This window comes from Ictidomys tridecemlineatus, chromosome X, assembly GCF_052094955.1.
Source record: "Ictidomys tridecemlineatus isolate mIctTri1 chromosome X, mIctTri1.hap1, whole genome shotgun sequence".
In the NCBI taxonomy this organism is placed as follows: Eukaryota; Metazoa; Chordata; class Mammalia; order Rodentia; family Sciuridae; genus Ictidomys; species Ictidomys tridecemlineatus.
In genome coordinates, this window is record NC_135493.1 from 41,731,244 (window position 1) to 41,803,332 (window position 72,089).

General features: G+C 34.5%; 1 protein-coding gene across 13 annotated transcripts; it reads right to left on the reverse strand.

Annotated features, from left to right (window-relative positions):
• Window positions 1-18,769: 18,769 nt before the first annotated feature.
• On the reverse strand, window positions 18,770-55,527 carry Pwwp3b (PWWP domain containing 3B). 13 transcript variants are annotated; one of them, XM_078034446.1, is made up of 7 exons: window positions 55,436-55,527; window positions 52,373-52,557; window positions 48,696-48,829; window positions 45,890-46,074; window positions 26,075-26,207; window positions 23,688-23,865; window positions 18,770-22,673 (listed from the first exon to the last, which is right to left on the reverse strand). In XM_078034446.1, exon 7 carries the CDS (start codon window positions 22,454-22,456, stop codon window positions 20,378-20,380), a length of 2,079 nt encoding a protein of 692 aa, XP_077890572.1. In that variant the 5' UTR covers window positions 22,457-22,673; window positions 23,688-23,865; window positions 26,075-26,207; window positions 45,890-46,074; window positions 48,696-48,829; window positions 52,373-52,557; window positions 55,436-55,527; the 3' UTR covers window positions 18,770-20,377. The 13 variants fall into 13 exon arrangements, with proteins under 13 accessions (XP_077890572.1, XP_077890571.1, XP_077890570.1 ...); XM_078034445.1 differs by having other exon boundaries at window positions 55,377-55,476; XM_078034444.1 differs by having other exon boundaries at window positions 52,373-52,552; window positions 55,322-55,475.
• Window positions 55,528-72,089: the final 16,562 nt, after the last annotated feature.

Here is a 72,089-nt window from a genome sequence, read left to right on the forward strand (position 1 = left end):
ATAAATGGAACGAAGGAGGGCTAGGCATATAGCTCAGTTGGTAGAGTGTTTGCCTTGCATACACAAGGGCCTGGGTTCAATTCAAAACAAACAACAACAACAACAAAAGATATACATATATATATATATAATATATATATATATTTAAAGAGGTTAATACCCAAAATATATAAGGAATAATTTAATTTAGTGGGGTGTTTTTGGTGCCAGGGATTGAACACAGGGGCACTTAACCACTGAGCCACATCCCCAGCTCTTTTTTATATTTTATTTAGAGACAAGGTCTTACAGAGTTACTTAGCAACTTGCTAAGTTGCTGAGGCTAGCTTTGAACTCACTGCCTCAGCCTTACAGGTGTGCACCTCTGTGTCTGGTTTATAATTCAGTTTTAATAAGTCCAAAATTCCCCCCCCATAAAAATTACACATAACCCCACTAAAAAAATGGGCAGAGGATCTGAACAGACATTTTTCCAAAGAATACATAGAAATGGCTAATAGTTATATGAAAATTGCACAGCATCACTAATCATTGGAGAAATGCAAATTGAAACCATAATGAGCTATTACCTCATACCTATTAGGATGGATAATATCAAAATACCAAAAGATAAGAACTGTTGGTGAGCCTATGGAGAAAAGGGAACTCTTTCACATTGTGGTGCTAATGTAAATTCTACAGCTATTATGAAAATACCATATGATCCAGCAATTCCAGAAATCCCATCTCTGGGTAAATACTCAAAGGAAATAAAATCACTATCTCTAATGTACTCCCATGTTCCATTCAGCCTTATTCATAATAACCAAGAATGGAAACCACTTAAGTATCTATTGATAGATGAATGCATAAATTAAACACATAACACATGCACACATGCACACGTGCACACACATACACAAATAAAAATTTTATTCAGACTTAAAAATGAGGAAAGACTGATTTCTGACAACAATGATGAACTTAAATTACATTATGCTAAATGAAACAAGCCAGCTTCAGGAAGGCAAGTACTGCATATTTGTGCTTATATTTAGAACTAAAGTAGTCAAACATTGATACACAGAGTTGACTCGTGGTTAGCAGGGTCAGATTGAGGGAAATGGGGAGATGTTGACCAAGGGGTAGACAATTTGAATTATAGGGGAATGAATTCTGAAGTTCTAATGGTGACTATAGTTAATAATATGTATTACATACTTCAAATTTATTAACAGCAGATTGTAAGTTTTCTTACTCCAGGAAAAGAAAAGGTAATTATGGAGATGACAGATATGTTACTTAACTTGATTTCAGTAATCACTTCTCAATAATAAATATATCAAACATCATGGTGTACATCATGTATGGCCATATATATGTTTTATCAAATGCACCTCAATAAAGCCGAGAGGAAAAAAGACTACCACCAGACCACTTTCAACTCCTCACGACACTGAATCAATAATCAAAGGACGTTAATGTGCTGAGGAGATTGAAATTAGACACCTACTTTCACAATGGAAGTAAGGAAGACTAGTTTAAGCAGATTTCCTTGAGTGTGAATAGGCCGTCTTCAATCTACTGAAGGCCTATATAGAATAAAATGTTGAGTAAGAAAGAATTATGTCTGTGATTTCGATGGGAGGTGTCCTCAAAAAGCTCATGAGTGAGACAATGCAAGAAGTTTTAAAGGACAAGCAATTGGATTATGAGAGCCTTAAACCAATCAGTGAAGTAATCACCTGGTGGGATTAATTGAGTGGTAATTGAAGGCAGGTGGGGTGTGGCTGAAGGAGTTGGGGCATTGGGGGTGTATTTTGGGGGTATATATTTGTATTTGGCAAGTGGTGCTCTCTCTCTCTCCTTTTTGATCATCATGTGAGCTGCTTCCCTCTGCCACATTCTTCTGCCATAATGTTCAGCCTCACTTCAAGCCTCAGAGCCTGCTGTCTATGGATTGAGACCTCTGAAACCGTGAGGCCACAAATAATTTTTTTCTTCTCTATAATTGTTCTTGTCAGGTCTTTCAATCACAACAGTGAAAAAGCTGACTAAAACACTGTCCATCTGCCTGATTGTCTTAAAAGCGGGGTCACTAGTTCTGCCTTCAGATTTGGACCCAGGCTGGAACTTCCACTATTATTAACTAGGCATGTTGTTAGTTGGAATGCTCTTTAAATATCAAATTAAGTCATATAGATGACAGGGTTGTCTAATTCTTCTTCAAGCTTACTTAAATGTTTTATTTTATTAATTGTTCAGTAAATGATTTTATTCTTTCAATTATTGAAAGAGTATTTTTAAAACTTCCAATATAGTTACTCATTTTTTCTAAATTAATTTCTATCACTTTTTTTAGCTTAACACATATTAAAGCTCAGTTTGGGACCACATATCCATTTAGGACTTTTCTTTCTTCTTGATCCATTGGCCAGACATGGTGGTGCACACCTGTAATCTCAGCTAATTGGGTGGCTGAGGCAGGAGGATCATAAGTTCTTCCAATCAGTTGATCCTTTTATCATTGTTAAAGCCTGTTTTTTTTTCTCATGGTTTAATATTCCTTGTTTTGAAATCTTATTATTTTTATTATTATATGCACTCCATAGTATATGCACTCCATCACTCTTTTGATTATTGTTTCCATTGTGTGTGTGTGTGTGTGTGTATATATATATATATATATATATATATATATATATATATACTCATACATACACACACACATATATATATTACTTATTTTACTCTATTAAATGGCTTTATGTGGGCATAATTGACATACAATGTACTGCATATATTTAAATTATACAATGTAGTTTTTTAATATATCCATGCAATAATCACCACATTCAAGATAATGGACATTTCAATCATTCCCAGAAGTTTCCTCATTCTCCTTTGTAACCTCTTCTTATTTCCACAACCTGCAACCCTTGTCTTGTTCCCTAGGATCCATAGGCTTTGAATTTCCCATGATTTTATTAATTTAATCATACATTATGCACTTTTTCTGTTTTGCTTTCTTCAGTTGCAATACTCGTGTTGATTCCTCTATGTTGTAACATGTCAGTAATTTATACTTATTAATGAAACATTGATAGATGTTATAAATGGATGGACAGATATATATAGCTATATCACACTTTGTAGTTTGTCCATTTAGTTCTTGATGGACATTTGAGTTGTATACATTTGTAGTATTTATCTGATTCAAATAAAATTGCTAAGCATATTTGTGTACAAGTCTTTCTATAGACATATTTTATTTTCTCTTTAGTAAATATCTAGAAGTATAATGGTATAACATATGGTAGGAGTATGTTCACCTTTTAAAGAAACTAACAAGCTGTTCTTCAAAGTGTCTATGCCATTTTACATTCTCACCAGCAGTGTATAAAAGTTTAAGTTTCTCCATGTCTTCACTCATAGTTGGCATGGTCAAACTTTTTTCAATTTTAACCATTCTAATGTGTGTGATCCTAACTCATGGTGAATTTAATTTTTAATTTTCTTAATAATTAGTGATGTCAGACAACTCTTGATGTGCCAAATTAACATCTTTATGTCCTATTTAACAAATGTTGGTTAAAAATATTTCCTGTAATTTTTGTTGTATTATTATCAACTTTTTAGATTTTATTTTATGTTAGGTTATTTATTTTTTTATTGAGTTCCAACATTTGAAAAATATATTCTGGATGTATGACTTTTATCAAGGTATGAATCTTAGCTTGTCTGTTCTCTTGCAGTGCCTTTTGAGGAGTATAGATTTAATTTTGATAATGTCTAGTTTATCTATTTGTTCTGTTATAAATCATACTTTTGGTGTCACATCTAAAAAAATTTGGTCACAAATATGTTCTCTAGTGTTTTCTCCTAGATATTCTATAGTTTTAGGTTTAACATTCAATTTGATAGTGCATTTTAACAAAATTTTAAATATGGTATCATGTATCAAATACTTAAATAAAAGTGGAGATATATAAATTTTCTCAGAGTGATAGTCACTTCCAATTCTTTGAGACAGAACTAGATGGCTTTCCCTGGAGCTTTCACTTCTTGTGCCACAATGCTCACATGTGGTTTTCAGAATACATTTTATTCAAGTCAGAGGATGCCAAAAGAAGTAAATGTTAAAACCTCTCCCAGTTCAGTGATACTTTAAATTTGGATGCTCTTTCCCAATTCGCCTGCTGCTGTTTATATTTAAGAGTCTTTACATAGCTACTCCCTGCATTCTGTTCAAATTTTATGGTTGTATTCAGTGGAAGAGATCTGTGAAATGTGCTTATTTTATATAATTTGGAACTAGACTAATGTTCCTACTCTCATAGATTTTTACTACTATTTTTACCTTACAAATACACAGATAACCCAGAAACTAATGCCATTTTTTTCCCCTAAGAGACACAAATATCAGTGTTGGAAATACCCAGAAACTAATAACCATGGCTGGCATTAGATGACATCAGCACTGGCAAGTAAGATGTATAAAATATTCTTCATTCAATGAACAACACCTGTGCATATTAATCTCCTAATAATGCAGTGGAAGAATTTTGCTTCTCACAGTTGTGCCACATAAAACTCTCCTTTCGTTTAAAAAAATAAAAAAAACCAGTATTTTATTGTGATAAATAATTCAATTACATATTTCTCAGCTTGACTCTCAATACAGATAAGCAAAATGTTTTCTCATTGTGCAGAGTTCTGTGCCAATAAATTATCCTAAACTCACCATTTTATTTTTATTTTGGGGGGTATGGAGATTGAACTCAGGCACATTCAACCACTTAGCCACATCTCCAGCTTTATTTTGTATTTTCTTTAGAGACAGGGTCTCACTGAGTTGCCTAGTGCCTCGCCATTGCTCAGGCTGGCTTTGAACTATCAATCTTCCTGTCTGAACCTCCCAAGCCACTGGGATTACAGGCATGTGCCACCGCTCCTGGTTTAAACTCCCCATTTTAAAGGAAGAATTTTAAACATCTTATTTAGTATAGTATCTATACTAATAAATGCCAAATAAAATGGAAAGTTTTTTTAATATATAGGCTTATTTATATAAAACAATATATAAATAATCACCATATATATCCACAAGATACTAATTAAAAGAAACTTTATTTGAAGAAAATCACTTTTAAAAAATGGCTTTATTGAGATACAATTCACAGATAATACAATTTACCTATTTAATGTATATACATACATAAATATATATAAATAAATATATATACATATACATATATATATGTGTATGTATGTGTATATATATATCTCCAATGGTTTTTGTTTTGTTCAAAGAGTTGTATAGTGGTCATAACAATTTTAGAATATTTTTGCCACCCAAGATGAAACTCAAAAATTATTAATTATCATTCTCCCTTTCTCTCCCACCATCTATTCACGTCCCTTCCACAAACTCCTAGTAATCATCTATTTACTGTCTCTATTCCTACTATCTAATTATAATTACATAGTCATTGACCATTATCTCTTTCTCCCTCCCTGTCCTCTAAACACCCAAACCTCTGATAACTATCATTCAACTCTACTTTCTAGATTCTACATATGAGTGACATCTTGTATTTGTTTGTCTTTTTGTGCTTGTCATTTTTCAACTAACATAATGTTCTTTAGGTTCATTTGTGTTGTCACGAGTGACAACATTTTATTTGTTGTTATGGCTGAATGTTATTCCATATGCGTATGTATGTATGCATACAAATTTTCTTTATCATTCATCCATTGATGAACAATTAGATTAATTCAGTTGCTCTTGAAATATGCTTTGGGATTAGAAATATCTCAGATTGCAGCCCTTGTTTCATATTACTCATCAAAGAACAGAAGTGTCAACAGCCTTTCAAGGAAAATCATGCATAAGAGCAACATACTCTTGTTGTTTAGTAATTTTCAAATTTCAAACTTTGTCTGAAATATTTCCCAAAGTTTCAGAAATGGACAGCCCAAACATTTATTTCCCACATTTTTCTTAGGCTTATTATTTACATTTATATTAAACCCTCCTGGAAAACCCATGAGATTTAACTACATTTTTTTGTTTATGAGATAAACACAATAGATGTATTAAATATTTCTTTGTGTTTCCTAGATCGGAATCAACTGAAAAATGAGAATTGGGTAGCAGAGAGATTAGCAACAAATCATTAGCCTAATCCTTGATAATATTTAACCAAACTGCTTTCCAAATACTTTATCCAGAAGTAGAGAGGTTTATTTATCTAGTCTGACATTGCTAGAAAATCACAGCCCTCACCATCTTCCAGCACAGTTCATGTTTATTTTAACTTATGGCATACAGAAAGCAAGTTTAAATCCCCATTTTGGATATTAAGATCCAAAGACGAAATAAGGGGCTGGGAGTGGGCTGGGTGGTAGAATGCTGGCCCTACCATATGTGAGGTCCTGGCTTCAATACCTAGAAAGGAAGGAGGAGGAGAAAAGACTGATCCGGTTTCACTTAATTTTTTTTTCCTCCAAGCTTACCAAGGTCATCAGATGTCCAACCCAAGGAAGGGAAGGCCTAGGAGAGAGATCAAGAGTGTCACTCTGGAAATAAGCTTCCAGGGAAATGGATTATCTCCAACCCATTCTTATGTTCCACTTGGTTTTTGTTCTCTTAACACCATGAATTTAATGTATGGAAAACCAAGTGTGTAGCTGCATCATTCTCTCATCAGATTTTATTAGAGGTACTTTTCTTCCCATCCAGCATATTTAAACATTTTACTTGCCAATTGAGCCCTGTTTCTGTCACAAGAGTCATAAACTGACTGTGGACTTTATCTAGCCACCTGCTGTCATAAGCAAGATTTCGCACATATGTGGCAGCCAAGTGTTCACTTACAAACATAGCCTTGCTTTCTCTGTAGTCCTAGCCCTCTGCTGTAGGTTTACTATCTCTTTTATTTCTCATCCATAATATCCATCTATGTTGCTCAATATAGTATGTCACAGGTTCTAAGAATATCACAACATAAGATATACCATTAGCAATAATATAGAGATGCTTTAAATTTAGAAGCTAAACCCTCCTTTTTCTTTATGAATTTCGAATAAATAATAAAAGAAATAAATACAATTATTTTGCTCTTGTGTCAAACTAAATTAAAATTCCCAAAATGTAAAGTCCTGCCCAATGCTTTCTTTTCTTTATAATTTTGGCCAAAGGGTTTCCTGATGCCTGGATAGTACTGAGCTTATTTCAGCAGCTACCTTCTAGGATGTAGATTGAGTATAGTACTTTCAAAGCCTCGGAAATAATAAGAGTTGAATGTCAATATTTTATAACTCTTACTATTTTTCCATGTAAAGAAAGAGCTGTACTTAATAGATTTGATTTCCATAGTTGTCTTTCATTTAGTTCATTCAATAAATACTGGATACTTTGTTTAAGGCACTAGAGATAGAGCAGAAAAAAGAGAAGCAAAAATCATATGGGGTCCTAAGCTTCCAAATTCTAGGAAGTTTTCATGGGCATGAATATAAGATAAAAGCAACTTCAAATTTTAAGACAATTATCCTGTCCAATTATGTATTGTAACAGAGTATATGGTGTTGCCAACGTCCATATCAATGATAGAATGATATTTGATGAAAGGAAGGTACGTGGACAAAATCTTGTCTTACTATTGTCAATCATTTAATGTAACTTGCTCAGATGATAATGCCTGATCAATAACTGAAAGGGAAAAATCTCATTTCAAGAGGTCAATTATGGAACCATATTATGTAAATGTATGGATTAATGGGGGAGACCCATTCATGAATCCATTTTTTTCCTTTTTCTTACCTAATTGGTGTGGCTAGAATTTTCAGTAAATTGTTGTATAGAATTGATAGAAGCAAACATTATTGTCTGGTTACTGATACTAGAGGGAAATATTTCAGTCTTTCACTAGTGTGTATGATATTAGCTCTGAGTTTTCCTTAGATGCCTTTTGTCAGGGTGAGGAAGTTCTTTTCTATTCCTGGATAATTTTTAAAACAATATGAATTTATTTTCTTACAGTTCCATCATTCAGAAGTCTGATAAGTGTCTCACTGGACTAAATCAAGATATAAGTAGGGTTTTGCTCTTTTCTGTAGATTCTAGAGGAAATTAATTTCTTTGCCTTCTTCAGATTCACTGTACTTCTTAACTTCCTCTTCCTACATTTTCAAACCAGCAATAGTGGATAGTGTTTCTTACATTGAATCACTCAGACTCATTTTTATGCCTTCCTTTTTCATTTTTCTCACCTAATTTCATTAAGGTATGGTTCACAAATAGAAATTGTATATATTTCCAGTGTATGATGTGATGTTTTGACACATGTATATATTGTGAAATGATTAAAACAAGGTAGTACATATATTCCTCACCTCAGAAATATTTTTTGTGATGAGAACATTTAAGGTAGTTTTTTAGAAAGTTCCAAGTATAAAATACATTGTGTTAAGTATAATCACTATGTTATTCAATAGATCTCCAGAATTTATTCATTCTGCATAACTGAAACTTTGTGATCTTTGATCAACATCTTCCCTTTGCATGCCTCAGCCCCAAACTCTGGTAACCTCCATTCTATTCTTTACTTTTTTGAGTCAATTATTTTAGTTTTTCCATGAAAGTGAGTTAATGCAGTATTTCTCTTGCTGTGCCTAATTTATTCCACTTATCAAAATGTCCTCCAGGCTCATCCATGTTGTCACAAAAATGATAGGATTTTGTTCTCTGCTATGGCTGAATAGTATTCCATTGTGTACATGTACCAAATTTTCTTTACCCATTCATCATAAATGCACTTTTATATTGTTTACATTTATTGGCATTATAAATAATACTTCAGTGAACCTGGGAGTGAAGATATCTCTTTGAAAGTAATTTTATGTTCTTTGAGTATTTACTATGAAATAAGATTGCTGAATCATTTGGTAGTTCTATTTTTAATTTTTTTGAGGAAATCCCATACTGTTTTTCATAATGGTTTATACTAATTTATATTCCCACCAACAGTGTATAAGTGTTATCTTTTCTTTGCATCTTCACCAGAATTTGTTAGATTCTGTGTTTTTTGTTAATTGTCATACTAATAAGTATCAGATGATATAGCTTTATGGCTTTAATTTGCATCTTCCTGATCTTCGGTGATGTTATAACTACAATTTCTTGTAGTTATAAATGGACAGCATACCTTTGTTTATTTTTATGTGGTGCTGAGGATTGAACTCAGTGCCTCACTCATGCTAGGCAAGCAGTCTGCCACTGAGCTACAGCCCCAGCCCTGAGCCTTCTTTTCATATACCCATTAGCCATTTGTATGTCTTCTTTTAAGACATATCTGTTCAGGTCATCTGCCCATTTTTAAATAGTTATTTGTTTTCTTGCTATTGAGTTCCATATAAATTTTGGATATTAACCCTTATTAGATGTATGGTTCACAAATATTTTCTTCCATTCCATGAGTTGTCCATTGACTCTGCTGATTATTTACTTTTCTGTGCATTTCTAGGCAGTTTCTTCCTCTTGTTATACTATTCCCTTATGTATATTGCTTGTTTAGTGGTTATGAATTCCCTTAGTTTACACTTGATCTGGAGGATCTTTATTTCTTTAATTCTGAAGGATAACTTGACTGAGATAGTAATCTAGGTTGTCAGTTGTTGATTTCTTTTAGAACTTGAAATACATCATTCCATTCTTTCTTGGCTGAATCATATAGTAGTTCTATTTTAAATTTTTTTGAGGAAATACCATATGTTAATATGAAGAAAAGATGACACTTATACACTGTTGGTGGGAATGTAAATTAGTGTAAACCATTATGAAAAATGGTATGAGATTTCCTCAAAATCATTAAAAATAGAACTACCATATGATTCAGCAATCTTATTTCATGGTAAATACCCATTAAACATAAAATCACTTTCAAAGAGATATCTGTACTCCCAGGTTCAAAGCATTATTTATAATGCCAAGAAGCCCATTTTGATAGGTTTACCTTTAAATGTGGCTTGGCATTCCTCTCTTGCAGATTTTAATATTTTTTCTTTGTTCTGTACTTTTGACAGTTTACTGTCATGGAAAGGTTCTTTGGGGCCATGTCTATTTTGGGTTCTCAAGCCTCCTCTTCATTGATGTCTGTCTTTTCCAAAATTCATGAAGCTTTCTGCTATTATTTGGCTGAGTAATTTTTCTATGCTTTCAACCTGTAGTTCTTCTACCTTGTCTATTCTTATTATCAGAGGTGTGGTCGGTGACTCAGAGATCTTGTAGGTTCTGTTCATACTTTCCCATTTATTTATTTATTGATATGGGGGACTGCACCCAAGGGTTTATTTTTTTAATCACTGAGCTATATTGACTCTAGCTGCTGCTGCTGCTGCTGCTGTTGCTCCTTCTCCTGCTCCTGCTCCTCCTCCTCCTCCTCCTCATCATCATCCTCATCATCATGGTATCACTTAATTGCTGATGGTCTTGCTAAATTGCAGAGATAGCTTCAAATTTGAGATCCTCCTGCCTCAGAACCCCAAGTTGCTGGTATTACTATATTTTTCTTTACTACTGTCTGAATATGATTATTCCTTAACTTTGTCTTCAACCTGGTTATTCTTTCTTTTACTGCTCTAGAGTGTTGGTTAGGTTTTTGACTGAGGTGTTAATATGATTATTAAGCTTTTCATTTCCAATATTTCTGTTTGATTTTTTTTCAAAATCTCTATCTCCTTATCTAATTGCTCATTCATATCCTGCATTATATTCCTTAGTTTATCTACCTCTTTATTTGTATCCTTTTGGAATTCATTGAGATTTTAAAAATCATTACTTTAAACTATTTTTCTAGCATTTCATATATGTTGCTATCTTTGGAATCAGTTACTAGAGAGGTTAGGAGGTGTCACATTGCCTTGTTTTTTCATATTTCTTATGTTTCTATGTTTATATTTGTGTATCAGTTGTAATGGAGATTTCTTCACTTTTATATATACTGTGCTGAAGCCTGAGAGACTTTCTTTCTCTGTAGGTCTTGCAAGAGTGGGGTACCTCTAGTAGTTCAGGCAAGTCTGTGGTGTAGCCAACAGAATATATATAGTGAACCCTCTCTAACTATTCCTCCAGTCTTGTCACCAGTGTTTGGTCTGAGAGGGTATGGGAGCAACCTATTCTGAGGATCCTCAGAAATGCAAAGTCTGAAACAGTACTGTCATTTCTCTCTGCTTTTGCCATATGGTGGTGAATGTCCAGGAGTAATATTTTAGGTCCTCTCTAGCTATAATCTATTTGGGGCCAGGTCTATGGTTTGTAGATTTTATTTCCCCTTTTCTTTAAGTTGAAGTATCCATCAAGGTTTGAGCAGGTGTAGGTCATATTTAGAGTAAAATGGTCCAGATTCTCTGAGCTGTGCTGGGAGTGTAGCTCAGTGACAGTACCCATCTAATGTGCTCAAGGGGCCAGGCTCAAACTCAGAATTGAATAGGAATATGAAAACAACAAAACAAAACAAAAAAGCAGATACAGAAATATGTAAAAATCAAATAAAAACAACATCAACCACAACACCACAAACAACAGAAAAAAAATGGGGAAAATAATATAGAATAGACTAAAAGGTTAAAAATATGAAAAAATAATTTAAGAAGGAAAATTAAAAAGTCATAAAGAGAAATAAAAAGTAGAACAAGGCAGAAGAAATATGAAAAGTGGAATGAAAAGAGAAGAAAATGTTAGATATTAAATATTGAAAGGTTAAATGTTAAATATTAAAAAAACCTTTGTTATGCTTATATATGGATATATGACCAGTGTAACTCCACATCATGTGCAATCACAAGAATGGGATCAAAATCATAATGAGTTCCACCCCATATATGTATGTATGTTAAAACACACCCTAATGTCATGTATATCTAAAAACATCAAATAAATAAATAAAACAGTGTTAACATAAAAAGCAACAAAAGATATAATTTACCTTTCCACCAACATGCTGGATTGTGCAACAAAGTGTTTGCAACTGATTCTGATCAGAGCTTTTTTTTTCCATTGTTTTCTTAGGCTAAGCAACCCTTGGAGAGAGCAAATTCTGGGGATTATTTGCCCCCTTCTTTCCTTTGTGTGGCTTACCAGGTGACTAAAGGGAATAGTTTGTAGCTGGAACCAGTTGGAATGCATCTCAGCTCCCTTGCACACCAGAATGAGCTAGGACAAAATTCAGAGCTCCCCATATAGTTTTACTCTGGATTTATTTTGGTTATATATTCTGAGAGCAGGTCATATTCCAACATTGTAGCATGGAATGTGGAACTTGGCTAGCACTGGTTGCCTCCTGAGTTTTTGTGCTGTGCATTCCAATGGCAGGGCTGATATAGGGTCCTACTTTATGTCAAATACTTTGGTGCTTTTTTGGATTGCTTATGCTGAGGACTAGAAGATACTATGGAGTCACAATTATCTGTGCAGAGGGAGTGGTAATAGCTCTGTGCTAGCCAACACCCATGATTTCAGTCTTCTGAGACATAACTCCTTCTTCTTACCCCAGACTCCTGCAACTATCTTCCCAAATCACAAGTTTTATAGGGAAAGTGTCCTCTATTCCCTTACATGTCACAGTCTAGTTTCCCAACACACAGAATTCTCAGTAGGTTTGTGTCAGAAGCTCTCTCGGAAAGCTACACTGACTGCTAAACCAGTGTGTCAGCATTGCCACAGGGGCATGGAAATAAGAAAATTCAAGGGCCTTTGATTCCCAGAGCACTAAACTCAGACAAGAGCTTCTCAAGATGGTTCCGTGTTACAGTACTCTGAGACTACTCTGGAAAGTTTAGAGAACTTCTCCAAAGCCAGTTTGCTATGCAGGCCTATTTTCTAGCAGTTGCTGCTTCCTGTGCTAGTGGTGCTCACTGAACTTTCCCTCTTTCACCTCTGTTCCCATCATCTGTAGTGCAGTAGTGTACAGTAATAACCAAGGCCTAGAAGCAATAGGCTATACATGTATCCTAGGTATGTAGTATCTATCTAGATTTGAATAAGTACACTCTCTACAATGTTTACACAATAATGAAATTGCCTGATGGTGTATTTCTCAGAAGGCATACCCATTGCTAAATGAAGTATGATTTTATATATCACATATTGGTTTTCTATTCATCCTTCCATGGGCATCCTATTTACTGTTGCCAATTTTTATTAGATCCCAGAGTTCCAAATAAGTTAATTCTGACTCTCTTTGCCAACTTGTTTGTTGTATTAGTGGATTGACATATCCTTGAAATTCTCAACTCTATAATTAGAGTAACTCCACTCTAATAAATATGTTTTTAACATATATTTAATGGTGAAATCAACATTGTAAGTATGCATAATGTACTGTAATTTTTCAGTGTTATAATTTTTAATTGCAAATATCTTGGCTGAATGTATGTCTTCCTCTTAAAAAATTAACTTACTAAATGAAAATGGGTAGTTACCCATCTGTTATGGTTTGGATATGAGGTGTACCCCAAAAGGTCCTGTTAATGCAGGAATGATCATAGGTAAATGATTAGATTATGAGTGCTGTTACTTAATCAGTCCATCCTACTTTAAATCAATTGGGTTAACTATAGCCATGTGGGGTGTGGCTGAAGAAGTTGGGTCCATGGGGGAAGGCCCTAGAATGGTATATCTTTATATGGCTCTCCTTTCCCTTTTTTTCTCTGCTTCCTGACCCCACTATGAACTGAGCAACTTTCCTCTGCTGTATCCTTCCTACTTGATGTGCTGCCTCAACTTGGGTTCAGAGCAATGGAATTGGCCATATTTGGACTGAGACCCATGAAACTGTGAGCTCCAAATAAAAATTTCCTCCTTTAAGTTGTTCTTGTTAGGTATTTTGGTCACAGCAATGCAAAAGCTAACTAAAACTCCATCTGATAGAAAATACAAAATAATTTTGATTAAAAGAGCTTCTAAAAATGAGGGGGGGGGGATCAAGACATAGATATCATTCTCCCCATAAAGCCAGGATGATATAACATCAACTACCACAGTCATTACTATGAAAAATATAATTCTATCACAAATGAGCTGCAGTTGAATCACGAAAGAGGTAAAAATGCAGTCAAGTCCAAAATAAGCACTGAGCATTCATTTTCACATCATTTTACTAGCTTTTCAAATAGTCCTTCTCACAAAAGTCTTGTTTCAATTTATGATAAGCATTTTTGGCTTCATATTTGAACTTTGAACAGTGTATATTAACCATATTTGAATAATCATCTTATTTAGCCAAATGGAGGGTTTTCCCCTATGTCCCATTTCCAAATTCTCAGATTTTTGTACATTTACCCCTTCTAGCAGATTGGAATGATCACTTACCAGTCAGCATTTGTATTATTGGGACCAACTGGAACTATTCTATAAATTCAGATGTTAAAGCTTGCTTGATTTAAGACAAATGACTATGTATTTGAGATAAAAGTCTCAGAAAAGAGTTCTTGCCTTTTCTTCAGTTTATAACAAACTGGATGAATTTGGCATTTTTCAGCTTTGTGTCACTGTTATGAAACAACTTGTCACAGGCTACTTATGAAAAAAAAGAGAGGTTTATTTTGACTCATTGTTCTGGAGGTTCAAGTCTAAACTTGGAGAGTCCCATTGGTTTGGGCCTTTGGTAAGAGCAGCATCACGTTGTGAGTATGTGTCAGATGTGTTAACATCTCATACCAGGAAGCAGAGAGAGAGAGGACAGGCCAGGGTCCCAATCTATTTTAGGGATACACCCCCAATGACCTAAGGACTTCCCACTGGGATTTACTACTTAAAACCACACAGAAACTCCTAATAATCCTGCCACCCTAGGGACCAAGCCTCTACATATGGACGTTTGGGGAACACTCATCCAAACCATAGAAAGCAGTAAGTATAGACTCCATAAGTCTAGAGTAGCCAGTTCCTGAATTCAGTGATTCCAGCTGCTTTCCACATGAGAACACATGGCTATATTATGAAGAGTCACTCAATGTTAGTTATGAAAAGCCTGGGTATTTCAAGAAACCATCCAACCACACCACTGATAAATGGGTACTCTAATAAATGCAAAAAAATTCAGGGATTGTATAGAGTGGACAATCTTGTTCAAGGCTGACAAAATTAATTATTGCATACTGAGATTTTATTCTCATATAGACTGAATAAAGCTAATGTATTAACTTTCTTTTAATTACAGAAAGTTTTCTTGCAGAAGCAAATGAAGTTGGTGATAATATATAAGAAAGCACAGAAAGTATCTCTGTCATTTGTTTGACATTTCAGTCCTTCTTCCAAAAGTAAATACCCAACATAAGGAAAATTTAGTAATTAGCTTAAGAAAATCCAAGTTTTTATCAATAAAGCAAAAAATTCAATTGATATTTCTGAAAAACATTAATTTTTAGAATTACTGTTGCTTAATATATGACACTAGTGCCTTTTCATATCAAAATGTAAACTCTGTTTAAATATCAAATATACTTAAGAGAAACATTATAAAACAAAATGGTATTTATTTACCTTTAATTTTATTTGAAGTGTTGGTCCATTTCATCTAAGAAATGAAAATAATATGTTTGATGATGTTGATAGCATTTTATTATCCTTTATTGTCCATGGGATTAGTAGTAATATCACATCTTTCATTCCTGATATTGATAACTTATTTCAAGAGAGAAGTTTTTCAACACCCATAACATGAGTCCTTAGTTCCACTAATTTTTGAGTGCCTTCTCTATATAGTCATTCTCTTGACAATTAATATGAAGCACAGATACGTATGTGACTTGCTTCCATTCCCATAGTTCCATTCACATGCTTCTTATCTAGACTTTCATCTATTCAATTTCTAATCCTTCTCCTTCCAAGACTTTGAACATACCAGCCAAATTAATCTCCACAGTCCAGAATACCACCTCATTAGATCCCCTGCGTACAAAGTACAGTACCAAGTGTACTGCTCACAATTCAGCCAATTAGGAGTTTTCCCATCAACACTATTCCTTAGGGCTACTTTAACTGATACTGAAGTATGGCAGCAGTCAATTTACATCTATTATTAACATTTAATGCTGACATCTGTGCATCAGGTTTGATATTTGCCTCTTCCATTTGTTGGTCATAGGTCACCTTCTACTCCATGAGCCCATAGAACTGAAGGGAGGGACATCATTGCAATAATTGTCAGTGTGGGGGCTGAGGTTGTGGCTCAGTGGTAGAGCATTTGCCTAGCATGAGTGAGGCACTGGGTTCAATTCTTAGCACCACATATAAATTAATAAATAAATACAAGTCCATCAACAACTGAAAAAAATAAAAAAAAATAATAATTATTAGTGTCACAGAGATTTGTGCAACCTGATGATTTTCTTGTGCTATATCAGGCTGGATACCAACAGTATCATTTCCAACATGGGGTGGACTGCTGTTTAGCCTATTGGACCTTAACACTTGGTGAATTTTAATGTACAGCTTATGATTGGCAGGTTCTATCATATAGTCACTTGCTGTCTATTGGGTTAGACTATTATTTATTAAGACTTAATATTATACAAGGAGTTATTTTTTAAATGGCACTTAGTTTATAGGACACAGTTTTTCCTCAGAGCCTCAGAATTCTGTGTTACAATACATTCTAATCCTTATAGATAATACTGGAAAAGATCTTAGCACTATCAGATATGCTGAGTCATATGGCTTTAGTGGTAGGACAACTTGTACTGTGTATCTTCAACTTGGTAGGGGACCATAATTTTCCACTGCAGCTAACATCAGATTTGGCTGAGTAGGTCACATCTTGTTTTTGTACATAAGAAGTAATATACCAGCCACCTGTCCATACACCGAGCCCTGGAATACTACTATCTACCAGTCATTGCTACAGATTTTAGTCAATAAAAATTACCTGATTCTAATCTGATCTTTCCTCCCATTAGGGAAAAGATACTTACCTTGCCTCTCGGGTTTTGTGCTGACACTTAGGCCCTACAATTCTGGAATCTCATCATCCTCATTGCAATATAGTTTATTTCCAACCATGGTTTGCCAAGGAGAGCCAACACTTGAGATACTAAAAAATGTCAAGTGTTTCTCATCAACACATTTCTTATCATTACTGTGCCTTCTCTTCCCTCCTAGGGAAAATAGTTCAGAGATAGGTTCTGTCTTCTCACACAGTAAATCATTTCTTATACTCCTATCCCCTTGGCGATCTCACCAATTCCTCAGTACTCTGGCAAAAATGTTCCAGTAGGCTGTTTTGGTCCAAGCTTAAAAGATGCCACACCAGTAGCATATTAGGCCAACTCCAGGTCTTTGAACCAAGTTATAGGTGTGTGATCCCATGTTGCTAAGTTCTCCTCCATATTCACTTAGGTTCTGCTCTCTTTCCATACTAGTTTGACATCCTCAAAATGCATTCCACCATATATTATCCTATTTTATTATAGTATATATTAGCCCATTCCTACTAGTTCTTTCTGAATATAAAGTTCTTCTCCACGTAATTAGAGACTGCAATTTTCCCCCTGTGCTGTGATGATACCTTATCTTTGTTATGAGCTGGAGGCAATGAAAAATATCAGTACTGGTTGTGAATAATACAGGTAACATCTTTTGAGGTAACTGTATCTGATGAGTTTATTGCATTTTCTCCAGAAAGAGGCTGTCCTCTGATAGCATGGGTTTAGGTGGCTGCAAATGCCAGGCTGAGGGATCAGGGGATTTTAAGTATTCAAGATTCTTACATTAATTTATATTCCAGGTCTCAGAGTTCTACTTGTCATAGATAGATGATAGGTACCTAGACAAATGGATAGAGATACCTATAAATATTATGGATGCTGTCTCCCTGAAGTCCTACAGACCTTACAAACAGATTCTGGGCCTCATATTCAGCAGTCTGCTTTATAACTGAAAATGAGAGTCTTCTAAATCCAATGGGTTAGGGTGGATGATGGGTCAGTCTTTCCCATCAGAGATACAAACCTATGCTAGAGACCCAGCTTAGGGCAATCTTAGAGCCTTCCTTAACAACTACTCAGGCTAGAAGTAATCAGAGTCCACATTCAGTTGGACGCCAAACCCATCTTCTTCCATAACCCAAATACCATTCAGTCACCTACTCAAAGAGAATAGATGTGTCTGAGGCACACCTGCCTCACCTGAACATAAGCCACAAGATAAATGACATATCAAGAGAGATCCGATACTCATTCTTTACCCCAAATCAGATACCCAGGAACTCTCAAATAGGGTGAAACAAGGGTCTTTGATTTTCGAATACAGGCAATCAGTCCACAAGGTTAATAAAATATTTCTCATTGTGATGAGGTTGCACATTGTAATCATCTTAAAAAATTACATGAATATTTACAGGAATAATATCTTCTGTGTGCCCTGTAATCTAACCTCAGGGTACAGCATTAAACCACATTATCACTTTCTCTCCTCATAAGGCTATAAATGAGGTAGTAAATATTAAATTAGGTAGTAAAATATTACAACCAGGAGATAGATAGCTCAATGAAAATACTGAAGTGGGTAATACATTGGAATCAGAGGGACACAGTATTATAGCATGAATAAGGGTGTTTTCCTAGATTATAAAATCCACATATTGTGTGGTGATGGTATGTCTTCAAATACTTTTCAAGGCCATGAGGAAACTATTTGGATTAGTTCAGGCTGGATCCATAGAAGATTTTGTAGGATCTGCAGCACATAAAATTGGGAAGGCTTTTTTTTCTAAAATAACACAAAATCAACCATGGAAATGAATATTTATTCAGAATCATAACTTATAACAACAAACATTAAAATGATGGCACCTACAAAAAGCAAAAATTCCAAAAAAACACAACACATCACTTATGTAGCTATATAATCTGGAGTATGGAGTAAATATCCAAAGTGAAGGAAATAATGGTTTTATTACAAATCAAAATACCAAATTTTAAAAAATTTTAGATACACATGTAGCTATGTGAACATATAACAAGAGCCCAAGAATAACAGCCGTCTTACTCAAAGATGTAAAATTGTAGACAGGTTCATGTTAAGTCTTTAGCACTTCTTATCATAACAAGTTTTTAAAAACAATAAACTAGTTTTTCTAAGATGTAGTCTCACAAAAATCTTGTTTTGAGTTAGAATATATTCATCCGCTTCATCCTATCGATTGTCTATATTTAACCATATTTCGGTAATTGCCATATTTAACCAGGGGGGGGCTTTTTCTGTGATCCATTTCCAAATTCCCAGGTTTTGGTCCATCTACTCCTTCTGATAGTTTGGAATGACTTACTAGTTGACATATTAGTACTGGAATCAATGGGAAATTCTGTACAAATAAGCCGGATGCTAAAGTTTGCTTAATTTGAGACAAATGACTACATATTTTGAAATAAGACTCAGAATGTAGTGCTTGCTTTTTCTACAGTTTGCATCAAACTACATGGGCTCTTAAGCAGTAAGTCTGGACTTTAGAGTGACCAGACTGTAGATACAATGACTGTAGCTGTCTTTTACATGTGGTCAGACAGCTATAATAAGAATATCCACTCTTGGTTAGTTATGAAGACAGCCAAAAGCCTGTCTGTTTTAACAAACTATTCAACCATTTTAAGGACAGACACTGAACAAAACTGAATTTCATGGAAGTATAGAATTGGTTATCCTGTTCAAGGCTGCTGAAATATTTTTCTGCATGCTGAAATGTTATTCACACAAATATAAACTGCATGCAGATAATCCATTTATTTTTTAACTTTAGACTATTTTGCAAAAGCAACTGTGGTTAGTTATAATATGCAGCAAAGCTTATCTATCATCTATCTTTGGTTCTATGTCTTAGAGATACTTTTTTTTCCAAAAATAAATAGGCATGGCAGGAAAAATAATTCAACTATTTTAAGAGAAAACCCAGTATTTTATAAAAAATTAAGCAAAAAAATATAATCATGTTTCTTTTAGACTTCTTTTCTAACTATCTTGCTTAATATCTAACACCAGTGCAATTTTAATATTGAAATGATTGTGCATACTGCATTTTCCTATACAGCATACACACAAAAATGTCATAAAACCAAATAGTCCTTTCTTTTAAAAATCATTTAGGAATTATGCATTCTAAAAATGTATTTGAAAGTAAAAATTCTGAAATAATGCTGATGAAATTGACTCTGAAGAAGCATAAGAAAATAAACATGTAGTGATCTCTGCAGATCCTAGAGATCTTTTAAAAAAAGTGAACATGTTGCTCAAAGTCTTTCCTTTTCAGAAAATATTTACATTGTAGAGAGAACTGTTAAAATGAGATTTTTTTAAACTAACATCTGTAAAAGCTCCTTGTTATGGTTTTGACTCTTGGGATACTTAATGAGCTTCATTTGTTAATGGTTTCCGTCTCTTTTCAAATATGATTTTTGCATCAAATAATTCTCTTTCCCTATAGCCAAGAGAAGGCCCTTTTAGATACTTTGCTTCAGCTGCTTCATAATCTAATCCATCAACAGCAGAAATTGAAAAAATAATTGCTTCTGGCAGGAGAACTTCCAGGATGAATTTAATTTTGTCATGTTTTATTCGAGTCAGCATGCTTTCATCTATTTGTTTGTAGATTTCCTGTAAATATTTTACTACTTCATCCAACTGATCATCATCTTCAAAGTATGTTTCAATACAGGGTGTGAACCTATTTGCATTCAAAAATGATTTCAGCCATCTGGATGCTTTGGTGCCTTTTAAAATGGCCAAAAGATGGTTTTCTGTTCCCTTTGCATTCACAATAAAGTCCACCAGGTTCTTGTTGGCTCGGTCCCGAGCAGCCTTCATCCGGTCAGGGAGAATTTTCTGGAAGGCCATTTTCTTGGTCTGGGAAGTCACAACCATTTGTTCCACAGTATCATCACTCTGGAGCTTTGGAAATCGATTCCTGAAGGTATCCTGTTTGATTGCTTTCCTGATTGGATAACTAATGTCAGCAGCATAGTACTCAAGGAAAGAGCCTGTAAAAGATCCACAACCTATTCTAACTCTGTAGTCACAAATCAATGAAATGCACCAGTCGATACTTTCACTATACTCCTCCCTGGCTTTATCCACTAGTGCTTGTTTCTCCTTACAATCAAACTTTTTTAGTCTTCTGAATGGTACTCTAATGCCTTTCTTCTCAGGATTTATGTTTGCCTCAACAAAAAGCACACTTGCTTTCCTCTCTTTACGCCTGATGCTTTTTACCACTGCTGGCCAAAATGGGTATTTTTGATATTTAAACCAGACTATCATTCCTGTTTCAAATGAACGTGGCTCATAATTTAAAATGAAGCGTGGGAGTTCTTCATCTTCCTCATTGTCATCTAGTGCAGAAGCACTAACAGGATTTAGATTCGGTGACTTGTCAGAAGCTTGAATGTCTTCCTCAAGTTCCTCTAAATCCAGCCTCTGAAAACTTCTTTCATTATTCACAAGAAGTGAATAATCCAGGACAGGGTTAGAGGCACTAACTGAAGCCTGGCATTCCCCTGAACAACTTGCAGAGGATGTTGCAGCACCTATCTCTGATTCCACAGAAGGTTGATCCTGGGTGGCATCTGTGCATGGATTTGGATTTGAAGGACCTTCTCCAGGATCTTCAATATTCTCTGAGAACGTAGAACATTCAGAGGAAACAGCAGTGGTCTCTGAGCATATGTGTTTTTCTTCTTCTTTCAAAGCTTTGGGCATAGTGACAATATCTGATGACAAAGATGGAACAAACTTTTCATCTTTAACATGTGCATTCTCTTCTTTGACTGTGGAACTTACAGATAAAATTGCTGATGTGTCAATCTTTTTCTTCTCTTTTTCATCATCATCTTCTGAAAGTGAAGGGAAAGTCTGGCAAATGGGGTTCTGTGATGACTTTGTTTCCATTTCACTCGGAGTATCAATAGTTGTGTTCACCTGTAATTTATCATCAGGCAGGGAATTACCACTCTCTGAAGATATTATCAGGGATGTTGGGTTTTTATTTTCCTCAAGAGACTCCTGTAAGTCCTCTTCATGCCTCCGATACTTTTTACGAGGGGGTGAATCAGACAGCTTTTGTGGTTCGTTGTCAGATATCACAATGGTCTCTTCTTCATGTGAAATGCTTGCTTGACTCATTTTTTTTCTCTCATTCAGGATATCCAGTGCCACTTTTAGTGATCTTCTGTAAGCTGTTTCCTCTTGAGGTGGGGCATTGTCCTCTAACTGTAGCACAAGAGAGGAGGCAATGGCTTCAACTTGAGATTTCTCAAGAATCTTTGTTTCTGTGATATCCACTTCAATCTTCTCATCTAGTGAGAGTATTTGAACTTCTAGGGAAATTGTCTTTTGTCTCTTACTGTCTGATGAAGTTTCAGATCTGGACAAAACTTTCGCTGGCCATAACTGGTCTTTCCAATTGCACAGGACATACTCAACTTCCATGATGATTTTGAGTTGTGTGCCAAGGAGCTCTTATCGGAGGTTGAGGTGGCTTGCTGTCCTTGTTACTGCAAACACAGTTCCTACCAAAACAATACTCTCAACAAAGTCTCTTTTGTTTTAGGACTACAAATAGTTTATAGCTTGTGTTTTGTCTTCTCCACTACAATAACCCCAGGATGCGTGAACACGTTGTTTGAATAGGACAATACCGAAGATACTGAAATGGGGGGAAAAAAGTATCAGCAAACAAAATTATTTTGTCAAAATAGAATATGAGCAATTGCAAACCAAGAAGAAATAAACTAGAGATGAGAATGCTCAATACAAGATCAGACAGTGAATAATGCAGCATAATTTAAGGGGAGATAGGAAATGGAAAATTGTTTTACAATATGTCAAATTCAAGAACTTGCACATATTTATTAAGGAGTTATGTGTATACATGTAGGCATAGGGGGAGGGCTTATGGTGGTGTTTCAGGGAACCTATATTATTAGACTCTGATATTTTTATCCCTCTACTATTTGACCTATGGCAGTGGGTCTCCAAACTTAATATGTATCAGAATCATCTGGAAGACTTAGATTTCTAGGCACCCTCCTGAAAGTCTTAATCAGAATGTCTGGGTTGAGCTCAAAAATTCATATTTCTAATAAGTTCTCAAATGATTTCAATGCTACATGTCCAAGAGGAACTTGTTGAGAACTAGTATACTAGCCAAATACACAGCATTATAATTTTTAAGTTGTAAGTGCTTTGCTGTTCTACCAAAGCATCCAGACAAACAAAACAAGGTCTGTACCTACTGCATCTACACAACAACATACTGACCTTCTAAAAATCATAAGCAGAAGACAGAGACTCAGAATGGCTACTATGGACACTTACTGGACCTAGTTGTTTCAAGTATTTGAGAGCCAGATCATTGTCTGAAAACTTGGGTAGACACCTGAAAAGCCTCTTGCATAATTTTTGCTTAGTGGTTTTATACATAAGATTCTCAATATGAGAAGTTGAGACATTTTAACTTCTTACATTAATTACAAATATTATGGCTAGAGAACAAGGATCAAGTTGAATTATACCTCAGATTTTTCAACTGAATGTGATTTTAATATGAAATGTATTTTTGAGTTTAAAGTCCATAGCTGCAAAGCATGAAGCAAAATATTCTTCATGATCTCAATAAGTGTTTAATGTGAAATATTTCATGAGATGGGAATAGTCTTACCCTGCCACAAGAATTGTGATAGTCTGGTCCTGTAATACAGCTGTCTTGATTCTTACTCTGACTGTTTGTCCAGCACAGCCTTCACCCTGCTGGGCACTTCTGTTGTTGTACTGTCTTTCTGGGGCTCACCTGGAATCAAATGCAGATTGCCCAGGTCTCATGGAACTCTGATATTAACCTAGGATATCCAAAAGGAAGACAGGGGATCAAGGCAATAAAATGGAAAAAATGTAAGGAAATTTCCCTACCAAAACACTATCAAGTATGTCATTCTGAAACACAAAGACAAAGTGAAATCTTATCCCTGATGTAGATGTCATATCCTTATAATATGAAATGTTCTTTGAGACACATTTATATTATTTGGTTCATGATGAAATCATGTCTCTCAGGAAAAGTGTGAGGTCAGAATAGGAAAGAAGGAAGTAACAATTACCTTGTTCTACAAGTCAGAGTATAGATTTTCTATTGAATCCATATCAGTTATCATGTATCCTTCTTTCTTTTTGATACACAAAATTTTCAATGGAATCACAGTTACACTGTATATGCTATCTATTAATACAAAATAATTTCATTGCTTTTTGCCTACTTCAAAAAAATGATTGCCTGGAAGAAATTTAGGCTGTTTGACAAGCGACATCTTGTGACCAGAACCAGAACTGCAGCCTGCCCATAAGGTATAGGCAGGACCTGAATCACTACTAGATCTTTCTTATGGGAAGAGTATGAGAACTACTCTAGCCAGCCAGGAGCCTGCCAGTGCTTCTAGACTTCTGTATTCTAAACTTAGGAGTTCTGTTGTATGGGATTATAACAGGAATATGTGTCTTCAAACATAATGTTTCTTATTATAAAAACACCCAGAAACTCTTAAAATTGAAAAGATACAAAAATATACATACCAAAGAAATTATAATTCTATACAAACAACCTCCATGACTATTCTGCATGTATCATTCTAGAATTATTTTACATATATAGATAAATATCATTTCAAACTAGCCTTAGATTTCACTCAAGAGCATAAATATTTTCCACATGATGTTTTATAAATTATTTTAAGTGAAATTTTCTCAAGACTACTATATTTTAGCTCAACATTTCCTTTAAGATGTGAAAAATAAATAAGTATATATTATTAATTTTTATAATAGAGAACAGTAAAGCAATCTCTGTTTCTCCAACTATACAAATAATCCTATTAGTAATTTGGCAGATATGCAATTCCAGATTTGATTACATAGATGACAGTAACATATATACATATAAACTAGTATATTTATTTATTCTGAGGAGAGATCATATGATATATGCTATTCTATAACTTAATTTTTCATCTTAAACTATTTCTCAGGCATTTTCAACTCACATGTACAGATTCATGTTTGTATTCACCAGATACATAATATTCCATTATGTGGATTTACCATCCCATATAATATTTTAAATTGCTTATACAAATAAACCAAATATTATGTCTCACTATTAACTTAGGTGATACAGAAAAATGGTTCTTGCTGACCATAACTGTATCTGTGGCCTGAAATAATGAGCTGCAAGGAGGATACACACAGGAACATAGTCAACACAGCAACCAGGCTAACTATTTGATCAGGTCCAGGAAAATTTCCACTATTGGCAAAAGGCGGGGGATTATGGGAGCATGTCTGTGTGTTTGTCTATGAATGTTTATGTGTCTGAAACAAAATGGATATTATGTTCTAGCTTAAGTTTTCTTTCATGATTATAAAAACAATCATGAAGAAATCCTTTCTTAAAATATGGAAATAGGTTATAAAATAGTATTTAAATAGTAACCTACTGACCCAGGAATGCTGAATGTTAAAAGAGCTTATTTTCTCACAGATTTCTTTCTAATCACCCATATATACATGTATATATTATGTGTGAGTATCTTCACTCGACTACATATTTGATCTCCTTTCCATGCTCATGTATATGTGACACACAGTCTTCTTATGTATCAATCAATTTACAGAAGTATTTCCATGCATGCTGTGAAAACATTTGTCAGTTAAATTTTTGTGTAAATCAATAAATGTTTAAAACTTCAAACAGAAACATAATGTCTAGCAATATACACATGGAATGCTAACTCAATAAATTAGTATGAACGGCCACGCTGCACTGACTGAAGCCTTAATTTAGAGGCTGTAATCTGATCACCCCTTCTCCCACTGTGGATTTATAAACATTGGGAGATACAAAAATTCCAGAGGACTAATTCCTTCAAAACGCCTGTAATTCTCGCAAAACCACACTCCGTTCCTACCACTCCAAGACCATCATCCCTATTTTTCACATCTATACTCTAGGGCCCTCAGAAGTCACTGGAAAATAGCTAAATTTAAGACAGCCATTACCTTGAAGCTTCTTGTCAGCTGCAGCCTGGAGAAATGCAGCTCCTCCCCCAAGACTGCCCAGGCACAGCTCACTGCCAAGCAGCTCAGAGAAGGCTCCACCCACGGGCTGAGATGAAGAGCAGAAGGCCCCTCCCTGAATTAAAGGACAGAAACGCCAAGACAAACTGCTGAAATGTTGAAGTATGGAAATGTTCCTTTTAAAAGAACTTTAAAGTGAAATGGCAACAAGTGTCTGTTTAATTTCCATTCAAATGCTTCAGTGGGTGATTTCTCGAAGAAAAGAGGCAGCAAATCACTTTACCATATGATAAAAACCCAGTTAAATATTTTTTACATTTTTTTCTTGCCTTCTCTAGCATCTTACTGCTACAGGTAAATTTAAAACCCAGCTTTGTCAAACTGCACTAAACACGACTGCTAGGGTATTGATTGTGAGGAAAATAAAAAGGGAGACAGAGACACAAGGTGCAGAGGCAGAAAAGTGGCTGCTTGACCAAGCAGCCTCATTTATTTATACCAGTAGGCTACATTTGGTCATTAGGACCATAACTACGTTATTGTTTAGAGTATCAGTAAGGTTGCTTATTTGCAGTTCCATTCCAGTTACAAAATGCAATGTCAGAGCTTTGTGATGCTCTTAAGAAAGTTCATTGTCTAAAATTACTCTTAAGCACACAGATCCAGGAGCACCGGAGCTTGGTGAAACATTGTAGTTATCTAGCAAGCAAGTTTCTCTATTCCCAGGAGTTATGTGCCTAAGATCAAGGTCGAAATTGATAAAACCCTTAACACAGAGCTTCCTCCTAAAGAACATTGCTACCATGCCAGGCATCCCGTGTCTTTTACATGGAAGTTCCCAGCAGCCAGGCATTCTGTGCCTTTGCACAGAAACTTCCTAGCCACCAAGCATGCCACAATCACTATGTTTACCAGAGACCCCAATCCCAAACACAGGACACCTACAATTGGTAGGGATTGTATTAAAACTGTCCACTATTTATGGGAGAATCGACTTCTTAAAAATTATGATTTTTATTAATATTTTATTATTTCATGACATATTATGTTTCCCCTTTTACTCAGTTCTCCTCTGGAACCCTTCATGGAGGTTTCAACAAATTCTTCACATACATGCTCATTTAAAAAAATAGTTGTAGACAGACACTGTACTTTTATTCTATTTATTTTTTATGCAGTGCTGAGGATTGAACCCAGTGCCTCACACATGCTAGGCAAGTACTCTACCATTGAGCTAAGCCCCCAGCATACATGTTCATTTTTGATAAGAGGTTGAACATCATTGTTTTGGCAGGAAAATACCCATTTCATATTTCCTCATCAATAACTGGAAATTTCTCCTTTCTATTTTGTTGTTGTTTTTCATTTGAGCATTTCAATGTGAGGTGAACTAATTTTGTTTAAATTTATATGTCTTTACTTGTTTCTATATCTGAAACATTTTTTTTAGTATTTGTTTTTAGTTGTAGTTGAACACAATACCTTTATTTATTTTTATGTGGTGCTGAGAATTGAACCTAGGGCTTTGCATGTGCTAGGAGATCACTCTACTGCTGAGCCACAACCCCTGAAACATGTTATGCATCTATTCATCAAAATCTCCTGCATTAAATTTATATTTCTGATTTAAAGTAGAAATTCAAGTTTTAAGTAACATTATCGATAATTTGGGGGGATAAAGTATTTTATTTGGACTATGTTTCACATAATACATAGTATTACTCATATTTATATTATTATTTTAAAATCTACATTTATATAAACATTAATGTTAGAACAATAAATAGAAATGAATTAATGAAGGTGATCTCTTGGCTGGTATATATTTTTTTGGCTCTAACAATTAGAGTAGGAAATGTTTGTGCTATAAATAATCCTTAAATCACAGAGGCTCAATCATCAAAAAGTGTAATTTGCTGATGTCAAAGTTCAATGTATGTAATCAAGTGGCCAGAGGGGACTGTTCTAAGTAGTCACTAAGGGAGGGGCCCAATTATCTTCCATCCTTATGGCTCTACCATCTTCTTTTGCCATGAAGTCCTTCAGTGCATTCTTTTTAACTGGCTAGCAGTCAACAAGGAGAGGATGGAGAGTCTTATGGATGGTTTGAAGGGACAGGTCTGGCAAACATCACTGCTGGCCATAGTCCACTAGCCAGAACTCAGGTATGAAGGACCAACTGCCTTAAAGGCTGGGGAATATATAATTTAACAGTTTTGGTTTTCTCTGCCACAGGACATTTTCTCTTACATTTAAAAAAATATATTTTTGTTATCTGTTTAATGCTTTTCTACATTCAGGTATCATATTTATAATGAACTGGGCATAAATTGCTAGTTGCCTACTTAACATCCACTTTTTTCATTCTACCTCATGAGCAGAACCCCAGTTATATTCTAGGTGGCAGTATGAGCTCCTAAAATATTATTTTTTTCCAGACTTTCTCACTGCATACCATGGAATTTCTTGTTTACAAATACAAACAAATAGTGTTGTGAAGATTAGATTCTAATAAAAGGGGAATAAATATATTTTTTTAATTTTATATTTATATTTTTAATTTTTTTCACTTTCTCCCATTTTCTTGCTTTCTAGAAATTGCTCATGATAGATACAGTTAGGACAACCATTCTAAACCAATAAGTGACTTAGAAAAAGGATGTAACTCACTAGGGAATGGATGATCTTCAGCCCCTGAATAATGGGACCACCTCATTTCAATCTTGATGTGGTGGAACAATGAACTTCTGTGTTACTTAAGTCACTGTGTTTTCCAGTCTGTTTCTAATAGTAGAATGAAGTACTTGATCTTATAATCACCACAAACAAAAAAGTCATTATTATTGTAGAATTAATCCTTTCTAAGTATTTCTATATAATTTAAATAGGATTATTGGGCCAATGTGAATATGGATTTATTTATTTTTATTTATTATTGCTTTATTTTTGTTCTTTTAAGTTATACATGACAGTAGAGTATAACTTGACTTATTTATGCAAACATGGAGTATATCTTATTATAATTAGGATCCCAGTCTTATGGGTGTACATGATGTAGAGATTCACTGGGTTTATTTAAAGGAAGAGAGTTAATTGATTTTATGTTTCATTATATATATTTTTTTGTTTTCTCATTTCAAATATTTGGAAAAATCCAAATGCACACAACATATGGTCATTAAATTTAATACATTACTTTCTTGTGTTTGTTATTTTCATTTTCCATTTTGCACATAAGTCAGGAAAGGCGATTTTCCAGAAAAAGTGAAAGACGAATTCCATGTTTAATATTTTATATTTAATTGTTAGGAGAAGGAGTTGGAGAAGAATTATAACCAATAATAATAAATGCTAATATTATAGTAATAAAGATACATAATATCAATATATAAAACCTAATACCCAAAAAAGTTCTGGGTTCTATTCTCAGTACTTGATATATGATTTCATCTAATTATCACATGATTATTTCATGGAGGATAGTCCCATAAGTGATTCATTCTTCAAAACAACAGTAATATTAAAAACATTAATGTTTTCTTACCATATGCCAGGCACCCTGCTTGTACTCAATATACCTCACCCAGCTTGATTCTCACAAAATCTGTTTGAATGTATTCCCCCAAACTTCATGTTTTAGAAATAATTCCCAATGTAAAAGTTGAGATGTGGAACCTTTAAGAGGTAGTCAAGTCATGAGGGCTATCACCTCATGAATATATTGATTCTATTACTACAAGAGTGAGTTAGTGATTATAGGTGTGGGTTGGTGATAAAAGCATGAGTTTGGCACCCTTCTCCCTTTCTGTGTGCTCCTTCCCCATGTGATACTATCTGCCATGCAGTGACACAGCAAGACCATTACCAGATGCACTTCTTTGTTGTGGACTTTCCAGCCTGCAGAACTGTTAGCTAAACAAATATCTATTGTTTATAAATGAAACAGCCTCAACTATTACATTATAGCAGCACAAAATGGAATAAAATAGAGGGTATTATGAGTATCCTCTTTTGGGAGATGAGGAATTGGAGAGGTTAATGAATTTTTACTAGGATATCCAGAGAGTATTTGGCACATGTCAAATTCTTTGATATCCATGCTGCTTTGACTCCAGGTTCCATGCTCTTAATCACTAAGATACTTGTATCTTCCTCCTCCTAAATGGAAAATACTCTGTGAATGTGTATGAGATGAATGGATGAAGGAACACGTGTATTTAAAATAGTTATATGCCAGGAGTCTGATAAAGGGGCTAAAAGCATGCAATGGAGGAAGGATAGCATCTTCAACAAATGGTGTTGGGAAAACTGGAAATCCATATGCAACAAAATGAAACTGAATCCCTTTCTCTTGCCATGCACCAAAGTTAACTCAAAATGTATCAAGGAGCTTGATATCAAATCAGAGACTCTGCGTCTGATAGAAGAAAAAGTTGGCTCTGATCTACATATTGTGGGGTCGGGCTCCAAATTCCTTAATAGGACACCCATAGCACAAGAGTTAATAACAAGAATCAACAAATGGGACTTACTTAAACTGAAAAGTTTTTTCTCACCAAGAGAAACAATAAGAGAGGTAAATAGGGAGCCTACATCCTGGGAACAAATTTTTACTCCTCACACTTCCGATAGAGCCCTAATATCCAGAGTATACAAAGAACTCAGAAAATTAGACAATAAGATAACAAATAACCCAATCAACAAATGGGCCAAGGACATGAACAGACACTTCACAGAGGAGGACATACAATCAATCAACAAGTACATGAAAAAATGCTCACCATCTCTAGCAGTCAGAGAAATGCAAATCAAAACTACCCTAAGATACCATCTCACTCCAGTAAGATTGGCAGCCACTATGAAGTCAAACAACAACAAGTGCTGGCGAGGATGTGGAGAAAAGGGTACACTTGTACATTGCTGGTGGGACTGCAAATTGGTGTGGCCAATTTGGAAAGCAGTATAGAGATTCCTGGGAAAGCTGGGAATGGAACCACCATTTGACCCTGTTATTGCCCTTCTCAGACTATTCCCTAAAGTCCTTAAAAGAGCATGCTACAGGGATACTGCCACATCGATGTTCATAGCAGCACAATTCACAATAGCTAGACTGTGGAACCAACCCAGATGCCCTTCAATAGATGAATGGATAAAAAAAATGTGGCATTTATACACCATGGAATATTACGCAGCACTAAAAAATGACAAAATCATGGAATTTGCAGGAAAATGGATGGCACTAGAGCAGATTATGCTTAGTGAAGCTAGCCAATCCCTAAAAAACAAATACCAAATGTCTTCTTTGATATAATGAGAGCAACTATGAACAGAGCAGGGAGGAAGAGCAGGAAGAAAAGATTAACATTAAACAGAGACATGAGATGGGAGGGAAAGGGAGAGAAAAGGGAAATTGCATGGAAATGAAGGGAGACCCTCATTGCTATACAAAATTACATATAAAAGGTTGTGAGGGGAATGGGAAAATAAACAAGGAGAGAAATGAATTACAGTAGATGGGGTAGAGAGAGAAGATGTGAGGGAAGGGGAGAGGGGACAGTAGGGGATAGGAAAGGTAGCAGAATACAACAATTACTAATAGGGCATTATGTAAAATTGTGGATGTGTAACCGACATGATTCTGCAATCTGCATTTGGGGTAAAATTGGGAGTTCATAACCCACTTCAATCTAATGTATGAAATATGATATGTCAAGAGCTTTGTAATGTTGTGAACAACCAATAAAAAAAAGAGCCACAAAAAATAATAAAATAAAATAAAATAGTTATATGCCAGGAGTCAATGGAACTTAGAAAATGCTGTCCCTGATTCTGCATCTAACCTGCCTCCCTCCTCCCTTTCTCTTATTCTCTCCTATTTCTCTATACATTTAGCTATTACAGAGTTTAATATAACCTAACAATCAATGGAATGAGAGGCATTATATCATCTTTGTGAAATTCTATTGATTAGCAAGGCATAGGGCTGGGGTTGTGGCTCAATGGTAAAGCACTTGCCTCACACATGTGAGGCACTGGGTTGGATCCTCAGCACCACATAGAAACAAATAAATGAATTAAAGGTATTGTATCCATCTACAAATTAAAGAAAAAATTTTAAAAAGAATCAAGGTGCAGGTTCTATCCACACTCAAGTAGAAGAGATTATACAAGGGGGTGGGTCTTTTAAGGTTTGTCTGCCACAATGCTCTATGACTGCATTTATATGACATTTTAAAAATGATAAAAGTAGCCACGTGAAGTGGTACATGCCAGAGGCTTGGGAGGCTAAAGCAGGAGGACATGAGTTCAAGCCAGCGTCAGCAAAAGGGAGATGCTAAGCAACTCAGTGAGACCTTGTCTCTAAATAAAATACAAAATAAGGCTGGGGATGTGGCTCAGTGGTCAATTGCCTCTGAGTTCAATCACCAGTACAAAAAACAAAACAAAACAAAAAGCGATAAAAGTATAGCAAAAGTAAAAGTTTAGTTTTCCCTGGTGTATATGTGGGGAAGGGTGTAGCTATAGAAGGACAGCAAAAAGAAATTATGAGGGTGATGAATGTTTATATAAACATAGACATGTTAAAATCCAGAAAATTGCATACAAAAAAGTTTGAGTATAATATATGATACTTTCAAGTATGATTTTACTATATTATATTCAAAAATAAAAAATAATTAGAAATATGGAATAATAACCATTATATAAACCCTTTATATATAAACTTTAGAAATCATCTGTTTTTCCTAAAGCATATTTAGTAGAAACAAAAGTAACACCCATGTATACACTATTGAAAATCACTAGTCCCACTTTCATTTGGTATATAAAAAGGTTTAAGAAAATCTCACCAATAACTTAATAATTATAAATCTCTAGATAACTTACAAAATCATAATTTTCTTTCAGCTTACCAGAGAACTTAATTAAACTGAATACCAAAGAATAACCAGCCCTTTAAAGAGAAGCAAGATGTCTTTCATCTTTGCCAGAGCATGGAGACAAAAGGTATCTGCCATACAAGCAGGTAAAAGGAAATCACTTAAAATCTTGGTGCTTGGTTAATTTTTAGAGATGAAGCATGGGCTAGCTTTTCAGTTTGGAATATCTGAAGTCTCCAACACTTATTCACTCATTGCCTGGTTCTTTTTTATGTTTTTTAACCAGAAACTCAAAATGATGATTAGGGAATAAACAAGAAGCCTAATGACTCCACTATGAAGGTGATCTGGTTGTCACATCTGTCACCCCACTGATCACCAGGGTTTATATGGCTGATGTGGTTGGCTAGGTAGGTCCCATCCTCCCTCACTGAACCATGTGCATTCTTCCTGAACCTGTGCCTTTGATGGAAAAGGACAACCTTCTCTGATAGAGAAGGACCATTTTTTAAGGACAATCTTCTCTGATAGAGAAGGACCATTTCTTGGTCAAGTGCAAATGAGTAGATGTGCTCCCCTTGGTAGAACCTCCAAACATTCTCTCAAGTGTCCACTGATTCAGGTTTGTGAGACACAAGCTGCTGTTGTGAAGAGACAGATATCTCAAACACTTAAACTCAAACCCTTCTACAGAGAGCAAAAGTGTTAAACCAGTTGAGGAGAAGCAGCAAATCTCTTCCTGGACAAAGGCAAAAATCTAGTGCTTCTGGGGGAGCAGTGGGGACAAAACTCATCTGCCTGGGGAGGGAAATAACAGGAAACTTTCTCATCCCTAGGACAAAAGCAGATATCCATTGCTGCTGGGAAAAAAGCAGAAGCAAAACCCCTCTACCCTTAAGGAACAGCAGGGAATCCTCTTGGATCCAGGATGTTACAAGAATAAAAATAAGTGGTCAGCTATTGCTGAGGCAGAGGCAAGAAAATACATCTTATAAAAGATACAAATCAGAGGTTAGCTGCCATGGGGGAAAAGACAGATGCCAAGGTAGTCCCAATTCTCAAGGTCCAGGTGCACAGGTCTCTGTAAATTTGAGGCTGGACAGGACAAGATACAAAACTCCCTGCCTTACCAGGCACCTAGTGCCTAATACTCTCAGCAGCCTATTGCTGAGAAATGGGCAAGAGGATGAAGACAGACCCTTCTCTGGTAGCATAGGTTTGAAGGAATTGCTGAAAATTTAGGATGGAAAATCATGGAGAAATAACCTCTGTCACTCCAAGCCCTACTTGAAAAAAAAATAACTATGTTACGTAAGCCAGATGATAAAGAAGTGAGAAAAGGAAGGAAAAAACTCCAGAATACTTTATAAAACCAACATCAAGATGATACAAAACCAGAAAAATAACCTCATATGACAAGTATAGAACTACATACCATTATCTTTCATAAACATAGAGAAATTGTTAACAAAGTGCTATTAATCAAAGCCAATGATACAGAAAAAGGACAGTATAACTAAATGGAGTTTACCCTGGAAATGTAAGGACAGTTTATCAAAAACAAATCAACTGATATATCTCACAATTATTAGTATACTAAAAAAGAGGAAAAGGCATCTCATTTGATGAAGAAAAAGCATCTAATAACATTTGGTACATGTTTATGATAAACACACTAAACACACCATGAAATACAAGGATCTTCCTCAACCTTATCAAAAGTATCTACAAAAAATCTCTGTAATTAACATTGTATTTAATGGTGAAACATGGAATGCTTTTTAATAAAATCAAGAATATGGCAAGAATTTCTGCTTCTACAACTTTCTTCGACATTATATTTAAGATCCTAGCCAATAAAAAAGGCCTGAAATAAAAAAAAAAAGATTGGAAAGGCAGAAGTAAAACTATTTGTAGACAATATGATGATCTATGTAGAAAATCCTAATGAATCTATCAAAAAAGAAAAAAAAGATAAAAGCTACTAGACCTAATAAATAAGTTTAATAGTATCACCAAATACAAGTTCAATATAAAACAACTAATTTTATTTTTTACAATAAAATCTGAAAGTTAAAGTTTAAAAAAACATACCAATTATAATTTATTCAAAACAGGAAATGCTAAGGAAGAAAAAAAATCCAGCAAATATGTGCCAGACTTATATGTAGAAAACTTAATATACCAATGAATGAAATTAAACATCTAAATAAACATAGAAGTATGTTATGTTCACGGACTGAAATACTCACAAATTTTAAGGTGTTTTTCCACCCTCTAAATATATTTTTTTTGTACCAGAGATTGATCTCAGGGACACTCAACCCCTGAGCCACATCCCCAGCCCTAGTTTATATTTTATTTAGGGTCTCACTGAGTTGCTTAGCAATTTGTCATTGCTAAGCCTGGCTTTGAACTCGAGATCCTCCTGACTCAGCCTTCCCAGCTGCTGGGTTTACAGGTGTGTGCTGCTGAACCTGGCTCTCTAAATACATCTTACCTACAGAGTCACTGCAATATCAATCAAAACCCCAGCAAATTTTTTGTAAAAATTGAAAAGATAAATAAAATATATATGGAAAACAGAGGAACTATAGGAGCCAAACAAATTATAGAAGGAAATACAAAAGGTAGAAGACTCACACTAAGGCTATAGTATTAAACACAGTGTTGTTAATTAGCATAAGATTGACACACAGATCAACAGAACACAGATCAGCAAATATGGTCAATCAACTTTTGAAAATGGTAGTTAAATGAAGAAATGGTGGTCTTTTCCATAATTGGTACAGGAAAAACTGAACATTATAAGCACAAATATTCAACTTGACCCCTTAACTAAGACCACAGATAAAAATTAACTCAAAAATGGATTACCGAACCAAATGCAAGCCCCAAATCTATAAAATTTACAAAAGAGAACAAGGTAGAAAGTCTTTGAGACCTTAGATGAAGCAAAGGCTTACTGATACAAAAAGCATGAACTATTAAAAAACAGACAAATCGAACTTGAAAACTGCTTTTCAAAAAAATCAAATGAATATCACAGAGTGGAGGGAAGACAATATGTGGAAAACATATTTCTGATAAAGCACTTGTATCCAGGATATGTAAAGTACTCTTAAAATTCAGTAAGATTAAAAGCTCAATTAAAATAGAAAATAATGTATTTATATTCTATTTAGACACTTCATCAAAGATGATGTATGAAAAAATATGAAACATGAAACATATGAAAAATATTTAACACTGTGAGTAATTAAGGACATTCAAGTAAAACCAGAATGAAATATCATTAACAACTTTATAAGAACAGCTGATATTAAAGAGAAAAGAAAACCTGACAGTATCAACTTCTGGAAATGATGCAGAGCAACTAAAACTCTTATAAAATTTCTGGTGGAAATGTGAAAATGTCAAACTGCCACTTTATAAAATAGTTTGGCAGTTGTTAATGTAGTTAAACATATATTTACCATCCATCCAGAATCCCACTACTAGGTATTTACCCCAAAGAAATGAAAATTAGGTACCCACAAAGATCTGTTTTGGGAATGTTTAAAAACTTTAATCACAATCACCAAAAATGATAAAGCTACTGATAAGTAGATACACAAATTCTAGAACATCCATACTTCTCAGCTACACTACGGAATCAGCTACTGATACATGCAATATTGTGGGTGAAGAGTAACCCCCACATACACACACATAAATCCAGATGCAAAAGCCTACATAATTTATTATCCCATATATATGATATCCTGGAAAATGAAAAAACATAGGAACAAAAATCACATCAGTAGTTGTCAAGGAATTCGGGTGGAGAGAGGGTGCTGACTACAGTGGGGCAGGAAAGAACATTTTTGAGTTAAGGAAATATTTTCTCAATTGCATTAATAGTTACATGACTGTCAAAGCTCAACAAACTATGCACTGAATAAGCTAGTGAATTTAACTGTATCTAAATCATACCTCAATAAACCCGAGTCTTAAAAAAGGCATCTAATTAGAACAGGACCTATAAAAAAGACTTGTATTTTATTCTGAGCGTAATGGGGATACATACAGATATTTTGATTTGTACTTTGGATTAATGACTGCCAAAGAAGGCTGTGGGTAACCACAAGTTATGTGTAAAATATTCCCTGGAATACAGAAAGAATATATTACAAATTCAAATTACTTCAATCTCTTCAATTTTTTTTTATTAAGTTCTACTTTTGAATATGCTCTAAAGTAAAGAGGAGGCATCTAAGACACCTGATTTTTGACATGGTTATATAACTCCTCCTGTAAGTTCATATTGTCACTATATTTTTTCATGAAAGGTTGGCTAGCACATGACACTTTTCAGGAAACCTGATGATATAAAAATCCTCTAACTTATGAAATTCATCCACAGTGGCAGAGCTTTTAACTATACTGAAATTATCATATGCCATTTAACTACTTGGATGGAAGTAAAGGAAGGAGGAACATATGAAGGAAACAGAGAATAGATGCTAAATTCTACAATCTGGTGACCAAAAGTAGGTTAAAATAAGTCCCCAGTGAAAAAAACAGAAGCTGAATGAAACACAAGAGATAAACTGCTTATAGAATAAAAGTCAATATTTAGTGCATTAAGTGTAGTTACAACATCACAAACATCATGCAGGGGCCACAGCAAGAAATCTTAGACATTTAACAAATATGCAAAATATCCAATAACACTTAAGGCAGAGGCATACACAAATAACAAAGGAAATTGGCTGTAAACACAGTTCAATCTTATTAATACCCACTGACAGAATATCAAGCTACCTGAAGAGGAAAAATATAAGGGAGAATAAAAACTTACAAAGGATGAATATTCCAAGTGCAGAAAAAGGCAAACCAGAGAATGAAACATTACTAGTGTCAAAAGGATTCCATAATCTCTGACCAAATGTATGACAGAGAAAGTATAAAAGAAAAAGAAAGCAACCAGTGACTTAGAGATTTCAAGGGGAAAAAGTTCTCATGTTTGGAACTTTGTATTCTGTAGGCAAGGTAAAAATTAGAGTACCAATGGATAAAACTATTAGGAGTTAATACTCAAGATGATGGAATAGGAAAATTTTTTAAAGGGATAAAATTAAAGAAAGGTTTATGAGGATAAGACACCATCATGACAGAGCATGTACAAAGCTCTATTATACTCTGGGTATCCAAATACAGTGTTCTTCCTGGTACTAACAAGCAATGAGAAAGACCTTTCTTAGCTCTGCCTTGAGAAATTTAAAGAAAAAAAAATGAGTACTATCATCAAATCTTGCCAACCTCTGAGATACTTGCAGGAAAACATCCAAGCAAGATCAAAATCATTCTCATCACCACTCTGATAAATGGAATTCATCAGTATCTTTCAGGACGAGATAAGAGATACTATTACATATCAAATTTTAGTCTAAACGTCAGTTTGTCAGGCAGTCATTATGGCAAGATTGCTGTATGTTTCAAGTTCTAAAACAGATACAAAGACATGGATTTGAGATCCAGGTTTAATTTTATTTGTGGACTAAAAGGATAATTGGTGCTACCAGATATCAAAATATATTGTAAAGTTAAAATAATTTTTAAAAGCTTAGTGACAATCTAAGTGTGTAGCAAGAGGTAGATATGGATGTAGAAAGGAAGGGGAAAAGAAAAAAAAGTTCAAAATGAACACAGAATAACTGGATATGGGTATAATTCATTGGCACATCTGGATATAGACCAGAAATGAATGGATGAGCTCTTAAGTCATCTAGAAAAGTCTTTATGTCACTGTGTTTGACTGCCTTGTTTAACCAGAAAAGTGTTGCTTTTAGAGACCTCTATTGCCATAAGGCTACTTAATAGTTTCTTCCTTCTGTGGCTTATTCATATGCTTCTCCAAATTCACAAATAAGCTTGAATAAATAATTTTGGATAGCTGACACTGAAGGATGCTCATTAAAAAAAGAAAAACAAATAAAAAAGAATACCCAAAGGAATATCTTCTGTCAGAGGAGAAGGAAAATGGAAAATGGAGAAGGCAAAATGCATAAAGGATGAATAAATAGTTGGCATCAGACCAAAAAACATATTGTGGTTTTAGAAAATATTTAAAAATTCAAAATAAGAGAAGCAGTTGTATTATGTCCTAGTATTTAGCCCTGAGTATAATTATTACCAAAAGGGAATAAATGTGTATGTTGTGGTTTGATGGGAAGTTGTCAAGGAGAATTGGAAAATACATCAGGGACACCATTTCTGATACTGAGTATTTTGGTACTGTGAGTTGTCTCAAAGTTTATTCTATGGGAATCCTATTTTAACTTGTCTAAGCTGCCAGTGCTGCTCTACCTACTCAAGACAGCCAAACATAGATACTTGGATCTGTGTTTCCTAGACTAGCCCAGGTAACAACACAATAACTTCATTAAGAAATGAGAAATTTTGGATGGCTGTTATTGCTGTGTATTGTCAGGATTGTTGTCAAGGACTTATTGAGAGTCATTTAGTTGGCTGTGACATGCAAGTCTGAAGTAAGTGGCCACCATTACAACTACTTGTTTAATTTCTTTATAGGGGTTTAGCATACCCATGTTTCTCCACTTATGATGGGGCTACATCCCAGTTAACTCATCATAAGTTGAAAATATTATAGTGGAAAATATATTTAATGTGTTCTGTAGACATTATGTGGTATGAAAACACAAAACAATATACAGAAAACACTGCCAACAAAGTCTCCTATAGAGCACTGATTATTTCCCCTCAAGACTCCATGGCTGACTGGGAGCTGTGAATCACTACTGCTGCCTAGCATCAAGAAAATGTCGCAGATGCAAGACACTGCTGCCAAAGACACCGCTGCAGTGCCCGGAGGTCTCTTCTCTGGGCACCCAGTTGCCTTGGTTACCTCAGATGCTACTTCCAAGGCTACCTCCATGGTCTCTGCCACTGAACTGGAAATATCCTGTCAATCAACTGCTGCCTGCACTGCTACCCCCATTGCTGCTCCCTCTGATTCCGCTGCTACCAGCCTGAGGTCGCCTGGGGGTCTTCTTTCTGGGTGCTGCTGCCACAGAAGACACCACTCCCCTGGATGAAACTGAAGCCGACACTGCTGCTGACACCTGGAGATTGCCTGGTGACGCTGCCCCCATGGCTGCAGCAGCAGCACAGCTGCAGCTGCTGCTGCAGCTGCCACTCTGCCTGCTGACAACAACCACCCTCACTACTGCTGATATCTTAGAAGACTGCTTTGGGGGAGACCCCAGGTTTGGTTGCACATGGATGCACCCATTTTGGGACATCAGCCAGAGCCTGGGGTCCAGGTACCAGCAGGTTTACCACCACAAAAGCCTCTGTCTGGGGACTCCAGCCGGGGCCTGCAAGTCCAGTGGCGGGGTTGGGAGGACTGTTGGTTTGGAGGAGCATGGGGTCTTCCTGCTGGGAGTTCTGGTGGCCCTTGTCTTGCTGCTGCATCTTGGGGTTGCTACTTTGCATGAGTGTATCCCTGGTGGTCTCTCTGTAAGTAGAAACAACACTGAAATCTTGGGACTGCAGTGTGGCTGAGCCTGAGGTATCTGAAACCTAGATTGGTGGGATAGAGACTGGGTCTGCGAGGGCTGATCTGGGTTCAGTGATCCGGAGAGATGTTAGAGACAGGGATGAGAAACTGTTGAACACTTTCAGAGACAGTTCGACTTTCCAGCAAGATTTATTTTATTTTATTTTATTTTATTTTTTTGATTTGCTAATCTTTCTAACATATTTGGAACAGGATGTTTTTTATGCATCAGTATGTGGAGGACAATGATCTATGAATGGTTTTTGCATTTTTGTTGTATTCTTATGTCTTTAATTTTTTCTCTTTGTTCGTATTCTTCCTCTCTCATCTATTTTCTTAGATTTTCTTTGCAATGTTTCTTCAACCAACAGCCAATCTCTGTCAGCTCCTTACTCTTCCTATGAATTTTTACTTCTAGCTTCTCTCTTCCTCCCTTGTGAATATCACATACTACACTACCTCTGTTCTGTCACCATTTGAAATTATAAAACATTTAAACAAATTTTCTGTTTGTACTATAGGTAGTTATTGAACTCATTATTTTGGTTTAATATGAGAAAGCAGTAGACATCTTAGTGGGAGCTATTAGCATCAAGGCTATATATTGTATATACTGGGTGCTGTTCATATTGGTTTCAACATTAAAGGGAAAGCACTGGAAACCTTCAGGGACACTATAGTTCTATAGGGTAGGATTTATGCTGCCTTATATTCATACTTCTAGATGGGAAAACACACTAACAATATGAAAAAAAACAAGGGAATAAAGTGCCCCAAACAAACCAATCAGGTGCTTTAACAAGAGAAGCCACTGATAACAGTAGAAGAAATGCCCAAGAATGAGTTCACATTGTACATAGTTAAATTGATATGTGAAGTAAAGGATAATATAAGGCAAGAAATCAAAGAAAAAAATACAGGAAGTGAAGGACCACTTCAATAGAGATCGTAAAAAAAACAAACAAACAAACAAAAAAAAAACAAGCAGAAATCCTTGAATTGAAAGATTCAGTAAACCAAATTATAAATTAAATAGAAAGCATCACCAATAGATCAGATCACTTGGAAGACAGAACCTCAGACAATGAAGACAAAATATATAATCTTCTTAAGGGAAGTATATATAAGGAGGACACAACAATTATAAATATTTATGCCCCAAATAAAGAAGCATCTATGTACATAAAAAAAACTTTCTTAATTTCAAGAATCAAATAGACCATAATACAATAATACTGGGTGACTTTATCACACATCTCTCACTACTTTACAGATCTTCCAAACCAGAGCTAAATAAGGAAACTATAGAACTAAATAATACAATCAATAATTTAGACTTAATAGACATATATAGAATATTTCATCCATCCACAAGCAAATATACTTTCTTCTCAGCAGCACATGGCTCCTTCTATAAAATAAACCATATCTATGCCACAAAACAACTCTCAATAAGTACAAAAAAACAGAGATAATACCCTTCATTCTATCAAACCAAAATGGAATGAAATTAGAAATCAATTACAAAATAAAAAATACAAGCTACTGTAACAAATGGAGACTAAATAATACACTATTGAGTGGATAGTAGAAGAAATCAAGGATGAAATAAAAAATCCTTAGAGGTAAATGAGAACACTGATATAACATATCAAAATCTCTGGGACACTATGAAAACAGTACTAAGAGGAAAGTTTATTGTATTAAGTGCATTCGTTAAAATAATAAAAAGTCAACAAATTAATGACCTAACACTACATCTAAAAGCCCTAGAAAAAGGAGAAAAAATCAATACCAAAAGCAATAGAAGACAGGAAATAATTTAAATCAGAGCTGCAATCAATGACATTGAAATAAAAGAAACAATTGAAAAAAAATTGACAAAACAAAAAGTTGATTCTTTGAAAAATAAATAAAATAGATAAACCCCTGACCATGCTAATGAGGAGAAAAAAAGAGAAAACTCAAATTACTACAAGATGAATAAAGAAATATCACAACAGACATGTCTGAAATACAGAAGATAATAGAAACTATTTTGAAAATTTATATTCCAATAAAATAGACAATATCGAAGACATAGACCAATTTCTAGAGACATGACCTTCCCAAACTGAATGAGGAGGTTATACATGATTTAAACAAATAAATTTCAAGTAAAGAAATAGAAAATGCCATCAAAGACTACCAAGCAAGAAAAGCCCAGGACCAGATTGATTGCATCCTAGTTCTACAAGACTTTCAAAGAAGAAATAATACTAATACTCCTCAAAGTATTCCATGAAATAGAAAAGGAGGGATTCCTTCCAAACTCATTCTATGAGATTAATATCATCCTGAAACTAAAACCAAAGACACATCAAGGAAAGAAAACTTCAGACCAATATCACTGATGAACATAGATGCAAAATTTTCAATAATATTCTGGCAAATCGCATACAAAAACATATTTAAAAAGATAATGCACCACAGTCAAGTGGGGTTCATCCCAGGGGTACAGGGTTGGTTCAACATGTGGAAATCAATAATCATTATTCATCATATTAACATATTTAAAACAAGAATCATATGATCATCTCAGTAGATGCAGTAAAAGCATTTGACAAAATGTAGCATACCTTCATGTTCAAATAAACTACAAAAAATAGGGATAGTAGGAACATACCTCAATATTATAAAAGCTATATTTGCTAAGCCCAAGGCCAGCATCATTCTTAATGGAGAAAAATTGAAAACATTCCCTCTAAAAACTGGAACAAGACAAGGATGTCCTTTTTCACCACTTCTATTCAACATCATCCTTGAAACTCTAGCCAGAGCAATTAGACAAAAGAAAGAAATGAAAGGGATACAAATAGGTAAAGAAGAACTCAAACTATCACTATTTGCTGATGACATGATTCTATATCTAGAAGTTCCAAAAAATTCCACCAGACAACTCCTAGAACTAGTAAATGAATTTAGCAAAGTAGCAGGATATAAAATCAACACCCATAAATCAAATGCATTCTTATACATCAGCAATTAATCCTCTGAAAAAGAAATGAGGAAAACTATCCCATTCACAATAGCCTCAAAGAAAATAAAAATAAAATACCTGGTAATCAATCTAACATAAAAAGTGAAAGACTTCTACAATGAAAACTACAGAACACTAAAGAAATTGAAAGAAACCTCAGAAGAAAGGTCTCCCATGCTCCTGGATAGGCAGAATTAATATTGTCAAAATGGCCATATTACCAAAAGCATTATACAAATTTAATGCAATTCCTATTAACATCCCAATTATATATTCATAGAAATATAAAAAGCAATCATGAAATTTATGTGGAAAAAATAATAGACCCAGAAATTCCAAAGAAATCCTTAGCAAGAAAAGTGAAGCAGGAAGCATCACAATACCAGACAAAAACCATATACTACAGAGCAATAGTAACAAAAATGGCATGGTATTGGTACCAAAATAGACTTGTAGACCAATGGTACCAATTAGAGGACACAGAGACAAACCCACATAAATACAGTTATGTCATACTAGACAAAGGTGCCAAAAACATTCACTAGAGAAAAGATAGCCTATTCAACAAATGGTGCTGCCAAAACTGGAAATCCGTATAAAATTAAACCTGTGTCACTCACCCTGCACAAAAATCAACTCAAAGTGGATCAAAGACTTAGACACTAGAATAGAGATCCTGAACCTAAGAGAGAAAAAAAAATAGGCCCAAATCTTCACCATGTCAGCCTAGGATCTGACTTCCTTAACAAGACTCCGAAAGCACAAGAAGTAAAATCAAGATTCAATAAATGGAATGGATTCAAATTAAAAAGCTTTTCTCAGCAAAGGAAATAATCAACAATGTTGAGTAGACAGCCTACAGATTGGGAGAAAATCCTTACCAAAAGCACCTCCGATAAAGCATTAATCTCTGTGATATATAAAGAACTCAAAACACTTAACACCAACAAAACAAATAACCCAACCAATAAATGGGCTAATGAACTGAACAGACGCTTCACAGAAGAAATACAATCAGTCAACAAATACATGAAAAAGTATTCAATATCTCTAGCAATTAGAGAAATTCAAATCAAAACTATACTAAAATTTCATCTCACTCCTGTCAAAATGGCAATCATCAAGAATACAGAAAACAATAGATGTTGGCGAGGATGTGGTGAAAAAGGTACACTCATACAATGCTGGTGGGACTGCAAATTGGTAAAACCACTATGGAAAGTAGTATGGAGATGCCTCAGAAAACTGGGAATGGAACCACCATTTGACCCAGCTATCCCACTCCTCAGTTTATACTCAAAGAACTTAAAATCAGCATACTGCAATAATGCAACCGTGTCAATGATTATAGCAGCTCAATTCACAATAGCTCAACTATGGAACCTCCCTCAATAGATGAATGGATAAAGAAAATGTGGTATGTATACTCAATGGAATATTACTCAGCTTTAAAGAAGAATGAAATTATGACATTCGCCAGTAAATGGATGGAGTTGGAGAATATCATGCTAAGTGAAATAAGCAAATCTCACAAAACCAAAGGCCGAATATTTCCCCTAATATGCAGATGCTAATTCACAATAAGATGGAGGGGGGCACTAAAGAATAGCCTTACCTTAGATTAGGTAGAGGGAAGTGATGGGAGGGGAAGGTAGGGGATATGGGGATGGGACATAATTTATGTATATATGTGACTACATGATCAATATGATTCTGCAATATGTATACTCAGAAAAAAGAAATTATATCCCATCTATGTATGATATATAAAAGTACATAAATGCATTTGACTCTCATGTATAATTAAAATAAATTTTAAAATTAATTTAAAAAGGAAAATAATAATTAAAAAGAAAGAAAGTATATTGTACTTCACATTCAAGCCTGGAAAATACCCAAATTCAAAATTCAAAGTACGGATTCTACTGAATATCAATGGATTTTGCACTGTTCTAATAGGGGGTGGGGTGGTTTGTATGTGTTTGTGTGTGTATGTGTTCCATAAGATTTTCTGTATACAAGATGATGTTATGTGTGAATAGAGATAATTTACTTCTTTCTCTTCCAATCTGGGCACTGTACCAATACCACACTCTTTCATTGTTACAGCTTCACCATAGGTCCTACTATCCGATAAAGTTAGTTTTCTACCCTTACTCCTTATAAAGGTGAAAAATTATAAGTTGAAGCATTGCAAGCTGAGGACCAGCATTAGAATGTGTAGTTTTAACTTAGAATGTTATGGCACTAAACCAGAAACAAAGTACATTTTATTCCATATTCTCAATATATTTTTAATATAAAAACTTTTATAAAATGGGGAATAGTCTTACTCTCTGTCACAAGGATTGTGGTGGGTCTGGCACTGTGATCCAGCTGTCTTGATTCTCACTCCAACTGCTTGTCCAGCACAGTCTTCACCCTGCTGGGTATTTCTTTGGTTGTACTGCCTTTATGGGGCTCAACTGGTATCACATGCAGATTCTCAGGTGCTATGCAACCCTGATATTAACCTCAGCTGTACAATAGAAAGAGAGTGAATTAAGGCAATAAAATGGAGAAAGTATAAGGAAATTTCCCTAACAAAAACACTAGCAGGTATATTATTCTGAAACACAGGGATGAAGTGAAATCCTATCCCTGATATAGATGTTATATCTATTTTTCTCTCATGTTCTTATAATATGAAATGCTCTCAGTGACACAGTTATGTTATGCTGAAATCATCTCCCTTTGGAAAATAATGAGGTAAAGACAGAAGAGAAGGAAAATAACATCTGCCTTATGTCTATTTTGGCCAGACTTTATGAAGCAGCATTTTTTGGTTATTGTTTTCTGTTTGAATCCTTGGGTTGGGGCTTTATCTCTTAGACACACACACATTTTTTCAATGTAATTTCAATCACACTCTACATGCTTATAGTCCACTAATACAAAATATGTTTCATTACTTTGTTGGCTCACTTTCATAAAAACAGTTGTCTGGAGAAAATATAGGCTATCTGATAAGCGCCATCTTGTGACCAAAACCAGAACTATCACTAACAAATACTTGTGGGAGAGGGGTGGGAATTATATCCTGCTAGCCAGCAGATTTCTCAGGCTTCTAGAATATACTATGTTCAAATTTAGAGCTTTGTTATTCACTACACAAAAACAGAATCCAAATATCTTCACCTGCAATGGTCTTATTTTTTTAAAAAAAGAAACACTGAATGCTTACTGAAAATGAGAAAAATATAAAAATTATACTTTGAGAAAGAACACTATTATTTCTTGTATATTTTTCCAGAGTTTTCATTACATATGTACATTAATGCATATCATTTCAAGCCAGTTTTTTTACCCTGCTTAAGCTCACAGTTTGAACATTTTTCCATACTAGTAAGTATTCTCAACATGATTCTTCAGTGAATCAGTTCAAATGCAATTCTCCCCTCCCAACTTTGAAGCATTTTATCTCAATCTTTTTTTTTATGGTTATTGTTGGAAAATGTCTAAATATATATTAAAAATCATTTAAAAACAGAGATACTGAAGCTTGTTATATCTCCTCAACTACACAAATAACTCCATAAGTTAGTTGCTTGTCTATGCACACTCACATGAACACTGCACTTTTCATTTGGGGGTGTGTGTGTGTGTGTGTATAGTATCAGGAATTTAACCCAGGGACATTTAACCACTGACCCACATCCCCAGCTCTTTTTAAAATTTTGAAACGGGGTCTTGTTAAGTTGCTGAAGCTGGCTTTAGAACTTGCCATCTTTCTGCCTCAACCTCGGAGCTATGCCTTATATATATTTTTTTTCTGATTTGCTTATGCATACTTTATTGACTTAGTTTTTTCTCCTTAAACAACATTCAATGCTGCTTTCCATTCTGAAATTTAATTTGTTTCGCCTAATACTACTTCACAGACATCTTTTCTTCTTCCTTTTTTTTGGGGGGGGGAATTGAACTCAGGGGCACCTGACCACTGAGACACATCCCCAGCCCTATTCTGTACTTTATTTAGAGGCATTTAGAGACAGGGTTCCACTGAGTTGCGTAGTGCCTTGCTTTTGTTGATGCTGGCTTTGAACTTGTGCTCCTCCTGCCTCAGGCTCTGGAGCTGCTGGGATTACAGGAGTGCCATAACATGCCTGGCCACAGACATCTTCTGAAATCACTGAGTTCATACGTTTATTTTTTGTCTATATAATGTTCCATTCAATGGAAGTATCATGCCACGTAGTAACTTTTAAAACTGCTAATAGAAATAAGCCAAATCCTCTTTCAATCTCACTTTTAAACTTAGATGATGTAAGAAAAATGATTCTTGCTGACCACAGCTATACCTGTGGCCTGAAAGGATGATTTGCAGTGAGGACACAGGCAGGACTTGAAACAGCAACCAGGTTACCTATTTGACCAGGTCCAGGAAAAATTCCACTAATGGCAAAAAAAAGGGGGGAGTCAGAAAGGAGAACATATCTGGGGACCTGTGGATATTTGTGTGTCTGACACATAATGTGTATGTTGTTTCAGCAAAATTTTGTTCTTCTAATTATAAAAATGATCATAGAAAAAAGCAATTCTAAAAAATGCTGAAACAAATTAAAATACATTTTTAAAAACTTAGCAATCTGAACATTGAGAGATGCTGTTAACACCAGAGCCTAGTTCCCCCAATAAAAATGCAGATTTTTACAAGTGTTATCACTCAAAAGCACATCTGAATCCCTTTCCATGTATATGTACATTTATCTTTGTGTTTGTATATGTCATTCATTTTCAATGTTTACATTTTTCTATCAGTTATTTTTGTGTAGAATATTAATGTTTAAAAATGTAATAAAATGTATAACAAAGACAGAAACATGAAATTCCATGTAAAAAATTAACATGTACAGTATGCCTCACTGAAGTCTTAATTTTAGAAGCTGTAATCTGATCACCTATTACCACACTGTGGACTTTAAAAATATCGGGAGAAACAAAAATTCCAGAGGATTAATTCTGTGCCAGTAACAGCAATTCGACCAAAGCCATGTTTCATTCCCACCTCTCCCAGGCAACAATCTCTATTTTTTTTTCACCTTAACACCAAGGCCCGAGAAATTCCCAGAAAATAACTAGCTTAAAGACAGCCATTACCTTGAAGCTTCTTGTCAGCTGCAGCCTCCTGAAATGCAGCCCCTCCCCCAAGACTGGCCAGGCACAGCTCACTTCCCAGCTGCTTGGAGAAGGCTCCACCTCCTCCTGTGATGGGGAAAGCAAGGGGCCTTTCCCTCAATTAGAGGGAAGAGAATCGCCAAGTTAAACTGAAATTCACTTAAAGGGAAAAATGTTCATTTTTAAAGCACTTGAAAGCGGAATGGCAACACGTGTCTCTGTAAATTACATTCAAACCACAAGGGTGGGTGATTTCCTTTAAAAAAAGTAGAAATGTCTTTAGCATATAATAAAGACCTAGCAAAGAATATGTTTTGTGTATTATCTGATTAGTTTGGCACCTAATTTCTACAAATGATTTTAAGACCCAGCTGGTCAAGCTCCATTTATAAGACCCACTAGGTCCTTATTTCTGATTGCAGTAAATTAACACATTATTTTGTGGAGAATTAATTCTCTACAAATTCTTTTTGTACTGGGCTATGCTACTTCTCTTTTTTATTCAGGTCTCCCTATTTATCTTTCAGAAAGTTTCATAGATTTTACAACTATAATGAATTCTAGATATAAATAATCAACCAGAAGTCCTTAATAAGGTATATATCTGAACATAACTGAAACTTTTTTTAAAAATGCTAGGGTAAAACACAATAAAACAATGTTGAAAACAGAATAGCTTTCTAAGACTGTTTTCAATGCAAAAATATCACTATCCTAAAGCAGTTTTTACATATTACTAATAAATAAATAGCAAAGTAAAATGGGCAAAGAACAATATTTTGAGGGAATAATTCTGTTTACTTTTTTGTGAGCAAGATAATCCAGTGCAACCACAGGTATCTCTGTCCTTCTTGCGTAGTTACAAGTCTGCAAGCTGTTTGATTAGATTGCTTAAATTACAGGTTTATAAAGCCCAATTGATTTTTATAATAGTCAATGCCCTGCAACTTTTCCCTTGTACTAAAACTGGCATTTGTCTTCCATTTACAATTCCATTTACTTTATATCAATTTGTTCAGTAGAGAAAAGGAGATGCTGTTTATTATGGCTTCTCAAAATTCAAAATAAAAATTAAAACTGACCAATATATAAAAGGTATTCACTTTCCCTAATAAAGAGATGTAAATGTAAATAGATCTTAAATAGACCTGAGACGTCATTTTTCTGCCTAGTTTGACTGAAAAGAAGCAAAGAAATGACACAGTGAACAGTCACCAAGAAAATGGACGCTTTCACACTCATGCCCAAGATAACAAATCTGGGAAGAAGGCAAGATAAAATCAGAGCCAAAGTCTGACCCCCAAACATGAGGATGTTCACTTTCTTCACCAGTAGTCACCATCTCCTGGGCCTGGAATTCTGTCTCTTCAGCAAAATCAAAGATTATGTTATTTACTTTGAGATTGTGAGGAAAATGGTGAACATAACCCCAGAGTGAGTGCGGCTTAATTTCATGTTCCTGCTGGGTAACACATGGTGAACTATGACCATCTTCAGTAACTTACCATACTCATTCATGAACTCTTTCCATCTCTTACATTCTCATACAAACTTAAAAATATTTTGGTAGACTTTGCTTCTGCAGTGAGTGTATCTACATGACAGCATCACTTGGCCTTAGAACAGTTATGACATGTCTTTTTTTCTGTTGCTTGGTCTTGGCAATAACTTCCTTTTTAGATATGCCTATTCCTGGACAAGCAATGAAAATCATTTTTCATGCAATAAAGTGCCCATTTCATTTCACCCTTATTAACAATTGGCAATTCTTTGTTCCTGTGCTTTGTTGTTTATAATTACTGATTCAATATGGGAAACTGTTTTTCTATCATCTTTGGCTGAGCTTTTCCACAAAATCCTTGAGATTAAGACAAAAATTAAGATTTTTATTCCTTTAAGTTTATTTCCTAGGAAATGCTAAAACTTACACACTGATGATTCTGAGGTTTAGGTCTCTTAAAAAAATGCTTGCTAAATTTCAAAACATAAATTCTAAAATTTTCAGACAACCCCATTCATGATCACAGTGAACAGGTAAATGTATCTCCTGCCACATTCTACCAATTCAATTTAGAGAAACGGTTGTATTATGACATAACTTTTCCTGTAATGAACAGAGGAAAAAAAACCTATTTGCACTGGGGACTCTAAAGAAAGAAGAAGCCATCATTTTTCCAGAGTTCTAAAACAGAAGGGTCAGGCTGGGACAACATTATTCTATAACCACTCTAAAAGGGACATCAAGGGTTCTTTAAACAGTCAGGCAAGAAGTCAGACAGTTGTGGATTTGAAGCCTTTATTAGCGCTGTAGAAAGAAAACTTCTAAATCCCTGACAACTATTTAGGTGGTCATATTTACATTCTATTACAAAGATGCATGGACACAAAGATTTATAGGTAATGTGCATCTCTGATATTAACCTAGGTTATGGAAATATCAAATATTAAACTACATTTATGATATAGTAATAAAAACTGTAGATACCTGGTTTTCTAGAAAGCAGTGTTTTTTGAAGACATCTTACTTAAGAGCCTTTAGAGTAAATAAATGGTTCTTACTTGCTGTAGCCTTTTTATTATTCCCCTGAAACTTCACAATAGCTTGAATGAGGTGTTTTCAGTGAATGATAACTGGATTAGATTAAAACATGGCAGGGGGGGAAAAGATGAGATAAAATGTTTACTTGGCTATGCATAAAGAAGGCTGACCAACAATGGGGAATAGAGATAAGATACAAGTCAGAACAATAAATTGAATTGACAAAAGAGTTTTGAGACATACTTTGGGGGCCAGAAACAAAAACAGTTAAGCACTACACAACACAAACCCATACCCTATGTTTATTTTTCTCTTGTATAAGAAGAAGAGAATGTGTATAGGAGAGTCTTTGGCAATTAGGAATGTTATTTGTGTGCCTGGGATATCAGATCCTTTTGGATCTCTCTGAGTTATCATAAGTAATGCTGGATTTTAATGTTTTGCAAGCTGCTACTGCTTCCTGTTTTTCCAAGGCAACCAGACAGTGGTATTCAATACCAACAACTTCAATAAAAGCACGACCTGACCTTAGGAGTCAGAGTTTTATGATGGTTGCTGGGAAATAATTAAATGTGTTAAACCATTGCAAATGTTATTCTAGAGAGTACACAGATATCTAGGGAAGGTCATAAGACTTTAAGAAGTCTTAGGAAATCTCTGTAACTACATTATCTAGTACTTGGTGATGACAATCTATTATAGTTGTTAAGGTTCTGAGAGTAAGCCACGCACTGGAACCTCAAGTAGACATCTCAAAAGCCTCTTGCATGATTTCTTCATAGTGGTTTAATATATTCTCAAAATGAGAAGTTATAACTTTTAATTAAAAACGCTGTGGATGCAGAATGGGGAGCCAAATGAATTATACCTCAAATTCTCAATCAAGCATAATTTAAATATAAAATGATATTTCAAATTTAAGATGCTATGACTGTGGGTTGGGAGTATAGCTCAGTGGTAGAGCACTTGCTAATATGTGCAAGGCCCAGTGTTGGATTCCCAGCTCCACACATTCACAAAAAAAGATGCTACAACTGCAAAGCAGGAAGCAAAATAAATTATCCTTCATGATCTCAAAATGTTTTCATTGCACTATTTTATGAAATGGGAAGAGACTTACCCTCTGTCACCTGGATCGTAGTTGGTCTGGTCCTGTGATCCAGCTGCCTGATTTTCACTCTAACTGCTTACACAGCAGAGCTTTTACCCTGCTGGGCACTTTGGTTGCCCTGCTGCTTTTCTGGGGCTTAACTGGATTCACAGGCAGATTGTTCAAGTTGTGTACACCTCTGGTATTAAACTAGACTGTCCAAAAGAAAGACAGTAAACAATAAAATGGGAAAAGCATAAGAAGGGAAAAGCATAAGAAAATTTGCTTACCAAAACTCTAACAGGTAGTCATTATGAAACACAGAATCTCTGATGTAGATGTCATGTTTATTTTCCTTTGTGCTGTTTGAGTGTGTGAAATTCTTTCTGTTACACATTTATTATTAAATTCATGCTAAAGTCATCTCCCTCAGGAAAATTAGGAGGTGGATACATGACAGAAGGGAAGTAAAAACTTCTTTGTGTCTACTATGAGCAAAATGCTGTGTAGCTACTTTTAATACATTATGTGGGATTCTTCACATCAGTTTTTGTGGAGGTTTTTCTAGTATACACATATAACTTTCAACAGATTTTCAATCACACTCTACATACTGTCTCAAAGTAGGCTTAAACAAAATATGCTTCACAGCTTTGTTTATCCATTCCATAAAAATGGTTGCCTGGAGAAAGTTTAGGAAACCAGGCAAGCGCCATCTTGTGGCCAGAACAAGAACTGCAGACTCTTAGGTCCTTAGAAAGGAAGCCTTCTCTGGCTTCTGGAATTTTTCATTCAGCTTAAGAAGTTGTGTGCATGTGTTATACAAAAATAGGATCATAACGTCATAATTTTAGTATCTATCATTGTGATATCTCTTGTGCATATTGCATATCTTCCATCTTTTGAATTTCCAAAGACAAAAGCAAATCCCTATAACAATGGTTAAAATATGTATGGAAACTCTATATATAATTTCTATATTTTTCCTACAAATACTTATAAATGTGTATGGTTTTTGAAACGAAAACTTATATTCCTTCAATAATATATCTGGTCATCTTCAATATCAATAGCTATTTTAGGGGCTGGGGATGTGGCTCAAGCGGTAGCGCGCTCGCCTGGCGTGCGTGCGGTCCGGGTTCGATCCTCAGCACCACATACAAAGATGTTGTGTCTTTGTATGCCGAAAACTAAAAAATTCTCTCTCTCTCTTTCTAAAAAAAAATAGCTATTTTATTATCTTTTTATGAATTACATTACAATAATTTTCTATATTTCTAAAATATTATCTTATTTTCTCATAATGCAAATAATTCCAGATTTTTTAAAAAAAATTTAGTTTTATATTTTAGTTTTTGATAGTCCCTTATTTATATGTGGTGCTGAGAATCGAACCCAGTGCCTCACAAGTGACAGGCAAGTACACTACCTCTGAGCCACAGCCGCAACTCCTCAAGCTTGTTTTTTAAAAAAGAAGAAATAAGCCTAAAGTGTTCTGTCTCTCCAACTCCACTTATATTTACAATTTAAAAAGTAGCATTATATTTCCAGATTTCGCTTGCATACACTGTATATATTCTTTTTTGAAAAATGTGGGATTGTATGATGCAGGTCATTCTCCAATTTGCTTTCAAAAAATATACACTGGATACCTTTTCTTCATTGAATTTAGATATAGCTCTTTCTTTTTATGGGTAAGTAGTATTCAACATTAAGGGTTTACTATCCTACATCACTATTCTAAAGTACACTTTAAATTTTTTCTTAATTCTCAATAGTATATAGATGAATAGCTTCTGCTTGAATAAATAGTCTAACATTTAAATTGTAACAACAGAACAACAACCAGGTAACTAGCCTTCTCAGATCCACAGAAAAACCAAACTTCAGTTAAACACAGTGAAATGTGTGTGGGTATTTCTTCAGGTATGTTAACATAATTTATTATTTCCCTTTAAGCTCCATTGATATACACAGAGAGTCTGGAAGTTCATAAAATTTAAATAAGAAAATACACTTCATCAGAACTCCAGTCCCTGCATTATACACTACTTATATTTTAACTTAATCCCTTTGATTTTTGTCCTTCATCACACACATATACAAATATTCAAAGTTCTTTATTCAATTACATATTTTAACACCTTTTCATTTTTAAAATAAATTTATACCATTTTGGAGAAGGTAGCCCCCCCAAGACTTGAAATGCTCACTGCAGTTTTTTTTTTTTATGCTGATACAGATACTACACATTTAGTGAAATAGTGAAGGAGAAAATTTATTGTTTCCCCCCTTGATAGCCTTTATTACTAGACATCCTTTATTACTAGATATAATTTGCTTTATTGTATTCAGATATATGAATTACTTATGGTCTCTCAGGTATGTTTTATATTATCATACAAATAGGAACATACCATTCTCTCCATAGGTAGAGATGTAGACAAAGATCACCTTTTGCACATCATTAAACAAAACAACTCTTAAAATACTGTGTATCCACTGAACAAATAACCGAACTCCCAATTCTCTTAGGTACTTGAAACTGCGCAATTATATGTTACTTCAGGTCACTATAAAACTCTGACAAAACAATGATTTGCTTGAAACACAATCAACACAATCAAAGACATATAAAAAACAAAACATCCCTAACAAACAACTTCATTTTCATTTGGGATTATCATAACTGTTTTTTTTTTCAAAATAAGGAAAATTGATTTCCCAAGTTTTGTTTCATCGCTTATTCTAGCCAGTACCGGTTTTTAATTGAAACAAAATGCCTTCTTCAAAAGTTAGGTTTGGCAACCGCATGAAAAAAAATTCCCCCCCCCCCCCCCGCAGGTGTAATCTGATCACTACCTCCCCCACTGTGGACTTCTAAAATATTTTAAGGAATACAAAATCCAGATATTAATTCCCTCACAGAAATAACGACTCACACGAGGTAGTGATTCCCTTACAGAATCAACGACTCACACAAAAACCGACTCTCCTTTCCCATTACGCCACATCAACACTCTTTTCTCTTCACCTTTACACCAAATCTTCTAGAAGTCTCTGAAAATAACCAGCTTTTACGACAGCCGTTACCTCCAAGCTCCTTCTCTTCAACGGAAGCCTGCGAAGCCTGTATGTAACTCGGCTCCTCCCCCTTGACTGGCCAGGCTCCGCTTGCTTCCAAGCCTCTAGAAAAGGCTCCGCCCCCTCCCTGTGATGGGAAAAGCGGGAGGTCGTTCCTTCATTCAGAGCGAGGAGAGTCATTAAGTCAAACCAAAACACAGCTAAAAGAAAGAAATGTTGTTTAAAACGAACTTTAAAGTGCAATCACAAGATATGTCTGTTCAATATCAATTCAGACCCCCCTAGAGCGAGTGATTTCCTTGGGGGAGGGGGAGAGATTGCATGTCTCTTACTTATATTTTACAGAAGCCATTAAAATATTCCTAACGTTTTTTGTGACCCTTTCGCCCTTTATTTTTGGTAAATGTAAGATCTGTTGGTTAAACTACCCACCAAAGGATGCTAAGGATCTTGAGATTTTAGTGAATTAATACTTATTTTAGGTACAATAGATTCTTTACACTTTTTAATTTGAGCCTGGGACACAGTATATCTTTCTTTTCGTTGAAGTTTTTTAAAAAACAATTTCCTTGGTCATTTCTAAAGAAAAACCCTCAAAGGCTGATTATACTGAATCCTAAAAACATTATATGTATCTGTAAGACCATAATAAGCCAAAGTAAAAAATCAATAAATATGGAACTCCTTTTCAGTGCAAATGATTGGATACAGTAAAAATATCTCTGAGCTAGTTGCTTCATTTCAATAAGAAAGAAATTCACAACATAGGGAAGAAAGTGGCAAAAAGTCTGGGAAGAAAGGGAAGAAAGTCTGCAGTGACTTAAGCAGACAATTCCTAACTTTCTTCCTTATTCTTGTGCAACTTTAAGATTCTCGGCTACTACACTAGAGAGAGGTTTCTTCATTAATGAATTATTTTGCTTAAATGTGGAGTTCTGTTACTCTCATTTCACTCCCACAATAAGATATATCCTGCAATTTCCCTTCCTCTCTTAACCCATTATGTCCTGTCATCACATTTATGGAACACCTATAAAACTTAAATTGAACAACAAATATACCATTTAGGGTAATTTTAAAATAGTTAGGTTTTTGGAGTTCTGTACTTCTGAGAAAAGTAATAGATGAATGATTTTTGATAATATTCATTAATATTACAAATTACATGTTGATAATAAATTATATATGAAGCTTCTAGATTAGTTTCAGCCTATTTTAACATACTTGTGTCAGTGTCATTGCAATATTCACAGAGTTGAAAACTTGAAACTTAATGGATTCATAAAGCCAATATCTGGTTTGTTTTATTCCAACTTGTTCTTCATTTTTTGATCACTGTACAATTTTATGTTCCCACTAAATTACCTCAAAATGTTCATCATTTTTGATCACTGAACAATTTTATGTTCCCACTAAATTACCTCAAAATGTGATAACGAAAACAATGAATAGAAATAAATCATTTGACAAGAAAAGTTTAATTAGCTCTAACGAAATTTGTGTGAAATAGTGGTCAGTTCCTCCTGAGGCTCTTTTAACATACAAAGCATTTTGATTCTCCCAGATGAAAGTCTATTTATTTTTCTCCTCTTGTATTGTCTACTATAATTTATTTACCCCATCTTATTGAATTGTAATACACAAAAGTTTATATATTCAAGATGTACAATCTGATGATTTGTTATATGTATAAAATTTGAAGTGATTATCACAAGGCAATGAACATATCCATGACCTTACATAATTCCTGTTGTGTGTGTGTGGTATGGTAATAATACTAAGATCTATAGTCTGTGGAGTTCTGTTAGTCTGATTTCACTCTCACAATAAGTTCTATCCTGCAATTTTCCTTCCTCTCTTAACAAATTTCAAATATATACTATATTATAATTAAAAACATCCACCATATTGTACATTAAACTTCCAGAATTAATTCATCTTATAACTGAAAGTTTGTACCCTTTGACCAAAAAACTCCCTGTTTTCCTCAACCTTGATTCCTGCTAACACCATTCTACTCCATTTTAGTGACTTTAAGTTTTTTAGACCTCGAATATAAGTGAGGACATGTAATATTTACCTTTCTGTGTTTGGCTTATTTTACTTAGCATGATATTCACATCATCTGTGTTGATGAAAATGGCAAGATTTCCTTCTTCTTTAAGGCTTAATAATATTCCATTATACATATATCACTTTTACTGTATTCATTCATCATGGATGGACACTTGGATTCCTTAAATTTCTTGACTATTTGAATAGCACTGCAGTAAACCTGTGAGTACAGATGTCTCTTCAGCATACTGATTTCATTATCTATGGATATATACCCAGTAGTGGGATTTCCCAGTCATATATTAGTTTTGTTTTTAATTTTTTTGAGGAAACTCATGAAAGAGATGTACCAATTTATATTCACATCAACTATGAATAATGGTTCCCTTTTCTCCACATCCTTGTCAAAACTTTTTACCATTTGTATTTTAGATAATAGCCATCCTAACAGGCATGAAATGATACGTTTCTTTTAATATGTTTTTTAGTTGTAGATGAATACAATATCTTTATTTGTTTACTTTTATGTGGTGCTGAGGATTGAACCCAGTGCCTCATGCGTACAAGGCAAGTGTTCTACCACTGAGCTACAATGCTGGCCCTGAGATGATAAGGTGGTTTTGACTTACTTTATGTTTACCTGATGATTACTGATATCAAGCACCTTTGTCCATTTATATATTGTGTAACTTGTTTGATTTTTTTACTATTTAATTTTATGAATACCTATATATTTTGGGTATTGATATTTCATCAAATATATAGCTTGCAAATATTTTCTCCTACGGTTGTCTTTTCATCTGTTTGATCATTTCCTTTGCTGTGCAAAAACTCTTTAGTTTCATATAGTCCCACTTGTTCATTCTTATGACTTATAAGTTCCCTCAAGAACTTTTATATAATTTTAAAAAAATGAAAGCTTCTCAATACTGAAATTCTATGAAACATTTTGTATTCACAGCAATCTCTACAAGATTGTCAAAGTAGTTCTTCTCATGTGTATCAAGGATATAAGACTAGGGATGATTGTTTATTAAAACATAGTCTTCAAGAACAGAGAAATTAACAAGACTTTCAGAAATGTTGCTATTTAGAAGAAAAAGATTCTTCTCTGACGTGTTTCTTTTTATTATTGTTGATATTATTTTTATTTTCTTTGCTATTTAAAAACTAGTTTAAAAGCAACAAACATAAACATGTCAAAATATAAAATATTGACAATGCAAATGTTGATAAAGATGAAGAGCATTTGGAAGGTTTATAAAATGGTGATAAGATTGTAAATTGATACTAATATTTCAGGAACTGTTTTGATCTTATTGCCTAAAGCTGAACATTATGGAGGACACAGAGAACCATTTAGAGGTTTAATTAGAAGAGCAGCATATCTAAATTGACAGTAGAGAAATACTTCCCAGAGAAGACTATGAATACTTCAGGGCATATATAAGACCATCCAGTGTGCATAGGAAGTCAATGTTCTAAATTCTTTGTTTTTCATTTTGATTTATTTTATAAAACTCTGCTTAAACACGTTCTTAAATGCACACAATAAAGTATTCATACTATGACACATTATACATGTTGGAACAATCAAACTATTGGGGTGAATATCAATATTTTTCAAGTCATGGTAGTTAATATGTGGCAAAGTAAGATTTACAACCTACATGGCTCTCCCACTTCTCCATGATTTGCATGGTTTGGCATTATCATCTTATAAAAAAGAATAATTAGTCTAAATGTACTAAATTTCCTACTGCTCAGAGAAGCTAACATTACTCCCATTAAATATTTAAGATAATAATGAGAAATTGAATTAGAATAAGCCATGTTTTTACAAAAGGATTGGTCCTTGCAGTTTAGAACAAGCTACAAAATATGTGGACATACAGTTACTCTATTTGTACTGCAGTAATAATAAAAAACAATAATGGAAATTTTAAAAATATCAACCTAAATTTAATTTTTATGTTCTGTATTTGAATTTGATATATTGAAAATAATGGATATACCTCAGAATTTGACATATTGAAAATAATGGATATACATATTGAAAATAATGGATATAACTGAGAGGTATAGTGCTTGCCTCACATTCACAGGACCCTGGGTTCCATCCCCAGCACCACACACATACACAATTTATGTTTGAATGCCTGAAAAATTCCTAAGAAAATCTGAATCTGTGAAGACAAAGTATCAAGCATATCAAGTTTTGGCACAAAAATCTTTATTTAAATTCTTACTTAAACATTAAATTATTTATTTTTTAAGATAAAAATAAAATTATAAAATAAATATTGTGTGTGTATTATATTCTAATATGTTAAGAGGTTAACTATATTTAGTTTCAATTAAACCTTTCTCATATGTGTTTATGTATGTCCATATATTTATGTGGTTCTGTATATTTCAATACAATATACAATGTGATGTTAATTTAAATAGTAGTTTAGGAGCAATAAAAATAAAAGAGTTAAACAATTAAACTGAAAAATAATCTTAGAATATGCAATAAACTGAAAAGATTCTTCTCAGCAAAAGGAAACAATCAATTACATGAAGAGAGAGCTTACAGAAGGGGAGAAAATCTTTACCACATGCTCAGATACAGCACTCATCTCTAGGATGTATAAAAAACCGAAATAACCCAATCAAGAAATGGGCTAAGGAACTGAACAGACACTTCACAGAAGAAGAAATACAACCGATCAACAAACATGAAAAAAAGTTCATCATCTTGAGCAACTGGAGAAATGCAAATAAAAACTACTCTAAGATTTCATCTCACTCCAGTGAGAATGGCAATTATCAAGAATACAAACAATAATAAGTTTTGGTAAGAATGTGGGAAGAAAGGTACACTTATACATTGTTGGTAGGACTGCAAATTGGTGCAACCACTATGGAAAGCAGTATAGAGATTCCTTAGAAAACTTGGAATGGAATCACCATTTGAGCCAGCCATCCCACTTCTTGGTTTAAAATCAGCATATTACAGTGACTCATTTAAAATCAGCATATTACGGTGACTCAGCCACATCAATGTTTATAACAGCTTAATTCACAATAGCTAAACTATGGAACCAAACTAGATGCCCTTCAACAAATGAATGGATAAAGAAAACGTGGTACATATACACAATGGAATATTGCTCAGCCTTAAAGAAGAATGAAATTAGGGCATCTGCAAGTAAATGGATAGAACTGGAGGATATTATGCTGATTGAAATAAGCCAATAACAAAAAATTAAAGGCCTAATGTTTTCTCTGAAAAGGGGATGCTGATTCATAGTGTGGGGAGGGTAGGAAAGAATGAGGAACTTTGGATTGTGCAGAGGGAAGTAAGCGAGGGGTGGGTTAGGGTTAGGGTTAGGGTTAGGGGTGAGTTAGGATTAGGGTTAGGGTTATCGGAATGAGAAGGTGTGCTCCATTTGTGTACAATGTGTCATGTACAACTAATTAGAACAAATTAAGATATTTTTACAAAATTGGAAAGAATAAAATTAAGTTTAAAAAGGTAACTTGTATTCTTTATGTTGCTATTAGACTCTTCATTTTAACAAAAGTTGCAATTTTTATTTGTTGTACTTCATTCTGTTGAGTTTGTTTTAAATATTGCATTGTCTCTACAAGTAATTAAGTATCCACGGATATAACTGTTCCTTGCTATAAGGAACCTATTTTCTAATTTTATTGGAGCAGTCAGTTTTCCCTGATAGCCTCTTTTATTTTCTTCCCCCAAATCTGACCCTAAATTTAGAATAATAAAACCATCAAGGTATATTGTACACTGAAATTATTTTTGGCAGCTTTCAGATGGCTAGAAAATAACAGAAAAAGCATGCTCCCTCACATTATGAAAGGAAGAATGAAAACTAAGCATATTTAATGTGCACCATATTTTATGATGCAGTCCGCAATACTGGAAGAACTATTATTTTTCAGATACATGTTGTGGAAAATGGTCAAATCAAAAAAGAGAAAATAGAGCTCTCCTACATTAATTTTGTATAGCTAACTGGATATTGATATAAAGATATTTCAGTATGTCTTGTGTGGTGTCACAAACATGTAATTCCAACTAGAGAGGCTGAGGAAGGAGAACCACAAGTTCAAAGCCAGCCTCAGCAACTTAGCGAAATCCTATCTCAAAATAAAAAATAATTTTTTAAAAGGGGTTGGAAACATAGCTTACTGGTATATCACCCCTGGGCATGTATGTTTGTGTGTGTGTGTGTGTGTGTGTGTGTGTGTGTGTGTGTTTCAATGACTGTATCTTTTTAGAATAGTTAAAAGCATGCTATTATTCATGTGTGCAGGAAGGTACAATAACATAAATTTATGTACAAGATTTCATTTTGGGTTATTGTTTATGATAATTATGAGCCACACTTTATGGGAATATTTTGAAAGCCTAGAGATTTGGCAATCAAATTCATAAAGTTTTCTTATACTTGCTTATAACAATTATTGTCTAAGCCCTTAACAAAAGGTCATGTTGGGCCCATGTGTTTATGTGTATACCCATCAGGGAAGTCAGTACTCCTCCATTCTGATATATTTAATTATTTTACTAAGTTAACCCAAGCCCATTTACTTTGCATCCCTCACCCCATATAAGCTTAATGTCACCTGTCATCACTGACAGGTCAGGGTGTAGGCTTCATGGAAGAAAGTTATAAGAAACTCAGTCTTAGAGCCTCAGAGAAACAGATTGAACACAGGATCTGAGATTCAAAATTTCCCTGGCCATTTCAGTCAAGAAACAGAGAACTTCAAGAATTCAACTGTTAATCTCAAGACAAACTGAACAAGAATTGGTTACATGTGACTAAAGGAGACTGAATGAAAGGAATGAGAAAAATCTGATTGTGATTGTTTACATTGGTATGTTTAAGGTATTGTGCATAGCATTCTTTATTTTGACAATTTTATGCCATGAAGCTTTTCTCTTTATCCATTTACCCTCCAATTTTTCTTCCTCTTCCTTTAAACGCTAACTCTCAAAATCACAGAGTAAAAGGAATATCTTGCCTTTGACATAGTTTAAAATTTAAGTGATCCCCCCAAATTCACAAGAAGAATATTATGGTGTAGTTCATGTCATCACATTTTAATATTAAGATGCAACAGTGCAAATTCTTCAGATATTACTTGTGTTACCGCACATCAGAATCCAAAGCCCCACAAAGTTTCCTATGTTTGCATTAAGAAATTTTAATGTAAAAAGACTATAAATATGAATTTTAAGGGGAATAAAAAACTCAGATGATGACTCTACTTATGTAGGACACTACTCATTAGGCCTAATGCTTAACATTTATATATTACCAGGGAAGTATATGATAAGATAGTTGTTTAATATATTCAATACAACAGGCAATCTGATGAATATTAATTTATTCCCCAGATCTTCCATTTACTATTTGCATAATCTTAAATAAGTTCCCTTTCTACCACGTGCTTCAGTTTCCTCATATGTAAAGTGTATGAATTATAACACCTACTATTAGAATTAACAGAAGTAACCAAAACAATGTAGTAGCTCACTTGAAATCAAATTTGTAACTAATCCTAACAAAAATATCAAATATAAAGGTACAACTCTCAATCAAAATTGATAAGCCTACCACAAAGAAAAAGAAATACACTTGATAACAATGCCTAAAAAGACCTCCCAGCAAACCATCTAATACTTGCTCTAATTTTCAAAGAGTACCTGTTTTAAAAGTAGTAAACAATGCCTATTTTCTGCCAAGTCAGAGAATTTGGAAATTTGGAGGGAACCTCTCAAAGTGTGGGATTGCCCCACAGTAATTAGTATGCGAAATTGATGAAGGAGTATTTCTTAGTCTTTATTTTCTGGATTTGGAGAGTGTAAGATCATAAAATAGTAAAGAACACTTTTGGAGGAATAAGAACCACTTAAAATAGAGCTTTGGATTCTTTTCATAACCTTTCTATAAATATTATCAGGGTGTGCTAGTTTCACACCATGAAAAGGCTGCTAATGATAAATTAAGGAGGTGTGTGTATATTTAGTAGCACTTGATATACTTATGTAAATACATCAGCATATATAGGAAAAGGACACACAGCTTCCTGGACAACATTAAGATTGATTTACTGGACTGCAGTTGTAACTCAGTGGTAGAGCACTTGTCTGGCATGTGTAAAGCACTGGGTTTGATCCTCAGCATCACGTAAAAATAAATAAATAAAATAAAGGTATTGTGTCCATATACAACTAAATATATAAATACAAATATCGATATATAGATTGATTTACTTTGTGGCTTTATTTGGAAACTTGTCCCAGATGTTAAGAATTAAGAAATAATTTGTGTAAATTAGTAAAAACCTTGCTGGTAATTGTGATTCTTAGAATAGTTCATTTTAAAGTAAGCCTGTATATAAGTTTCCCTATATTTAAAATTTTTTAAAATATTCAATCAAATGATAAGTTAAAATGCAAATGAGTATTGCTATTTTAAGGAGGATACTAAAAACTATGGTCAAAGGAAAATAAACAACATGTAAACAAACTAAGAAATGGGCAAAGTATATATTTCTCATTTCATTTTTCACCTTGAAAAAATATTCACTAGCAATAATCTGTTTTTGGTTTTTGCTCTGCTTCCAGTCTCTATTGACTTTGTATCATGCTTTCTCTTGAGATGTTCCTATTACACATTATTTCTGGAGAATGAAAATTTTAATCTCAAATAGACATATTCTTAACATTTGCTACTTAAATATGCTGTTTTTTTTATCTTCTAGCTGATATCTAGCATGCACTGTACTGCCCTTATCTTCATTTTTAACAACTGGCAGGAACATTACAGGCTTAAGACTAGTGAAAGGAAACTTTCTTAGTTACTATAAATCCTACTTGTTTATGTAGGCATTCTTTGTCTCTAAATTCCTGATCATTCCATTTCAACATCCTTTCTGATCTGAGACACAAATGTTTTTTGTTATTTTGTTGGTTTCCAGGCTGGTAAATTAATAACATCTGATACATGCTAGAGATAAAGCATGTTTAAAGCAAAATTTTATACAAAGTATGTAACAACCCCTAAGGCAAAGACCTTGAGCAGTACTCTAAACTGGCTATAAACAAACAGTATGACGATGAAAATGCATATTAACTGTATGTCAGCCATATTAACTGTATGTCAGCTTACTTTAAGTGCAAAAGCAAAAAATAATTCAGTGGAGTTGAATGCCTGGGCACTGAGAAAGGGAAAAATAATCATTGTGTCACTGCCAGGGTCAAAGGAGGCCAATAAATTTCTGTTTAAATGTATTGAAGCTGGAGGAGTAGGCAAAAGTGCTCCCAGTGGAAAGAGATGAGCTCCCATAGAGAATCCACAAACTCATGATCCATAGGAATACAAGTGTGAGTTTGCTGCACTTAGTGATTTTGTGTTCCCAAGTCAATACTAAAACCTGCACACTGCCAATGGGTAATAATTCTATGAGTTAAACTGCTTAGAGTGATATTATACTAAGATTATTTTCAATGTAAATAAGGCTGCTGAAGACTTGACAATTGCATCACCACAGTGCATAGATAATTAACAAAACATCCTAATTCTTGCCATACTCAGATCACAGGCGGGGCAAAACAGTTTTTCTTAGGATTAATAAGGAAAGAGCAGGTCTTATGTGATCAATCTTGGGAATTATAATGCAAAAAGTCATCTTATTCCCTTGGTGACTCATAAAAGAAAGGCCAGTCTGGATCAGAATTTTTCCTGTATCTACTCTTAGTAGAGGTCATGATAAATTTCAAGTAAAGATGTATAGAAGACCATTCACAAGGCCCACTGTTTAGCTGTTATAAATCAGGGATGCATATGCCCCAGATGCTTACATATTTGATATTTTCAATATGACAGGCAATCTAGTAGATGTAAATGTATTTCCCAGATCTATCCTAGTTGGGTCATCTTAAGTAAGTTCCTTATCTTCTACATACTTCAGTTTCTTCATCTTTAATATGTGGCAAATCTTAATGTCTACCTGTAGAGTTGACAGAAGTAATCAAAACTATACTGTAGCTTACTTGAAATAAAAAATCTGTGAATCTCCAGGAAGTTTCTGAAAATAAGTGTTAAGTAAGAAAAATGAGGACGACTACTACACATGAATCCGTAAAAACAAAGTTACAATGATTAAAAGTTTTTACTACTAACCTACCTAATCATGTAGCAAGCAGCTAATGAAGACATAGCAAAAAAAGGGAGACAGGGAAAATGAAGCCCAAATGAACCGCAGAGTATTTGAAGATTACATTTGGATCATTGATAAACCAGAAATCTAGCCTGGATTCTCTATACTGTGAAAGAATTCTTAGGCCATTGATCTGTTTTTAATTTCTGATTCTCTATGAAAGATGTGCTTTTAATAAGGTTTTTTGGTTTTTGAATTACTAATTGCTGTCACCTTTGATGACATCACCTTTTCCTCCTAAAACTTTAAGGGGATTTGCACACTTGTTTTGAATGGACAGTTCTTAAAGATACTAGAGTATATACAAGAGACAAAAGAACCATCAAAGAAATGTCTTATGTTGAAGAAGGAATCCTGTCCATGAGAATACAGTAAAAATACAAACATAAAGAAAAAAGAGTGGGGATTTTACAAAGGAGATCTCCTACATGGAATATACTTTAAAAATAAACTAAGAGTACTATCACATGATTTTATGACCAAGATATTCTTATTATTGTTAATTTATTCAAATTGGTAAGTATGTATATCACACACACACACACACACACACACACACACACTGTATTCGTATGTGTGTGAGCAACACTGATGTTACAGAAGCCTGCATGTTCAAAGTCACCTACAGTATTGTCATCGGAGCCAAAGCCCATGAGTTCTCTGAGGCTATGGGAGTAAAATCATACAAGTGCTGTGCTACCAAGACTGCTAGAATTCCCATTACCTGTATTAGAGTGAAAGTCAGGAGCACCCTACTGCCTAGGGTGCCATGGCATCTGAGACTTACCACCACAGCAAGAACCTAGGAAACAGGGCTGGGGATGTGGCTCAAATGGTAGCGCGCTCACCTGGCATGCATGCGGCCCAGGTTCGATCGGATCCTCAGCACCACATACAAAGATGTTGTGTCTGCCAAAAAATAAAAAATAAATATTAAAAAATTTTTAAAAAGAACCTAGGAAACCACAATTTTACTAAGGAACCTATACCACTACTGAGGAGTCCACTCCTTACTGCTGTTGCCACTATTGTAGGAAGCACTGAGACAAAAGGAAAGCAAAGAATGAAGATAAAGAACAATAGCTTCTCTTTCTTTCACCTTCCAATATCCTATCAATGTCTCCTATTGAAATAATCTAATAAATATCAAACTGGCAAAGGATTCGGGGAAAAGTAGTCTATGGGTTTCCTTTACTTATAATACTGAACTATGGGAAAGAAACTGAAAGCACCAGACATAAAAATATTGTAATGTCTTTATTGTCGTTTTTTTTTCTAAAAAATAATTACACATAGAAAATTTAAAAATACAGTAAGATGATTCTTAGATGATCCAATTTACAATGATGTGAAACCGATATTCATTGATTAAAGCTCACTTTGAGCTTTGAATTTTAATCTTTCTGAAACAGTCCTCCCTTACAATGTTGGGCAACAGCAGCAAGCCATATCTCCCAATCAGCCATAGGATCACAAGGTAAACAACTCTACTGTGTACTGTGTTTCCAGCATTATTTTGGGTTTTGCTATAGAATCATGTCTACAAATGTCTCTCTGTGTACTCTGCTTCTGGTGAGAAGAATAAGGCAATTCACTCTTGAGATGAAATTCAAGGTAATTGCTCAGCATGAAGGCAGTAAGCCACTAATGTCCATTGCAAGCAAGGACCCTTGAATTGATTATCTCAACCATTCCAAAGGATAAACAGTGGATCAGACGTGCAATGAAATTGTCAGCATCAGTTAAATCCATGGTCATCAAAAGTAAAAGAGCTGGCTTAATCAATGACGTGGAAAAATTACTTGTCACATGGATGAAAACCAGATACATAAGTGTATACCTTTCATCCTGCTGATGATGTGGGATAAAGTAAAATGTCTTTCAATATGCCAAAAGAGTATGCCAATGATCCTATGCATACACGTATCATGTGTGGTTCCAGTGCTTCAAAAGGCATCGTGATTTTCAGAATTTTAAAGTCAGCAGTGAAGCTACAAATGCCAGTACTGAAGGAACTGAAGATTTTAAGGAAGAATTATGAGTTAGAACTATTTATCAAAATTATTTAATGTTGATGAAAAGACAGTGTTCTGGAAGTGTTTGCCAGAGTGTACATAACTTAATCAAGACTGAAAAATTCAGGATCAAAGCATTCAAAGACCATATAACACTGGAGGTATTGTTGTTGTAGGATTTTAATTAAAATATTTTTGAGTCTACCCCTCAAAGAACTTGAGAGCATTTGATGATGTGAACTAGCATGCACTTCCTGTTTACTATTGCCACAACAAGAAAGTGTGCATGACATCAGTATTGATTAAAGATTGACTTTTTTATTTCCACATCTTATTGGAGCATTATGTTGTACATATTGATGGGATTTGTTGTTACATATTTGTACATGCCCCAAATATAACAATATAATTTGGCCAATAACACTTACCAGCAGTTTCTCCTCCATCCCTGTCTCCAACCCCTTGTTCCCTTTCTTATACTGATCTCCCTTTAAATTTTAGGAGTTACACCCCACCTTTGTTTTCCTTTCTCCTCTCTAGCTTCTGCATATGAGAGAAAACAAAGGACCCTTGACCTGAGTTTGACCTATTTTGCTTAACATGATGGTCTCTAGTTCCATATATTTTCTGCAAATGCCATAATTCAATTTTTCTTTATACCCTTTTATCAATAAGTCAAAGTAGGTTTTTTCCTCTCATACAGATCCCTGAACAGTCAAAGATTTGAATTGATAAGTTTTATGTAAGTTAAAATCTTAGTTTTCTACTTGTAAATAGCACTAGGTAGGGTCTTAACTCTTTGAGAATTAAGGCAGCAGATAGATTTAGAAAAATTATTTTAAATCAGTCAATTTACATGTAAAGACTGATTTTTGAACTGTTTTATTTCATAGGAAATAGAATATTCTAGGAAAAACAACATCCCATTCAAGATTCTTCTGAACTTGGTGCTTCAGGACATCCTCAGCATATCAGTGGCATGCATCCCAATGGAAAGGTTGTGTATTTGCAACCAAACACAACTGCAGTCATTCAACCAACCGACCTAGACACAATGGCTATGTCTAAAGTGTTCTATTTACATCAAACATTTCTGGAGGCTGTTGAGATAAATGAATCTACTCAAATCGTCTTAGATATTTGGGAAGGTTTTAACATTGTAAATGCTATCTGGAATTTTGCTGCAGCATGGGAAGAAGGCACACAGCAATCATGAATAGCATTTGGGAGAAAGTTTTAAAGAAGTGAACACATTTAAAGACTTTTAAAAAGATACTGCTGTTGATAAAATACTAAGTAAGTAAAAAGATATTAGTGCTTGGAACACAGTTAGCATTTAACATCAGTGAAGAGGATATTCATGAGTTTATTAGCATTGAAGTTAAAAAGGTTTTCAATGAGTAGCTGATAAAACTGAAGGAAGAAAGAAGTACAGAATTGAGACAGAGGAAGTATAATTTACATAAAGAAAATTTACAGCAAAGAAACTGAAGGTGCCAGGCATGGTGGTGCATACCTGTAATCCAAGTGACTTGGGAGGCTGAGGCAGGACGATTGCAAGTTCAAAGCCAGCTTCAGCAATTTAGTGAAGCCCTAAGCAACTTAGTGATATGCTGGCTCAAAAATAAAACATATAAAAAAGGAATGGAGATGTGGTTCATTGTATAAGTGACCCTGGGTTCAATCCCTCATACTGCCCCCCACCAAAAATGAAAGAAACTGGAAGAGACATTACTATCAGCAGTGGCATATAGATATTGGAAGACATGGACATTCGTTATAAGAGATTAACAGGTGATGACTGTCATGTACAGGATTTTGCTTGAGATACAGAAATGTGTAATGCAAAGAAGAACCACACTGTAAGAGCAAAATAACATCCTGAAGAACACTACGCCTGCTAAGCAATCAACAAGTGCTAATGTCCCTGTGCCTTTTAATAGCTTTTCTTACACTTCATCAGAAGAGAGAAATGGATGACCCTCTCACTGTAGCATTCATATCAAACAGCAATTAATTTTAGTTCAATGCATCAAACATGCTTCAGGTCTAGTATGCTTTCAGCTGTGTGATTAATGGTGAGTTCCCATATAACCATGCTATTTTTCACTTTCAGAACATTATTCAATGCATTATATGAGATATTCAATACTTTATTATAAGCGTAAGTTTTGTATTAGATGATTTTGGAGCATATTTAAGGTAGGCTAGGCTGTTATGATGTTTAGTAGGTCAGATGCATTAAATGTATTTTTTAAAAATATTATGTTTTAGTTGTAGTTGGACACAATATCTTTATTTTATTTTTATGTGTGGTACTGAGGATTGAAGCCAATGTCCTGCACATGCCAGGTGAACGCACTACCTCTGAGCCACAACCCCAGCCCTCATTAAATGTATTTTTGACACAATATTTTCAATTTATGATTGGCTTATTAGGCCCCCAACTCCATAGTGAGTCAAGGAACATTTACATAAAGAAGACAGTGTAATGCACCAGAGATATTCACTGCTAATATGTATAGATTTTACCCTTCATATGTGTTTACACATATATGCAAATATTATTTGAAAGGTAGGGTTTTTAGTTCAACAATATATTTGAACATTTTTACATAAAACACTTTTCATCATTTAAAATATGATTGTGAGCAAAATATTTCTTTTGTTTCAAAAATATCTCTTTTTTTCTGGTAGCACAAATGTATTATTTTTTTAAAAAATGAAGTGAGAGAATTACATAACAGAAGTAATTTGGTATAATACTATATCACCACCACCCCTAACTTATCTGATTTTTCTACCTAGATATGCTCTGATAATTACTCAAATAACTTTTTTGAGATTTTAAAATCACTTAAATGCCATTATGTAAAAATGTGAGTATGTAACAGATGTGATTCTGCAATCTGTATTTGGGGTAAAAATGGGAGTTCAAAACCCATTTGAGTCAAATGTATGAAAGATGATATATCATGAGCTCTGTAATGTTTTAAACAATCAATAAAAAAGAAAAAAATCACTTATTATGATTATTAGATTATTAGTTGTACAAGATAATGAATTTATTTGTTACATTTTCATACATACATATAATGTACTTTGATTGTTTTCACCTTCCCTATTTCTCTTTCTTACCCATTTCCTCCTTGTGGTCCTCTTCCCCTTTCTTAATCATCCCCCTTTTATTTTTATGTTTTTTTTCTATATTCCACATATGAGAGAAAACATGTGATACTTGTCTGAGTTGGACTTATTTTGCTTAACATGATGATTTCCAGTTCTATCCATTTCTTGCAAATGACATGATTTGGTTTTTCATGTCAGAATAATCCTCCATTTTATATTTATTACATATTTTCTTTGTCTATTCATTTGCTGATGGACATTTAGGCTGAGCCCATTATTTGGTTATTGTGAACAGTGCCACAATAAACATGGCTTTATACATCTTTCTTGCCATGCAAGGACCTGGACACAGGATTTGTCAATGTTGCCCCTAGTGCTATATGGAGTTGCAGCAAGAAGGCACATATCCTCACTAGACACATATGTTTGTGCCTTGATTAGGAGTGTGAAAAATAAATTTATATATGTAAATATTCAGTCTAAGAAATTTATTTTGTAGCATTAGGAAAGGACATAGAAATAAACCACATTTCATAATTGCTTTTTAAAAATAGTTTTATTGCAATGTACATAGCATATGATAAAATGCATATATTTAAATATCATAATTTAACAATAATGTTAGTATATATGAACTATTGAAATTATCAGTATAATCAGGTTTATTAAGTTTTCCATATCCCTTCATAATACTCCTCCCCCACTCAATTCCTATCTCCAGTCAACTATCAATCTGCTTTTTGTCACTACAGATTTGTTTAGCTTTTTCCTAGAGTTAATGCACTTGTACAGTAAGCAATCTCTTAATCAGTCTATTTTACTAAGAATAGTCATTTTGAGATTCATTTTTTTTCTTGTTTTATCTTTCAATAGTTTATTCCTTTCTATTGCTGATTAAGTCTTGCATTTAACAGATATACCACAATTTTTCATCCACTCAACAGTTAATGGGCATTGTGGTTGTTTCTAGTATGGAGCTATTGTAAATAAAGCTGTTACAATTATTAATGTGCAAATCTTTGTAGGGACTCCCTTTTTTCCTGTTGTGTAATTACCTAGGAGTAGAATGGCTGGATCATACAGTAGGTATATGTATAACATTTTAAGAAACTGCCAAACTATTTTTCACAGTGGTTGGACCATTTTACATTCCCATCAGAGGCACAAGAAAATTCAGTCCTCTGCATCCTTAACAACATTAGTATACAAAGATTTTTTTT

Bases quoted from the DNA above. Each gene is read 5' to 3' on its own strand.
- Pwwp3b (XM_078034446.1), bottom strand. From the start codon at position 22,456: ATGGAAGTTGAGTATGTCCTGTGCAATTGGAAAGACCAGTTATGGCCA.